General features: G+C 36.6%; 2 protein-coding genes across 2 annotated transcripts; one reads left to right on the plus strand and one right to left on the minus strand.

Moving 5' to 3' along the window:
* The first annotated feature begins 3,210 nt into the window (after window positions 1–3,210).
* On the plus strand, window positions 3,211–13,729 carry SLC67A2 (solute carrier family 67 member 2). Its single transcript, XM_087726457.1, has 6 exons — window positions 3,211–3,483; window positions 6,178–6,265; window positions 8,012–8,055; window positions 9,797–9,926; window positions 11,343–11,552; window positions 11,984–13,729. Exons 1-6 carry the CDS (start codon window positions 3,322–3,324, stop codon window positions 12,772–12,774), a joined length of 1,425 nt encoding a protein of 474 aa, XP_087582583.1. The 5' UTR covers window positions 3,211–3,321; the 3' UTR covers window positions 12,775–13,729.
* A 4,301-nt stretch (window positions 13,730–18,030) lies between these two features.
* Window positions 18,031–60,687, minus strand: SLC9A2 (solute carrier family 9 member A2). The gene is made up of 12 exons (XM_087726456.1): window positions 60,234–60,687; window positions 48,070–48,533; window positions 40,591–40,841; window positions 36,120–36,337; window positions 33,868–34,070; window positions 33,089–33,178; window positions 32,041–32,111; window positions 31,571–31,732; window positions 29,716–29,815; window positions 27,314–27,439; window positions 23,786–23,876; window positions 18,031–19,365 (listed from the first exon to the last, which is right to left on the minus strand). Exons 1-12 carry the CDS (start codon window positions 60,523–60,525, stop codon window positions 19,019–19,021), a joined length of 2,415 nt encoding a protein of 804 aa, XP_087582582.1. The 5' UTR covers window positions 60,526–60,687; the 3' UTR covers window positions 18,031–19,018.
* Between the last annotated feature and the right edge of the window lie 6,121 nt (window positions 60,688–66,808).

The raw sequence follows: 66,808 nt of genomic DNA on the forward strand, positions 1-66,808 counted from the left end.
AAGGCTTGTGACATTGACTGGGAAGAGTCAAGGAAGATTGAAAATGAGAATCACATGACCACAGCAGCAGCAGCCAATAATACTGAAGCAGCCATCATTTTCCTACATTTCATTCCTTCAAGAGTTACGGGTCCTGGACTTTGGACACTTTCTGTAAGTTAGCCATTTGAGATTCAAAAATCGTTGCCTTTGATGCACCATTTTTCCCTGTTAAAGAACATGACAATGAGAATATTAGTGGTTTATAAATGGATTACATTACCCAAATTACACCTAATGTAAATCAACCAGTTAATCACAGAAGTTAAATTGACAAAAGGCAGCATTGTGACAAGTATGTTTGACTTGTTTGTAGAAATGCACAGATTAGAATGTTCTGTTCTAGTCTTTCCTTCGTCCTAGTCCAAGTCTTATTTCTATTCTATTCTATTCTATTGAGTAGAGCAAAATAAAACAGAACAGAACAGAAATATTAATAATGCTAAAAGTGTAAATTAACTTGACTTAGATTATCTCAAAGGTTACTATGCGTTCGAGTGAGTATAGAAAGAGGAGTAGCCATATTCCTGTATACAGCATATAGCACTTGACGGAGAAATTAATTTTAAACTATTTGGAAAAAATGTATGCAACAATGTTACTTCTAAACCTGCGTATAAAAAGATTGGTCTAATAGACATATATTTATTTATATATCTTTTATTATTTTTACACTAACTCAAGGAAATGAACATATCCAACTCTTTCTTCCTCTTATTTTCCCCACAGCAACAATCCTGTGCAATGGGATGGACTGAGAGACAGACCCAAGGTTACCCAGCTGAATTTCATGGCTACGATGGGAATAGAAATCATGGTCACCTGCTTTCTAGCCTGATATCTTAACCACTTGACCAAACTTGTTAAGTTGGGGCAGATAGAAGAGGCAGGATGCTGATTCTTCAACAAACAAGTCTTTATTCAGTACATCAGTACAATCCAGAAACTTGCCTGTCTCTGGCAGCTTACCTTTTATAGGGAGCTGTCAGCAATAGCAATAGCAGATTTTTATGTACCGCTTCATAGGGCTTTCAGCCCTCTCTAAGCGGTTTACAGAGTCAGCATATTGCCCCCAACAACAATCGGGGTCCTCATTTTACCCACCTCGGAAGGAGGTGGGTAAAGGAGGTGGGTAAAGTCAAGGCTGAGTCAACCCTGAGCCGGTGAGATTTGAACCGCTGAACTGCTGATCTAGCAGTCAGCTGAAGTGGCCTGCAGTACTGCACTCTACCCACTGCGCCACCTCGGCTCAGATGACTCAACCAATGAAATTCAACCATTTCGCTGCCGTAATGGCAGATGAGTGAAGCCTTCATACCTTGGCTTCACTCCCTTGTTAATATTCAACAAAGCTGGCTCTTTTAAGAGACATAAGTATCCTTAGAAGATCCCTTGATGTATTAATTTGAGATTTGTACATTGCCGGATCTATTTGGTCTCACAACACTCTACATCAAACATAATTAAGAAGTCCAAAAGAGATTGAACAACTTAAAGCAAGAAAAAAAACCTCAAACAACAATCTGAATTGCACAGCCAGGTTTAATTCCAGATAATAGACAGTTGTATTTGTATCCATTGCAGTTTTTAAGGCAGCCCATAGAGCAAATACTACCTTTAGTGAGTTGTAATGAAGGCGTGGGTTACTATTACAAGGTTCAGATACAGCAGAGTAATAACTACAGTACTGTACATAATGTGGACAAACTAATTTGAGTTTCCTGTTTCGTTTTGCCAGATCATTTCACTAAGATGCCGTAGGGGTTAAGATGTGGGGTTAATTATACTTTCCTGTTAGTCTGATGTTGAGCAACTGAACATTAACATTTCTGCCCATATTTGATTTTTTATTTCTTTTAGCCTATCCTTTTATATTTTAAATTTTATGTTATATAGTATGCCTTACTTTAACTGTGATGCTTCTGACACAAATAAACAAACCCTATCTTGAAAGCAAAACTTTTGAGTTATGTTTTAAAGCAGGATCATATCCTAAAGAAAGCACAGCAATTTATGAAATATCTAGGATCTGTATGATTTTGACTTTCCCTTTCCAGCATTACAATTTTGAGAGGAGCTTCTGGTTAGAGGCGGGGGAAGCAGGGCGCGCCAGGAGGAGACTCTATGGCAAGGGGCAGGTTTTCCGGTCAGCTCCACAATTGATAGGGCTTTTGGTTAGGACAGGAAGAGGAAAAAGATGCCATGCTAGGAGGAGACTCTATGGTGAGGAAACCGGACTTCTGGTCAGCTCCAGAATTGAATGGGGGGCTTCCAGTTAGGACCTTTGCATCTCTCTGAGTGTTTAAGGTTGCCAACCCCTGGCCTAAGACAACCTCATCCCTAAATAGCAACCAGAAATCCAGAAGCTGATACTTTATTCAAGTATGCACTGAGATTGCTTTAGTCCCATGCTTTTATCAGGTGTTTAAATTCCATTGAAATAAATGGCATTGAAATATGGACGCTGCTTGTAAACATAGGTCCCATCCCACTGCATCTAAATCTTCTGCAGGTAATCCTTGACGTATGACCACATTGCTAAGTGAAACATTTGTTAAGCGAATTTTGCCCCATTTTATTATCTTTCATGCCACAGTAAATCACTGCGGTTATTAAGTTAGTACCTAGGTTGTTAAATGAATCTGGCTTCCCCATTTGCTTGTAAGATGGTCATAAAACATGAACACATGATCCCGGGACACTGCAACCCATCATAAATATGAGTCAGTTGTCAAGCATTGAATGTTGATCACGTGATTATGGGGATGCTGCAAGGCTCGTGTGAAAAAAACAGTCATAAATCACTTTTTTTGTTACTTTCAACGGTCACTAAACGAACTGCTGTAAATTGAGGACAACCTGTAATACTAACTCCACCTGACGGACTTCCTTCCTTTTGAAAACCTGAATGGGCATGCATTGCCCTCATTCTCTCTCCTTGCAAAATGCCTTGAAGAGGCAATTTAAGACCTCGAGAAACAATGTTTTTTTAATGATATCCAGACCCCAGAAGAGCGCAAGTTGGCCAAGAAGGGGGCCCCAACCTGCACAACCCAAGACGGCGCCGGGCGAAAGAAAACTGTCACTTTTCTCGTTGCTGTTGTTGCGACTGCATTGCCCGCCTCGCCTCGCCCCGCCCCACGTCCCCGTCATCCGCCTACGCGGAGAAGCGGGCCTGCGGCTGCCTTTCGCTTCTGTCGTCCTCGGTCGCCCCGTTGCCCACCTGCTCAGAGCGTGCCGGGCTGCGGCGGGGTTTTCTCCCCACCCTTCGCCCCGCGACGCATGGAGAATGGGGGCGGCAGGAACGACCCGCTTAGCCCTTTCCTGGAGGAGGTGGAAAGGCCCCAGGCGGTGGCGGTGGCGGCGTCGTTGTCGTCGTTATTCCGAGGCAGGGCTGTTTGGCCCAACCGATTCTTGCTGTGTCTGTACGCGGTGGGCTTTCTGGTGAGCTGGCGAGGCTGCGGCTTGTAAAGCTCGGGCGTAGCCCACGGGGCCGCCAGGAGCTTCTTCCTGTCACTCGGCCTTTGCCTTGGGGCGACTTTTTCACGCATTCAGCCCTGAAGGGTGGCGGAGCTTTCCACTCTGCATGTGCTCAGAGGCAGCCTGCATTCCTCTGGATCCAAGCCTTGGCCTTGGAAGAAAAGGCAATTTCCGAAAGGAGCAGATTGATCGAGGATTTGGGGGTCGGGGAGGAGAGTCATTTGACAATTGGAAGTTAGGTCGCATGCTTGTTTTTTTTTTTCTCTGCAGAGAAAATATGTCAGCAAAGCCTTTCTCATGTTTACCTGGATCTATTTTTAAGTGGTAATCAATATGCAGATATGAGGCACAGTGTATTCATATGTTTATTAATTTTTTTTTTATGCCAGTCATCTCTCCTGCAAGAGAAACTATTGCTGAATTCAGTGATTTCTGATTCTCCATCCAATGAATACTGCATATGACAAATAGGAATGTCATATGACCTGGCCCTCAGAAAGCATTTTCATTTTGGTCACTATTCATTCATTTATCTTCATTTTTATACCATTCACCCAGTCAACTCTTGAGTATCTTAGTTGAATAAAGCCTCCATAGTATCCAGAGATGTTCAGTCTCTAACTACTAATTAACTAGCTGTCCTGCTTGGAAAGTATACTGTTGTTTAAAGGAGTGTTGGTTTACTTGGACATACTTTAAGTGTTTTCATTCATTCATTTCATTTTATTAAGTTTGTATGCCGCCCTATTCCCGAGAGACTCAGGGCGGCTAACAATCAAAAGGGAGGGGATACAAAAAATAAAATAAAAAACAACAATTTAAAATTCTACAACAGCCGTAACCTCAAATGGGGCTGGATAGTTCAACAGCCCCAGGCCTGCTGGAACAGCCAGGTCTTAACTGCTTTGCGGAAGGCCGGAAGGGTAGTAAGGGTCCGGATGTCCACGGGGAGATCGTTCCAGAGGGCTGGAACAGCCACAGAGAAGGTCCTCCCCCGAGGAGTCGCCAGCCGACATTGGCCGGCAGATGGAATTTGGAGGAGGCCTAGTCTGTGGGATCTAATAGGTCTTTGGGAGGTGACTGGCAGGAGACGGTCTCTCAAGTACCCAGGTCCGATACCATGTAGGGCTTTAAAAGTAACGACTAGCACCTTGAAGCGTGTCCGGAGACCAATGGGCAGCCAGTGCAGCTTGCGGAGGATAGGTGTAATGTGGGTGTACCGAGGTGCACCCACAATCGCTCGCGCGGCTGCATTCTGGACAAGCTGAAGTCTTCGAACACTTTTCAATGGCAGCCCCATGCAGAGCGCATTACAGTAGTCCAGTCTTGAGGTGACGAGGGCATGAGTGACTATCCGAAGGGCCTCCCGGTCCAGATAGGGCCGCAATTGGTGCACCAGGCGAACCTGGGAAAGGTCCCCCTGGTCACAGCCGACAGATGATGTTCTAAAGTCAGCTGTGGATCCAGGATTCAATCATGATAACTGAATGCATGGCAAAAATAATATCTAACATTCCCGTTTTGCTTTCCAAAATTTCCCCAAACCCCCAAATTGTATTCTAATACATTTTCCATTCTTCTACACTGAACCTTCCCCCCTCACAGTTTTTCTCTGTCATACTACCATGCTTTCAATTATCAACTAAAAAAAACTGCTTAGGATTACTAGTATATATGTTACTCTGAGTCAAAAAAGGGTTGGCAACACAAAACTTACACTCAGATTAATTTTATGATATATTGTGGGTTAAAACACTGAAGGCTAAATGTGCCTGTCTGAAAATTATGGCAGCATTGAATATGGAATAAATCAACAATAGGAAATTGAAAGGAATGTGCATGTAATCACCAGAGAATCATAGCTCTTGCTATGTGGTTCACACTTTTGAGAGCTGCAATCATTTATTTTGCCTTATTCCACATGAAACTAGTTTGTACTCAACTAGCATCATTCTGGAGCATTTTAATCAGAAAAATATCTTCTCTGTCACTGTCTTCTACAGTGTCTTTTATTTGATAATGAGAATAATGAATCTAGAATTCTAGCCTTAGATGACTTCTACAAATGATCAGTAGCAAATGCCTCAAATCTATGGTTGATTTTTATATGGTGCCTTTAATTTTTTAAAGTTCAATATCTGCATTGTAACCTCTTACATGGTTTAGTTTTCAGTTACTAGTTACAACTTTTCTACTTGTACCTACTCGGGTAGAATAATGCTAGTGGAGATGCACCGCATGGCTAAGGAAGATAACAATGCATAATGTGTAGTAATGCAAACTATTATAATGTGCTGATTATGATTTGGTAAGATTAATTGTATCAGTTTTCAGAAAGGCTCATCATGAAGACATTATAATTTTATAGTCAATACAACAATCCAATAATCTTTAGCAACCAAGATTGAAAATTTAAGTCTGGAAATATTTCTGAAATTGATTTTTTGAAAAAACATTTTTTTAAAAAGCATCATAGGCAAATATTACTCCTTTCTTTAGAATACTATAGAAAAGACGAATCCTTGTCTTTCTATTCAGGAATTATTGTTACACAGTAGTGATAAAATACAGTTAAAATGCCTATCAATGGATTGTTATTAGCAAATATTAATATTCTACATTTAATTTTTTTTAAAAAAAATCATTGTCTATTTTCAGGATTTCTTTGGTGTCAGTATGATTGTCCCCTTGTTAAACCTTCATGTGAAATCTTTAGGAGTGAGTTCAACAATTGCAGGAGTGGTAGGTAAGCAGGCCATTTCTCATAGCGATTAGAAGCAAGTCATTTTTCAGGATAAGGCTCTTGGTGGCATAGTATGTTTATTGTTGTAATTTTACTGTTGTCTTGTATTTTATAACAAGATATGTAATTACCTGTGGTTACAACAATAACTCAAAAATCTTGAGGAAAACTTTTCTTTAAAACAAAAGGTTACATGGGATATAATTTAGCAAGTGTTACCTATGTAAAACCTTACTTTTTTCACCAAATTAAATTCAGTGGTGAAAAAGTAAGGTTCTACATTTATGCAAGAAAAACAAAATGCACAGGTACAGTATAGGTGGTACCTGGCTCAATAGTAGTAACTGTGAGAGGGATCTTGGAGTCCTAGTGGACAACCATTTAAATATGAGCCAGCAGTGTGCAGCAGCTGCCAAAATAATCAATGCAATCCTGGACTACACTAACAGAGGGATAGAATCAAGATCACCTGAAGTGTTAATACCAATCTCTAATGCCTTGGAATATTGCATCCAGCTTTGGTTGCCACAATATAAAGAAGATGTTGAGAATCTCGAAAGAGTGCAGAGAACAGCAACAAAGATAATTAGGGGAATGAAGGCTAAAACATATAAAGAATGGTTGCTGGAATTGGGTCTGTCTAGTTTAATGAAAAGAAGGACTAGGGATGACATGATAACAGTCTTCCAATATCTAAGGGGTTGCCACAAAGAAGAGGGAGTCAACCTATTCTCCAAAGCATCTGAGGATAGGACAATGGATGGAAACCTATCAAGGAGAGAAACAACTAGAACTAAGGATAAATTTCCTGGCAGTTAGAACAATTAATCAGTGGAACAACTTGCCCCCAGAAGTTGTGAATACTCCAACACTGGAAGTTTTTAAGAAGAGATTGGACAACTGTTTGTCTGAAATGGTATAGGGTTTCCCACCTGATGAGGAGGTTGGACTACACTGTCATTCTGTTATTTCATAAATTAAAATCAGAGTTTCCTCATTTGATTGAAAATTATCAAGGACTACTGATGTGTGAAATATACAGTTATTATAACTGACTTTTCAGTTGTAATAGATAACTCTTTGTAGGGATAACTCTTTGTTCCATGACATCATGCTGGTCATGTTTTGGGGCAGTGCTGGCTCAATGGCCTTGAAACCGAGGTGAGCAACGGCTCCTATTGCCAGGAGTTGGCAATGGCTACTGGAGTAAAATATGTGGAGACTCTACTTTTTACTCAGGGAAGACACTTGGACAACCAACTTTGTTGGGAGGCTCTTAAACACTAAAACATTTGAATGCTTGATATCCTTTAACACAAATTGCTAGACAGAGTGGTTTTCCCAGTTTTAGTGGTCACATTATATCTTTTTTTCAGAAGAAACAGTACAAACCGAGTATCTTTACATTAAAAACCATAAAAGTTCATAAAATCAAACCTTTCACAATAGTAGACTGCATCAGTCTGCAGCAATGACTTGGCATGCTTTCTGCCATTTAAAAAAAACATGGCAATGGATATTGGTGCATATTCTTCTTTTTTTTCCTCGTGAGTTATATATGACACTTCTTTATTCTTCCTTTCACATAAAGTTATTGAATCATTTGTTTGTTCAAAAAAATTGATTTTAAGAAATGTATCTGACCAAAAGTATTGCCAGTGATATCAAGAATAATTTGCTTTCTTCTTACTGAAAATCTATTGCAGAATAATCATCTATATATTTTTATTTCACTATTTTTTCTTCTAGGATCTTTATATGGAATACTCCAACTCTTTTCCAGTACTTTAGTGGTAGGTTTATATTTTTAATTCATAAATAACTACTGGTTTTTTTTCCAAAGGTTTGGAATAGGATGATGGTGTAAAGAGAATGTTGTGTTTAAAACAAATTCCTGTTTTGAATTATCCCTGCAATAAACTGGATTTGCCTCTCAGACCTTTCTGTTAAAAATATTTGTATAGCTTTATTTTACTTTAAATATATTTTATAGTTTTGAAACTGAAAGCATTGATTTAAAAAACATGACACTTTAAAAACAGGCAAATCCAAGCCAACTTTGTGTATTGTGCTGCTGTTGGATAAATTATCCCAAATGTGGTTGAAGTAATCTTACTTCTAAGATTTTAAAGCTATTCCACTGGCAATATTGCAAGTAGCTGCACTTGACCAAGCTTGTATGTCCTAAAACATCAAATAACAATGGCTATTAGTCCTTGGAAAGAGATCAACTGTGAATACCAGAGCGGGTACCTAGAAGACACAAAAATACCTTTTATAAAGATATTTTACTTCAAATCCAATCCAATCATCTTTATTATGGTTGCAAATCAACATAAGAAAGATAAAATACAAACACTATTTTAAAGCTAAAATATTATCCTCTGCATCATGGATATTTATATAGTATTGGTGAAATACTATTGTCAAGAAAACTATAGAGATCTATCCATGGAATCATAAGAAATTGAGTCAGTTTAAGGAAACTTTATTTCTATTAAATAATAATATGTAATTACTGCAAATAGTTACTGCTTCTCATTGTTTTGCCTCAGCCTTTCTGTAAGCCAATAATTAGCTTTTTAAAAGTACACATATACTTCACTCCAATGCAAAGATTATATAACAAAAATTGTTCATCCCTACAGCACAATCTAATTTTCTATAGTCATAGCCATATCTACTGCTTCTATATCTGTAATGTATAAGAGTTGAAGAGGCTAACCCCATATCTAAAGTATATCTACTATCTCCTGCAGTTCCTCTAAATGAGCTTATTTTTTTATCTTTCCATATTTGTCTCCATTCTGCAAAAAAGGAGTTACATATACAATTCTCTATGGCAACTGCAGTAGAAATAGCCTCAACCACATGTGTGTGCTAGTTTCACAGTAACAGAATTTTGACTTTTCATTAAATGGGTCCTTGTACCTATTTGTACATTGCAGTAAATAAAACTTTGCCCTAATTATGACCTACCTGTAATTTACTTTGTTAAGCAACAAGGTATTTATTTACTTACTTACTTATTTACTCACTCACTCACTCACTCACTCTAAAATCAGTGTGGCAAAATGGCTAAAGTGTTGGAGTAAAATGGGCAAACTCATGTACAGGTCTAACTCTGGCAAGAAAATTCATTTATTGATTTTGGATCAGTCATTCTTAGAGCCCAGTCTACCCTACAGGATTGATGTTTGGTGAGTAAAATGAAGAAAAATCCACAGGTTCCAAAGAAGAGATGGGAAAAAGAAATTTGCCTTTAGCTTTGTGAAGAACAATATACTATTAGTAATTTACAAATGATAGATATCACATATTTAGATGTAAGTTATTGGGAAAATATGGGTAAAAATATAAATAAATAAATTAGTAAAATCCAGAATTAGACAAGTCAGAGGAATTTAAATTAATTATAAGGAGTTTATTATTAATTTCATTGCATCTTCTACCCACATCTAAATTTGAATACCATCCTTACATGATTAATAAACAGATATGCTGATCTCAAAACATTTATGTTTTCTTATCCAGGGATCTTGGAGCGATCTAGTTGGAAGACCTCATTGCCTACTTGTATGCATCCTCTTCAGTTCATTAGGTTATTTTGTGCTTAGCATATCCACCAATGTGTTTTTATTTGCCATTGCTCGAACCTTTGTGGGTAAGTTTCTATTTCTCTATTCATACTCAACTTTAGTTCATTAGATAAAGGGTCTGATGAATCAGATTGCCATTTTAATTCAGAGAAACTAATTATGAATTAATATATTGATTATATGCTATCAGGCAGGGGTGAAATTCAGCAGGTTCTGGCAGATTCTTGGAGAACCAGGAAATACCAATCTTCCTCATGCTAGTGGTGTTGTCTTCTTGATATTTAGCATGATTTTCTATAAAGTTTCTATAATTTTATGTTAATATTTTTTTAATTTACCCTTGATCAAGTCAACTTTTTATTTATGTATTTGCATTGGTTCTAATAGTCTTTAGTTCAACAAGTTGCTGTCATAAGCTTGAAAATCCATTCAAACTTTCTTCCTCCCAGGTCAAAAACTTCTTGAAAAATTTACAAGTCCTGTTTTGTAAACCCATTAATAAGTATTTATACAGATTATTTTTCATCCCTGGGTTTATAGTTTGTATTTCCACTTTAATTGTATTTTCTGTGTATTAATCCACAATTGTTTTATTTTCCAGTGTTTCTAAATCGGCTGGAACTAAATGTCTTCTTTCTGTTTGTCTGTAAATTTTTCCACATTATTCTCTATTTCATTTTTACTTCTCCCTTAGGATCTTCTTCAAAAAAATGCATCAGCGAATAATTATTGCTGTCTGTTTAACTATGTGTTTCTCTACTTAAAATTAAACTGACAGCAATAAGTTGTTGCTTGAAAGAACCCTTTTTAAATAATTGTAACTCCAAATGTGTATATAAAGTGAGGCAGACAAAAACAATGTCTTTAAACACACTGCTGCAGTTAAGAGCTTGATGCCTTTCCTTATCTCCCAGCACTTGCAAATCAACCACTGTCCTGCAATTTCCCTTTGAGAAGCAATCATCTGGAGCATTTGTAGGTGATCTCTCACCCTCTAATTATGTGGAAAGGATCTGTTAAATCAGGCTTATCAACAGTATTTTGGTCTATGTTGACATGTCTTTGCTCTTCTGGAGATGTCTTGGTTTCAGATTACTCAGATGTAAGACTATGACTAGTAATACAGGTCCTGCTAGTATCAGATATATAATTATCATGTATGCCTTGTTGCTTGTCTAGATAAGTAGGATAATGTTATTTGCTCATGTCTTACTTCTAAATAGTTAACAGGATATAAGATTAGCTAGTCTTTTCACTACTGATTTTTTCTGTTATGAGAACTGTACATACTTACCACCAGCATCATAAAAAAACCTATTTTTTTTACACTTACGATCATTGCAGTATCCCCATACTCACATGAGCAAAGTTTGGGCACCTAAATTTGGGCAACTATGTTACTTACTTAATTGCAGTGATTCACTTAACCACTTGAGTTATTCAATTTTTGATTTTCCACTTGCCTTTTTTGTTAATTCTAGGTATTTTCAAGCATACACATTCCGTTTCCAAAGTACTCATTTCTGACATGGTTCCTAAGAAGGAGCGCCTCTTAGTAATTGGATATTTCAATGCTATTTCAAACTTTGGTTTCATTTTGGGACCGGTTGTTGGAGGCTATCTTACAGAGCTGGAAGGTGGCTTTTACCTCACTGCATTCATCTGTGCTTCCATCTTTGTCTTGAATGCTGGTATGTGATTTGGTTTATGCCGATATTTTATACTTGAATCACCAGTTGGGCAAGAATTATATTTCTGGGAGCATATTTCTTCCCTGATTTGATTTTATCTTTTATATTGTTTCATAAATGTTAACTATTGCAATTGCAATTGCAAATAACTTATCAATTACATGCCCCTCCTTATCCAATTGCAAAAAAATAGGGGGGAGGCAGGATATTAATCAGATATATAAATATGATGAAGTTATACTGCAGATGTATGAAAACTATTTGGCTATCTTGAGAAAAGAGCTGCTTAGTTCAAAGCTATGCCATTGCATTAATCATTTTTTCACAATTGGCGTACCTAATGTGCAACCATATAAAATGACTATGCAATTGATCATAAGGTTATGTCAAGAGAACATGTAATAAAGTTTCATGGTCAAATTCCTTTGCAGTTGTTTTTTGGATGTTGCTACGGTATGCAAAAAAGATGCACAGTCGTGAATGGGCCATTCTGAACAAAGCCAGAAGTTTCATTCCAGAAGAAGTAAAGCACGGCCTTCAGACTGCAACTTCAGTTCACAAAACCATGTCATCTGCTCAGCCCAGGAACTCCTCTTGCATTCAGGTTACCTCTGTGCTGAAGAGGCTTGGCAGTGTTGCAAATTCTAATCTCTGGGATGTTTTTTTGGTACGGCTCCTGATGTCTGTTGCGGTTATGCTCTATCATAGCAATTTTGTCTTGGGCCTTGAAGAAAGGTTTGGAATGAAGCCCAAACTTACTGGCTACATAATTAGCTATAGTAGCGCACTTGGAGTAGCTGCTGGCTTTCTCCTTGGACCTATCACTAAATATTATAGGCACAATACTTTTGCTATGTTATTACACTCTACTCTTCTTACCTGCCTGTTTATGTTTCTGTATTCTGTATCAGAAAGTCTTTGGACACTCATTTTGTCTTGTACATTTTTAGCATTTTCAACCACTGTGGGACGTACATGTATTACAGAACTTGAACTAATGCTGGGTGGGGATCAGGCCAGTGGTATGCTCATTGGTGTTGGTCAGTCTGTTTCAGCTGTGGGTCGCATAATTTCCCCTATTATCTCGGGTGTTGTGCAGGAATACAGTCCACGTGGCCCACCAATTCTTGGAAGCCTGTTGGGGATTTTAGCAGTTCTCATCATGGTCTTTAATAGGTCACGATATTCTGTCAGAAGGACCATGAAATTTAAAAGTATGTAATGACTTATTTACAGTGCTTTTCTAAGAAAAAAAAAAGTCAAAAGATTCTCGAACAGTCCTCAATGTAGGAAAAATAGAAAATTATAAAACAGAGCAATAACATTTTAACTCAAATTGAAATAGTTTAAACAAAAAGAGGAACCCATGTTTTCAGCTTCCTTGTGTTTACATAGAATTTGGACCAGGTTTTGATGGCATGCAACACCATATTTCAAACCTTTTATTAAATATCGCTTTAAACATCAGTGAAGAAAATGGAACAAGAATTGCCATTCCAGCAGATATTCACTCTCACTGAATAAAGGCTTTGAAGAGGTGTAATTTGCTTAATGGAAAGTTGGTTGTTGAGTTGAATCCCCAAAGGATGACCTTGCATTAAAAAATAGCATTCATTTCTCAATCAGAAACAGATTCTGCTCAAATTCTTCTAAAATGAGTATTGAAACTGAAAACTATTTTTGCTCATTCAGTAATCAAAATTTCACCAAGTGAATCGAGTACATATTTAAGTCGTCACAGTTCTGTTTGCATACAGTCTCCTTTTCTTCATATCAAAGATCAGCTGCTTCAAATGAAACGTTTGTTTAATCAAGTCCCTCGCAGTTTGAATACAAGCTGCTATTTATTTAATACAAATTTGACATTAACAAAGCCTTGCAAAAGTGTTCACTACTGAACACAACTTACCAACTTCATGTTATAGCCTTCAATATAACAACTAATCTAAAGGCGCAGCTTGCATTCAGTGTAGTAGGTCAAAATAATACAACCCTCTTTTAGTATTTGGAGGAGAAGAGTATGATTTTTCATCAGGAAATGTTACACTTACTAAAGAATTTATTTCACATTCAAACATGTATTAACAGTATGTTTAGATCTATTTAGCAGATTAAAAGAAAATAAGAAAAAAGGGAAATATACATTATGCTTACCATTAAATTCTGATTTTCTATCATCAGCCTTACTCTTTGAAGTGTTTTTCAACTTTTGCATTGAACAAAAGTTCATCCCTGTGTTTTTCACATTTTAAAGTGTGTAGGTTTCTATTCCAAGAATTACTCAGCAGGTTGAGAAACACTATATTAGAACAACAGAAGAGGGACATGTGCCTAAATTTTAAGTAAAGAAGTGCTAAGAGGATACAAAATAGTGCTTACCCTTTCTAAATATAGCCCTGCAAGAGAAAGACTTGGATATTTGCTCTTAATGTAAGCTAGAGCTTGTCTTTCTATATTATAGGACTAACAGCAAGATTCTTTTCTTATACAGATTAATTCCCAGCAAACTCTACATCTGTTGACAAAGTTAAAATTTGCTCACAACCCAAATAATACTCAACCAACTTTCTTGCGAAATTCAACCCAGAAATCTTGAGTTGGTTACTTAATATGTAGCAAAAATATTTGGAAAATATTTAACATACTTTTGGAATACTTGAAAGACTCTAAGAAGTTATACTCAGGGATTTTGTGCTGTGGTACTATTTGAGATGGTTTCGAATTGCTTTCTGCAGATGTTTGGTTTTAAAATTGCACTACAACATTGGTAATGGGAAATAAAAGGAAAAAGGAAACCTTGATTATCTGTATGTCATTTATTCAGTTGCTGTCCCGTGCAATATATAAATGTGTATATGTTGTTTAGTATATGTGGCATTCCTATTTCAAGAGGAATATATTACTTTCATTAACAAAACTATATTGATCTTCAAATAAAGCAGCAAAAGTTTTACTGTCTTAGCTAAACATTCTGAAGATACTTTATTCTAGTAGGAAATCCTACTGTCCTGTTCTTACTATATCTCAATATATTATTTGAATCTTTTGGGGGTTTGGGATGTGGGCAACAGTATGTTGGTTTACAATATTGTCTCTAGATTTAACAAGTACGTGTTTGCATAGAATAGCATGACTGCTCAAACAAAAAGTTGTGTTTGTGACATAATGGCCAAAACTAGCCAGTACTGTCCTTATTATTAGCAACTTCCTGGAGCCCATCAGGAAATACTGCTTCATCAATGGGGCTGGGAGCATGCCCATGCTTCCAAATCTCATGGACAGCAGAGCCATTAGGTAACGTGGCCCCATGCCATGTAGAATTTTAAAAATGACAACCCGCATCTTTATAGTGTTGTGAATATTGTAGGAAGTTAAAGAAGGGTAAGGCTGAGGTGTAAGTGTAACAGGAGAATGTTAGATTATAGACTTACTTTGCTCATGGAGTGGTTATAGAGTTGGCTTAATGTTTTGGTGAAGATGCATATATAAATAACAACTGGAAGAATGGTGGTTGTTGCACTAGGCCCAAGATGGTGAACCTATGGCACGCGTGCCAGAGGTGGCACACAGAGCTGTATCTGTGGACATGCACACCATCGCCAGCGGTTCTGGTTTCCGCCGTGCACATGTGCACCAGCCAGCTGGTCTTTGCAAGTGCCAGAGCACTGGAAAAAGGCCTGAAAAACTGCCAAAAAACAGGCATGTGCGTGCCAGCCAGCTGGTCTTCAGGTTTCCGTTGCACCAGTGCGCACATGCGCACATTCCAGTTTGGGCACTCGGTACCAAAAACGTTTGCCATTATTACCCTAGGCAATAAAAGACTAGTAAAAGTAAACTTCATTTTAAACAATTTAATTTCTAAAAATTTAAAGTATTTCTATTTTAAAATATAAGTTTAAAATTCTATTTTTAAAACTTTTAAAATACAGTCAGTTTGGTGTAGTTGTTAAGACACCAGGAGACTTAAGTATTAGTCCCACCTTTGGCATGAGAATTGAACTGCCAAACTGCAGGCTGCTGGCAGGCAGCAGAAGTAGCCTGCCTTACTGCATTCTACCCACTGCGCCACCACAGCTCATATGAGATATGAGAGGCATAGTGAATGTGTTGGTGTATTCATTGGAATATTGAGGTGTATATGTATGTACTGCATGCATGTGGACACTGTAGTTAAAAACAAAGGGTTTTTTTTGGAAAGTTTGGAAATAGTTGGCCCAGTGGTTAAAGCACCAGGCTAGATAGCAGGAGACCATGAGTTCTAGTTCTCCCCTAGCCTTGAAAGTCAGCTAGCTCAATCAATTCTCTCATCCCAACCCACCTCACAGATTATTATTGTGGGAAAAATAGGAGGAAGAAAATGTGTTCAATATGTTCACTGCCTTAAGTTGTTTATAAAAATAATAAAGGCATGATACAAAAAAATAAATGAAATACAATTAAAAAATACTTCTTTCAGTGGTCAGTCATTATGTTCAGTGATAATGACATTTTCTGTTCTGTGAGTTCTTACAAATATTTTTCCTCTACAAAAAACTAATTTCATTGTCACCTGTGAGACATGCTACCACAAAACTCTGTATCTTACAGCATCTACACATTTTTATCTTGATGGAGAGAAATAGGAAAGGCATACAGCACTAGCAAATTTAGCTTTTAAGGCTTCACCATAATAATTATTATTGCAGCTTTTCTACAAAGAATACAGAAAAAGGTGTTCAAGAGCTTCAGCCTCATCTGAATGTAGAAAAGGAATTTCATTCTGCAAGTTTTCCATTAACGGGGTCCATACTCGCAAATATATATATACTTGGAAAAGGGTTTTTCTGCTAATGTTTCATATTCAATAGACTCATTTCAAGTATGAGGACATCTGATGTCAGTGCTATTGATGGAATTTACTTTTGTGAACTTTCACAATGCTTTGTGGATAGTCATTCCTATCTGAACTGGAATGGGAGAGGTACCATTTCAGGTACATTTCTTAAGAAACAAGATATCCTTTAAAAAATAAGTATTGATAGCTGACCTGTACAGAATTGGTCATCCAGTTTCGTTTGGTTTAACCGTGAAAATTATATCAAACCTTAATTCCTGTTAATTCCTACCCCATCCTCCAGTCCTGTTAATCAGTCATTTTCTAGCATGTCAAATTTTCCTTAAATTCCATCAGTCAGGATTGTAGTAATGTGGCAGATTTCAGCTCTCCAAATGACCATAAAACATGGACATTATAAATGTGGGCAAAATAATATCAGACCTTCAATTCCTAAGTTCTTTTGTGAGTTTTTGAATTTTTAACCACTCTTACTAAGCTATATGGCTGAGTCAAAATGGTTATAATTTGCAAATATTCCTTCATGTGGCAATAGTAGATGATAGACTGTAATGCAAATATGAATCAAAATTACAGGAGCAGGAAAGAAGGTATATGTCTTGATGTACAATACACCAAAACTCCAAACCACTTCTAGAATCGTTTTAATAATTTCAAGAGAGTTGAAGTATGCTGCATTCCTGCGTAACATGCCACCATATACTAGATGAAAGTGTTAACATTGTACCAATAAATTAGGTTTGCATTTTCTCACATTGTCAATTTGGCTAATTCTACAAATGTTACTTTATCCTGTTTCCTAACATATATTGATAAAGAACATTTATTCCCATTGCATCTTATCAATGTCCCTCCAAAAATCCAAGTAACTTTTATGTTGTCAAAATGTTATCAGATTCTTCTCCAGAAAAGGTAATACATGGCCTGCATTAAAAGTAATAACATCAGCTGATTGCTGGTATATTTAAAACAATGTCTTTTATGTTGACAAGAACAGAGTTTTCTATTCTAAAAGACCAAAGGTAGTTATTTGTGTATTTACCAATAGATGGCACTAAATACCTTTTTTCAGCCATTTAATGTTGAACTGAATTTCAGCTCAAAGCAACAGCATCAAACAACAATGCACCACAATATTGTTATTATGCTTAGGCAGCCTACATCAAAAGTATAATTTCTCACCATTACATATTCTGGAGTCCCATTGCATTTTTTTACTATTCATGGGACAATTTCATTTGTAAAGCAAATACTGATTAAGTCTATATTACTAGTGTTCTATGAAGAAGAGCATATTAGGACCAATAACTGTTTGGAAAACACTTCTGATTTGTTTTGATATGGCCTACAGGCTAATCAATAAAGCTAATCTAATTTGTAATTAAATGTATGTATGTGGATATGTACAATAAGTGCATTTTATTTATTTTTTCTTCAAATGACTATTTTAAAGAAAAGAGATCATTAGTAATAGTGCATATGAAGAGAGTATTACAGCAAGACTTTTAAAGACATCCTGTTTGTGTTAAAGCAAAAATTCTTTTAATTATATTGCTGCTTTTTTTAAAAAAATCTATCTAGGGACACATAATTTTAAAATAACTTCAATGTGTTTAAATAAATAAATAAACTTAAGATCATTAACTTAGTTGAAAGCATGATGATTGAAACAAGTAGTTGTGCTATTTACATTTCTACAGGATATTAGAATTTGGACTTTGAAGGCAGCCTGAATATTATGTGAATTGATGAGCAGAATAATCTATGCATTATTATTAACAAATAATGTAGACAGAAACAGTAAACAATGGTTTACAGAGGATTGCACCTTCTAAATACATGTGGGGGTAGGGGGAGAGGAGCATAATGAGCATTTTATGCTATTGTGATCCAAGTCCCCTGATCCATTTGGTACAGGTCATGTTGCATATGGACATACAAATAGGGAATGAAACTTCATACAAGCTCCTATCAATATTCATAAACAGATTTGTGATTCATAGTGGCAAAGCAGAGGAGTGAATGTAAGGCATAAAAGATTGTCAAGAAAATAGTTGACAATTGCTATAGTTGGCTTTGTGGTTCAAGTATGCAGTTTTAATAATGTGCAAAATTTATTCCTGTTTACCTAAAAGTGAGTTCCTTTGGACCTACAGAGTACATGTACAGGAATTATATCTCCAAATCAAGATAACCTTTTTACAGAATCTTCTTTAAAGTAGCCCCTAACTTTAGTGTGCTGGCACATTGGATATATTTTAACAGGACGGGGAATTTTTTAGTGCAATTCCTAATTAAAATCTGACTTTGTTTAGTGATACCTCTAGTGATAGTCTGGATTTTTACAGTCCAGATCTGGTAGCCTTTCCTTTGAAGATAAGTCACATGTCAGGCATATGATATATAATAATTGATCAAAGTTGTCCTCATTGTATAATTTACATTATTTGGTCCCAGAGCAGCTAAGAATTTCTTCCTACTCGATTTCTGTCTAGATTTTCTTTCTTTCCTAACCACCACCACCACCACCCACACACACACAAGTCTAGGGCCAGATTTTGAATCCAACTGCTCTACTGCCATTTACTTCAAGCTAGTCTAGTACATGTACTGCTTGAGTATTCATATCTGTTTAGTAATTATTGCTATGGTTATTCTCAGGTTTATCTCTTGGCCTTTCAGCTTTTGATGCCTGCCGGGCTAATCTAGGTGGTGGTAGGGGCTTGACTGATCTGTCATCTTCAGCTGATTCTTCATTCACTGTGCCAAATGGTGGCCTTGGCAATAGTGGTTGCCGGAAGCCTCTTGTTGTTCCTTGAGGGTAGCTCGTTGTACCAGCATTGTCTCTGCCCGTTTCATTCTTCCACTCAATTCTGCATTGTTGCTGACGAAGTCTTTGATCTCTCAAAATGTTTCCCGCTTGGGATTTAAAATTCAGCACCATGGTATGGTCAGATTCAGATTCACTGTTGTCACTTACTGCAAATTTAAAATATATAGATAGGTAGATAGATAGATATATGTAGACACAAACTATAATAATATACTGTTGTAATAAGTTATGGCACAAAAACATTCTCAAGAATGTTAAATATATTAAGTCAGTTGGAATCATAGTCTTCACTGGATATTCTTTGCTAACAAATGTAATCACATAAGGAGAAGAGCAATGTGCATTGGTTGGTACACTGAGTGGGAGCATATTTAATTGCCTAGAGTCACTCCTCATGAGACGGGTGGTTATATAACTGATTAATAAAAATAAATATGTAAATCTTTCTGTAGGATGGCAAGTTGCCAGATATCCACATTTTCTTGCTTATACAATGCGTATAACGAACCTAATATATTCCTGTAAACATAGACATACTTAACCTGTGATCTACTTAAAATTCTAGGCACGCTCTTGTTCAGTGCCAATTTTGCATAATATTTATTTCAAATGAGATTTTACAAAGAGAGCTTCAGTGAGAAGAAAGGTTAGTGCCACCTTTAACCACATTAGGCCATAAATAGACCCAATACAGAAAAATAATAGGAAAATTCTGTGAATGACCTTAAAGCACAAATTAGCTATGGAATATGAGCCATGATTCACCTCATTTGCATAATTAACATCATTATTGTTATCTTTACTCATTTAAAGCAAAGCTGATTATAATCTCTGAGAACTGGTACTTTTATTACAAAAATTGTAATGAACAAAGTTACTAGATTTATCTCGATTACTAGATAAAAGTTGTTTGTCAAAACAACTGAAGTGCACCTTCTCACATCACAGTTTCATTAAAATAAGAGACAGTTGTACTTAAACACAAACCAACATTACCAGATTCATCTTTTTCATTGAGTTTTCTGGACTACCTTTTTATAAGACTAAACTATTGTTTTTCCTATTATGTAATTTTACAACAAAGCAATTGTAGTTCTCTGGAACTTTATTGCTTCAATTGCTAATCTTTAAGTAAATACTGGTGCAAAAAAGGACAATAAGCAACATCATACTTGTGTTATAATTTATACAGAGCTGTCCTTATATTGAATGAAAAGAAACAGATAAAAGAATACAACATTGTCATAATTCAGCTTTTTTCACCAAAGGAAACTTTTAAATTTGTATGTTTTTAAAATATGAATATCTCAAGTATATACCCAATATAATGCAAGATTTTTATCAACATTTGGTTACGGTAAATTCTCCAGGTTACCAAAGCAGCCATTTCAAAGAGAAAAGGCTACAGACTTTTCTTTGCTTGAAAACTATGTCCACATGACACTTTCCAGCACTATGTGTTATTGAATATTCTAGTTAAAGGATTTGAAAAATATTAGCAATTTTAGGATAAATAGTGAAAGCACACAGTATGATGAGTCTATGTTTGAGATCCAAAGAATTGCAATATATGGACAGGAACAGTTTGAACTTGTAATCCTTTATATAGCTGTTTGAATAATAGTATTTGAAGCAATACCCTTTTAAAAAAACAGTTCATGACATAATCCAATCATAAGAAGGGCTTGTTCAAATCTTTGGACATCTCACAATTAGCTCAGGTTATAGTCTTTGGAAAGCAATTCAAGAAAACTACAATAGTTTCTTTTACAGAATTGAAAGTGTTACAAAAAAATCTCCAATAAATCTCTTACTCTTATTTCTGGCCAAACAGGTTTTGCAGGATTCTTTTTTTTTTAATCAACAACAGGACTAAATAGATGGGTGTGTATAATAATAAGCAGTGATAATGCCATCATAGTCACATCCAAGATTTGCTCAATTAAGCCGATTGCTCTCATGTGAGCCCATCTTAACCTACTATATTCTAGCAAAATTTCCTCCATCTTAGAGACAGAAAATAGAAGACATTGCAATCATGCTGAAATTGTGCTATACAGGAACTTTATAGCACATGTCCTTAAACATAGAGGTATGGTGTACAACTTCACATAGTCTGTACGTACCCCTGTGTTAGGCCCAGATACTGTAAGAAATTGATGAAGTAATATTAGGGTTCTATCTAGTATGAAATGAGTAAGAACACAGTGGTCAATTATTAGAATAACTGACTGCACGTTTTATTATAAACAATACATGAGCCCACATGCACAACATTATGGATTCAAACTACATAACTTGACAAAGAAAATGTATATTAGATAAGACAGAAGAGGAAGAAGAAAATACAATCCACATATATATTACACAAAAACATTGAAAGGAGAGAAACAAATAATTGGGCAAATTAGTTGCACAAACAGAGAATCAGAAATGTAAATACTATCTATGCTAGGGTACATAGTTTATTTTTACAAAGGAAGAGACAAACAAGAATTGAAAAGAGACATAAAAACCCAAAATCTATGTATGATTTCTTCCAAAACAAGTGTGTAATAATGATGATATAAATTAGAAAATCAGTTCTTACATAAAATACTGCTGACTTGTAGTGTTTACCCTGGTAACCTAACATGGCTGAAATACAAAATAAACTCCCCCATCTTTTTTAAACATTAATGTTTTTTAAAAATGACTGTGAATGACTGTCACCGCGGGGGGAGGGGAGGGGGGGTTGTATGTTTAAAATTGTATTTGTATTTGTATGTTTTACTCTTAAAAAAATGTATAACTAATAGCAATAGCAATTAGACTTATATACCGCTTCATAGGGCTTTCAGCCCTCTCTAAGCAGTTTACAGAGTCAGCATATCGCCCCCAACAACAATCTGTTTAAAAAAAAAAACATTTTAAAACATTTTAAATGTTTTAATACTTGCGACATCATTTGGTAGGATTCACCATATGAAAAATTGCTTGGTTGCTGGCTTCGTTTAGCATATTTACTACCATTATCTGCAACCTGTTACATGTGCTGTATCCCAAACTGTTAAGAGAAACCCTGGAGTTTCTTCCAACTGACAACAGTCAAAGGCTGTGATAGGAAGGCATAGACAAATAATAGACTCTGACATAATCAGGAACAAATTATACATGACAGACAAATACATGACAGAGAACATAGACATGTGACACAGAGAAGTCAGAAATCCTTTGCAGTAGGAAAGCACCTGGAATCAACTGAACTGACAGGCTTAATCCCAATCAGTTGTGAGTCGCTTGCATAGTTCTCAATAGTCTACCATCTCTTCTATACATCCCAGGGAATATCTGCAATATAGGTTGTACATCATTTGATACTGAAATATTGTGATTGCAAATGTCCAATCCCATCCTCAGAACACCCTTGCCAGAGGTTTTACAACACTGGAACAGATCATTCCACTTATCAGAGGTAGTTGTCTACTATTTTACAACTGTAAAACTGTATCGGGGACAGTTCAATTCCATCATTTTTGCCAAGGTTGGAGTGGGAACTATATAGTCAGTTTTTTTTATTGTTTTACACATTTCTAGGTGTTGGTAATGACCTTTAAAGTTTTCCATGGCCTGGATCCAGGTTATGCCAATGGGGGTTGGTCTGCCCCAATCGTGCCAGCAGAGGAGGCATGCTTCAGGCCCTTTTTGCCAGGATATTTTGGCTGATGGAATCCAGAACAGTACCATCACACTTGCCTATTGGAGCATCTTGACCCCTTCCCCCTGAGTAAGGTCAGTTCCCACCCTTCTGATCTCCAGCTTAAAGACCTGGATTTGCCAGCTGACATGGGACTGCAGTGGAGGGTGGAGGGCACTTCACATTGGAGATGTTTGATAGATTAATAACAAATCCCACATTCTCCCTGCTTATCCTACTCCCTCCCTCATCATCTTGTTAGGCTTGAGTATTTATATTTTTATGGTATTTATTTGTATTGCATATATGTTTTGTATAGTTCTATCCTTTTAATATTGTAAGCCACCCAGAATTACCCTGTGGTAAAATGGGCACCCAATAAATTTAATAAATAAATAAATATATCAAGACCACACTTTTCTTTTACTTATTACTTTATTCTTAACAAGGGTTTCATTGGCTGAATAAAAAGTAGCACCTAGTTGAGTTCTATGTTCTATAAATGAGAAAGAAAGATTCAGGGATATATGTTTGTGCATGTATGCAAAGATCCCATATTTCTATAGATAACTATGGTATCTATAATTGTAGATTGTACAATTAAAGACTGTATGTGCCATTTTTCACCTCTTCTATCATGCCTAAATAAATATTTGCTTTGTATAGTGTCATAGATAAAATTAAAACTTACAATTAGGAAAAAGCTTTCTAGAAACAAGACATGGAAGAACACATTTGAAATGGCAGTAAAACTATATCTGATATAAATATACAAAACATAAAACTAGTATAGAACTGGATAAGAACAATTTATAATTTAATTAACTATATTATATGGCAGTGAAAATGCTGAATAATTCATTCTTCTTTTTATTCCAAAACTGCATTACCTTTAAAGGAGGATTGATTTCTTTTCCGTGTTTTCTCTGCAAGTTTAGTATTTTTAGGTAGTGATAAGTAACGTGGTGATTTCATGTGCACCTGCAAAAAGAAGCACAAAATGTGTTCAGGCAGAAAGAAATACATACAAGTCAAATATTAGTATAGCTTCTCATTGAATAGAAATCTGTGTAAGGAGCATTCTATTGTTTTAAAGTGGAAAAAAGGATATATATGCATGTAGTTCTAACAATTGCCATGTATTCAGTTTTAGGTTGGAAGAAAAGAGAAATCCTATTTAATCAACTACCCACTGTTGTTGTACTAAGATCAGAACAAAAATCCAAATCACTAACATCCTAATATCCTTTAAATGATCCTAAAACCATCAATCTCTGCTTGTCCTTGAAATAATATCTGTTAAGTACCTCCACACGAAACTTTCCCAACATAGGATTGCTGGAAATGCTGAGGTAAATAGTCACCCATAGGGGTAGTTTCTAAAAGCTGAGGACTCTCCAATTCCTTTTTAAAAAGGAATTGTATTTCAAGTGGCATTTTAAAGGTAATTATTAAATGAGGGTTGTAGTAACATCAGGTAGTAGCTCACCAAGTGAAGCTTTTTGTGAGCACAGTGATCATCGACATCTATATGTGGTAACTTCTCTATATTAAATGAGTGAAATGTCACTCATTGTTAATTTACCAAAGAAAGACTTATTGCTTGAAAAACGTTGGTCTTAGCCTGGCAACAGAGGACAAAGCGCCTGGCAACTAAGTGCTATAGCTTTTAAGTCCATACGTTTAAGAGCCTACATAGAATTGATTTAATTGGATTTAGAATAGAATAGAATAGAATAGAATAGAATAGAATCAGTGACGTGCGGTGAGGTTGATACCTGGTGAGGCTCAGCAGGGCAGTGGTCGGCCTCGGCGGGGGGGGGGATTTGCATCGCGGGAGCAACCAAGCACCCGGGTCTGCAGCAAAGGCGCTTGGTGGCTCCCGTGATGCAAAGTGCCCCGCTGCCCCCCCCCTCTGTCCCGGCCTGCGTCCGCTGCTTCTCCAAGTTCCACCGCTGGAAGTCCCGGATCACCTCTGGGGGAAGGCTGAGTGAAAAATGGAGTGAAGCTTCTCTGCGGCCTCCCGGCGCTGCCCAGAGGCTCTTGCAGGAGCACGTGTCAGCGGCCGGCAGCCTGGAGCGGCCCCGGCTGTGAGACAAGGGAGCACTTAAAGTAGCCACTGCCGCTGCCACCACCACCGCCCCGCCAGGCAAAGGAGGGGTGGTGGCGGCAGTGGCAGCGGCTGCTTTAAGTCTCCCTTGTCTCACAGCCGGGACCGCTCCAGGCCGCCAGCCGCTGACACGTGCTCCTGCAAGAGCCTCTGGGCAGCGCCAGGAGGCCGCAGAGAAGCTTCACTCCGCTTCTCACCCAGCCTTCCCCCAGAGGCGATCCGGGACTTCCAGCGGCGGAGCCTGGAGAAGGAGGCCGGGGCAGCGGGCGGCAGCATCGGGGATGGTGGGGCACTTACTTTGCATCGCGGGAGCCGCCAAGCGCCCAGGTCTGCAGCAAAGAGGCAGCCTCCTCCTTCTCGCCCACTCCTCTCTCCTCTGAAGCACGCCCCACCCAACGTAAGCGTGCTCAAGAAGACACGATTGGCTGCTTCCAAATCAGGAGGTGGGAGAATTAGTGCCTCTTTTCCATCTGAACTTCTTTGCCTTTTAACTCTTTATTAACTTTTAGAAGGCGAAAAATTCCTTATGGAAAAGAGGCCCCGAGTTCTCTCGCCTCCTGCTTTGGTTAACACTAAGCAGACACCAAGCCACTGTGACCTGGAATCTGGTAGCAACTATCTTGGCTTTAATTATTTTAAAAAAATATTTAAATTTCTTTTTCCTGAGGAGACTGGTGAGGCTCCGCCTCCCTTGCCTCTAGTGACTGCACGTCCCTGAATAGAATAGAATAGAATAGAATAACAGTTGGAAGGGACTTTGGAGGTCTTCTAGTCCAATCCCCTGCTTAGGCAGGAAACCCTACATCACTACAGACAAATGGAGGCAAGCTGTTCCACTGATTAATTGTTCTAACTGTCAGGAAATTTCTCCTCAGTTCTAAGTTGCTTCTCTCCTTGATTAGTTTCCACCCACTGCTTCTTGTTCTACCCTCAGGTGCCTTGGAGAATAGTTTGACTCCTTCTTCTTTGTGGTAGCCCCTGAGATATTGGAACACTGCTATCATGTCTCCCCTAGTCCTTCTTTTCATAAATCTAGACATACCCAGTTCCTGCAACCGTTCTTTATATGTTTTAGCCTTCAGTCCCCTAATCATCTTTGTTGCTCTTCTCTGCACTTTTTCTAGAGTCTCAACATCTTTTTTACATCGTGGTGACCAATATTGAATGCTGTATTCCAAGTATGGTCTTACCAAGGCATAAAGTGGTATTATTTTCACTTGATCTTGATTCTATCCCTGTATATGCAGCCTAGAACTGTTTTGACTTTTTTGGCAACTGCTGTACACTGCTGGTTCATATGGTTGTCCACTAGGATTCCAAGATCCCTCTCACAGTTACTACTATTGAGCAAGGTACCACATATACTGTACCTGTGCATTTTGTTTTTCTTTTGTTATTTAAGAATTTAGATTCTCATTTGCCTTCTATACTTTATTTAGTCCCACTGTAACCCACTTTTTCATAAAGAAAATTCATTCAGCACTATTCATCAGAACTTTCACTTCTCTGCCTAGCTGGACCAGCAGGATTCAAAGATTCTACATCTGAAATTATTAAGTGCAATAAACAGGATAGATTTTGAAGCCCATGCATTATAAGCAAGGCAGCTAAATCTTACTACTTTGGAGCAACAAAACTGTGGCTGTTGGTACTCATATTTTTTAGATATGCTCAAGAGTTGTTTAAACATGATCTCCTTAAATTCATTTAATTCATCATGTTGTAATATCACTTTTATCATAGATAGTAAATTAATTTGCAAAAGCAAATCAGAGGAAAAGAGGAGAGGGGTGTGTTATTACCATTAAAGATGGATTATTTGTATTCTCTACATTGAAATAAAGATAAAGATTAGTCTTAATTTGACTAAGTAATCTTTATTCCTCCCAAATGTTAATAAAATGACTAATAAAATCTAGTGTTGCAGATGTTTGGTTTACTAATCCAAGTATATAGTGATATATCTTGTATATATTTTTAATTGTTCACTAAGTGGAAATAGCTGTCCTTACAAAAACATTTAGAAGCTCTTGTTATAAAGAAATAAATATTTGAGTATGAAACCAAAATAGTGGTCACTCTCAATCTCCCATGGAAGATGAGTACTTGTCCCCCCAAAACAGCTTTTATTCATTGATATCTTTCATTGATTTCACATGCTATGTTATCTTGAAAACGAATCAGTAATTAGGGATACAACTTATTGAAAATCATCTAGAGGCCTAAGTGTTTTACTGATATAGTAAAAGACATTATTTAATAAAATCCCATGTAAAATATATTAAATATATATGTATAATATAAGTACTGGTCTTGACAAACTGTTGCTCTTCCTAATGCTCTCCCTTAGGCTATGTCGGCGACGAATCAAAATTTCTTTGGCTTGCTTTTCATTTGCATCTTCAGCAAGACTGTATCTATTATATGATGGAGTCTGCAACAAACAAATAAGAAAATATATGCTTTAAAATATATTAATAATGGCAGTTCTAATGCAGAAGCTTCCTGCGTCATATTTTGTTTCTAAGGTATCTCAAAAACATAACTTAAAAGCATAGTTAGCATAATGAAACACCTGAAAATGATGCAATATTTCAAAAGGAATTTATTATTTTGATAGCTTTCTTTAGTACCACAATTTGCTTTAATAACTTAGAAGTTAAATATCAGAAATATCAATAATCATATAAATATTTATATATCCCAGCCTATTTTATATATAAGATGAGGCATAGAGATACACTGTCGCTATGGCTAGATTTAAAAAAAAGGCAAACATCACTAAACTGTTTTCCACACAAAGCTGAGATGCTGTCTAACTGATATTGGGAGAATAGAATTCTCACACTCAACCTCAATTTTTATTTAGCTTTTTATTCCGCATTCATTACTTTATATATAACTCAAAGCAATGAACATATACTCTTTCTTCCTCTTATTTTCCCACAACAAGAATCCCGTGAAGTACTGTAGAGTGGGCTGAGAGGAAGAACGATTGGCCCAAAGTCATCCATCCAGCTTTCATGCCTGAGGTTGGACTAGAACTCACAGTCTTCCTGTTTCTAGGCCAGCACCTTAACCATTATACCAAACGTACCCTCTATTAATTGTTCTGCAGAAGATTCTGTTTTATTAAAAGGTCGTGGGTAAGTGCTATTTGAACCTCTGAGTTAAAGTGGTCCACAGGTTTATTCCAGTGGTGGGTTGCTAGCCAGTTTACTACCGGTTCGCTCATGCTCACACATGCTCTCATGTGTTTCCAGCCGGGTGGGCAGAGCCTCCCACCACTGCCACTACCAGTTTAGCCAAACCGGGCTGAACCAGGAGCAACCCACCTCTGGTTTGTTCCACCATGGCTCTTTGTGTCCCCAATCCTTGGACAAGGACTCTGATTCTCTCCAGGTTCAAAAAGTATACCAAAGGGATCAAGAGATGGAGTTGAAGATATCCAGGAGCCAAGCCTGCAGGCTTCAAAACTTGAAATACTGAATTAAATTGTTCTACCTGGAAGCTTATTGGGAGCAAAGGCGGGATCACAGCACAGGGTAATTCCAATATGATAAGACTGTAATAGCTCTTAAGTGCCAGCATACAAGTTGCTTCATTCTGCACCAATTGCAGTTTCCAAATGGCCTTCAAAGGAATGGCCATATAAAGTTCATTGCACAATTACTTCTGATGTGATACAGGTATGAATTTATTATTACAGGGCTCCCACTCATATATTTCCCTAAAGGTATTGTGGCCCATCCCCACCTGCATTTTGCAATACTGTACTTTTCCTGCCAAAGTACCGTTGGCCCTGATTGATAGTGGATGATGGCGGATAAATATATACATATTATATTTAGGTATGAGTATTACTACATTATTATGGTTATTATTTTTGTTGTGTTGCTTTTGATTAATTAGGGCAGTTCATAAATATGATAAATAAATAATGTGAACAATATCTATAATATTATGCACCAGCCAAAGTTGGGCAAATGCTTCCCTGATTATAGGCTCCAACAGCAGCTATGGTTTGAGGTCAACTCTCAGAAGCCTACTCCTTCAAAAGAAATAATGTCCCATCCAGAGTTGTAACTGGGAAATGGCAGTTCTGTCCTCATCTCATCCAAGCCTCTATAGCCCCCAGGCACAGGGTCAAGGCTTTCATGGTGTCTGTGGCCTGGCCAGGGATGGAAACATATATGCTAATAATCATCACAAATCTACAGGCAAACTGTGCCAGGCAATTAAAGCTTCTGCTGGAAAAAGTCACATTATCAGGGATCCTTTGGGTAGAACTATATTTTAAAGATGAAAGTGTTTGCATGACTAGACTTTCATGGGGTTATCATTCAGATTAATTGGAGTATGAAACTAACCCAGTGGTGGGTTTCAAAAATTTTTAGAACCTCTTCTGTAGGTATGGCCTGCTTTGTGGGAGTGGGTTGCCGGCCATGTGACCAGAAGTGGCTTGCCAGCCATGTGATGGGTGGGAGTGGCCAACTTGTAAAATGTGGTGAAACAACATCATCTTATTCAATAAACCTAAATACATTCCTTTGGAGATAAATTCCATTGATTGTAATAGAAATTATTTCTCCATACACATCTTAAGTTGGCATGCTACTGTTTTTACTGGAAAATGAAAAAAAAATGCTGTTTGAAAAAGTAGATGTAGCCACACCAAGGTATTATTCTAATATCTTGTTGTCTACTTACTCTTTGTCGTATCTGATACAGATTCTTTGTTAAAATCTCTCTTATGTTATCCATTTGGCCAGAATAAGGTGCATTTATTTTTTCTCCTTCTTGAGGCTCACTGTTGTAACAGGAGATAAAATATAGAGGTAAACAGATAATCCATTGGAATAATATGAATTATACATTTTTTTCAAAGATAGAAAATCATTTAAAAGAAAGAAAATATATTTATCATGTGTTATACAAAAAAAAACATTTTTGCTTAATATTGAGTTAACCATATCAATAATGTGGATCTGAAATTTATTTAAACTGCAAATTGATAAAATGTTAAATAAATCTACAATTTTCCCAAGTAGCTTTATCCATAGTCTGTAATTCATGAATATTTCAGAATTTAATTCAAATTCATAATTCATATCAATGTCAACTGATTATAGAATAATACCTTATGCCTTTTAACACATTTCACTCAATTAAATTTAAATATATTTTATATTATTTTTCAATATTCCGTAAATTTTGTTCTGAAAAGCTGAAGGTATTTCCTAGTAAATTATGTAGTATCACAGTAACAAGTTCTTAACACATAGCAGTAAAAGTTTTATATATTAATCCTTTTAAGCCACTTTAAATTACTATGAGCTTCAGAAACCTCTATGGTCATCTCCTCTATATATGTAATACCCCATCTCACTTGATTATATTTCATAAACAACTCAAAGCTTCCGTGAAGTTTGAGGCCCAGATGTGAGTGCCATTATTAAGTTTTTTCTTTTTGGTTATATTCATCAGGTTTCTTTATAGTTGGTTGTTCCTTTGTACTTTCTTCTTGGATTAAGGTAGTTTATATATCAATTTCTGTTTCTATCCCTAATTCTGCTACTTCATTATAGAAAATACAATTACCTGAAACTCTAATCTTACATACATGCAAAAACACCTAGACACACACAAACAAACCAATTCAATCTATAAATCAGTGATAACTCTGTTTCTCCCACAGGAAGGATTTTCTGGCTGGGGATTTAGGGAAGTTGTATTCCCTAAATAATTGGAAGGTAACAGATGGGGGGGAGGCTTTTTTTTTAGCTGTTCGAGGTGTTTAGTCTCCCAGTTAAACTTGCATTAGGTCTGTATATTTGTGAAGCTCATGACTAGAGCTGTCCAGTGTTGCAAGTATAAACAGGAGCAATGCCCTGATTTTATACACTCCTTAAAGAGCACAACAGGTACTTCGTTTATTATTTTACTTATTTATTATATTAAATTTATTGGCGGTCCATCTAACTACAAAGTAACTCTGAATAGCTTACAATGTTAAAAAATAAAACAATATAAATAAAATACTGCAAAAATATAAATATAAAATACAAAATGCAATAGCTAAAAGATGGGAAGGGAGAAAATTGGATAGGGGGAGGAGCAAAGTTTTTTTTTGAGGAGGGGACAAACCATAGCCTCCTTAAAATGCCCCAGAAATATCCCTTCCTGGAGTGATGAATTAATCACTACCTGAACCTACCAGCTGATCACTGTATAGAGGCTTTACTCCTGGGACAAGGATCTAACTGACAAGTGGTGGTGCTGACAGCATTGAGGCCCTTCATCAGGTTGAACAAGTCAAACTTTCCCCAGATTGATTTATAAAAAACAAAATATTTTCAATGTTATTCTTAATGTTCACTTCCATATGTGTTTTTACTTCTGATTTATTTTCTGTTTGTATTTTATTATTAACTAATGGAAGGGCTTGAAAATAAATTTTTGAGCTCCTTTTTATCTTTTCTTGGGCTACAAGGAAGTAAAGAATTCAAATTCAGTGCTTTTAAGAGTTATATTCTGATACTGCTCCATATTTTTCTCTACTTACTTGATAGAAGCTAGAGATGGAACTGTGCTTAACATCCCATTCTCTGCCATTTCAATGGCATGTTTTATTTCCAATTTCTTGTACAGAGTAACAATACTTGATTTTGGTTGTTTCTCCTTAATTAAAAGTCTTCTTAGGTATTTCTTATCAAATTTTATAAACCTGTAAGAAGCAAGAACATTCTATTAATTAGTTTAAAATCAATTGAAACTGCAGTAAATTTCTCTTTGTTCTTATAAATTATTCTGACTATAGACATTTAGAGAATTAGTTTCTAACTAAAATGACATTTTGAATTTGTGACAGAAATAAAGCAAAAATAAATATTCATGTTTTCTGAAACAAAATAATTCTTAAACTTAATTGAAGTATATGTTTGTAAAGTTAGTAATATTGAAAATGTAAATATTAAATAATACATTGGCTTCTTCTACTTGTTCTTTTAGATCATTAGTAAATATGCTACTTACTTATCTCTCCAAAAGTTGTGACCCCAGTGTCCACAAACATCTTCAACACCAGCCTTGATATGGTCAAAGAACTAGGATGGGGGAGGGGAATCATTACATTATTATTAATAAAGTTATATATTACTTCTTTCTGTAAGAAAAAATTTCTTGATACCAAAATAACAAATTAATTTTATGAGATAAATTGTTATCCAATACAATTGTTTTTAAAATCAGCAATAAATGTGTCTGAAAAATACCGTATTTTTCACAGTATAAGACGCACCTTTTTCCCTCAAAAAAGAGTCTGAAAATCTGGGTGCGTCTTATACACTGAATACAGCATTTTTTTGCCTCCCAAAACCCCGCCCCCTTCACCAAAATGGCCGTGCATAGCCTTTAGGAGGTTTTCAGAGTGCTCCTGGGGGCTGGGGAGAAATGAGTGAAAAATGGGCTGTTTTTTGCTCAATTCCCCCCCCCCCCTACACACCCCAGGAGCACTCTATAAGCCTCCTAAAGACTATGCATGTCCTTTTTTGACAAAAAACAGGCCCATTTTTGTGAAAAACAGGCCCTTTTTTGCTCATTTTTGTCCCCTCAACTGCCAGGAGCACTCTACAAGCCTCCTAAATGTTATTCATGCCCTTTTTTAAAAAAAAAATGGTCCCGTTTTTGGGAGGTCTGCAGAGTGCAAAAACTTTTTTTTAATTTGCCCCTTCAAAATCTTGGTGTGTCTTTTACTCCAAAAATAATAGTCAAGACCGACTTGATGAAACATAATTAATTAAAACACATTATAAATGTTACATTATCACCACTTCAAAAGGAAAGTTTCTCCAATTGTACATGATGCTTGTTATCTAGATGTACAACTTTTTCTCAGTGCATGGCACCCTTCATGTCTCAATTTTTCACAAAGTCTCTAGGCCAAAATAAGTAACAGAAGTTCCATTTATTAAATAGTTGTCCAAATTTAAAAACATAAAATAATACAACATGCACATTTTGAGAATCATGGTTCTGTGCATTTCCCAAATGGCATGTAATTCACCTCAAATTGCAAACATACCCGGCAGTAGATTTCCTCACTGACTGCTGGTTGCTTCTTATTTGATCTTTTGACATCAAGAAAGTCCACTAGTGGGCGAATTGTCATTCCCTGTATAGAACAGCAGAAAAAATGCATGACAGTCACTTCAGCTCAGCATGATTTGCCATTATGTCATTTTCATATTCTGTTCAATGTGCATTTTAATAAATGAGTGGTCAGTGTATAGCATTATACTACAAATATATGAAAGGAAAATACATTTGTGTTGTGAAAGGAGATGCAGTTTGAGGAAAGAGTTCACATTGTACTGATTGATTATTTTTGTTGAACAGAATTAGATAAAGTTTACAAGTTTATAAAGTTTACGTGTAAGGAAAGATATTAGAAAATATTTCAATATGCCAAGACAGGAGCTGATTACTTCACAAATTAGAAAAATATCTGACATCCAAGAGGGATAGAGTTTTGTAATGTTGAACAAATCAGTACGAGAATATACTGAATGAAGAATGACAAGCCAGGCAGGCATCAGAAATAAAGCTGAAGATGTAGGCCTAGTTTATAGGATAGATGAGGTTATTGTTCATCAATATGATGAGATTTCGAAGAAGGCTTTGACACAAATCTGAGATGTATCTGAGATGTTCAGCCATGGATATTCGCAATTTCTGACAACATAATCTGTTATTTTCTTTTGTGTGTGATACTTTTAGTATTATGAATTGGACAATTTGCAGATTTTCTACGAAAAGAATTATTGATCATATTGTACATGTAACTATTGGGAATATTCTTACCTGAATGAACACGGTAAAGAAGATCACTACAATAGCAGCGGTAATGAAAAGTTTCTTTCTAGGAAAAACAGTAGAAGGGAGCAGGAAGACCAGAGAAAAACATATAGCTCCTCGGAGGCCTCCATAGGCGATAATGAACTGGTCTTTAAATGTTATAGGAATTGTCCGAAATACATTTATTACCTGAGTCAATGCAAAAACTCCTAAAAAAAAATCCAAACACATACAAAAATTGATCATGGTATCCTAATCAGCTTCCAAATTTAGGAACAAAAGGTACAGCGTTATATCAGTTGTCCTCCTATTTCCATAGCTGTTTTCAGTTGGTATTGGTAGGGGAAATAGATTTAATTCAATTACAAACTCCGCGGGATCTACCCTCTCTCTGTATTTAACATCTAGAGTACATGAAACTGTTGAGTAAGGTATAGGGTTTTACATCAGAATTGTGTTACATCAGAATGATATAAGATATTATCAATATGCTGATGTATAATATACATCTCCATCTTAGGTTGACGAAGGTTGCCTGAACATTGTGTACCCTGGATGGGGAAATACAGAGTGTATCTTAACACTAGGAAAACTGAATAGTTCCACATTTTGGAGATCACTTTCATGAGGAATAACTCTGCCAACCAGAACTAGAATGCAATATTGGGGTCCTCTTGGATTCTGCTTTCACTAGATCTCTATCTGTATTCAAGTTATGAGGACAAGATTTGAAAAATAGCGGTTGATTAATGTTTTCCTTAGTAAGGACAAGCAGCAAAAACTTTGCACAAACCCATCTTGTATGTCAGTTTGCTCAATAAGGAAGGTGACTTTGATAGAGTTATGCAGGTCCATTACCAAAGCAACAAGGAGAAAAACTTATCTTAAGTGAACAATACAGATAGTGTTCCTATGTGGGTCAGACAGACATTTCCCTAATTCACTAAGATGTAAGAAAGAGGAAAAGAACAGCACATTCTGTCAAGATTTTATTATTATAACTGTATCCAGGCTGATGCAACTACACCCATTCCTGGGTGTGACTCACAGCCACTCATGCCCTAGTCATATGCTGTCTAGATTGCTACAATATGTTCCATTATAGAGTTGCCTTTGATAACAACTCAGAATACAGTGGTGTGAACATTTACAAATGCACTTCGTTGTGCCCAGGTAGCACACTGCTTCACAAACTGAACTGGCTCCATATAAACTTTCTGATTATCTCCTATAAAATCCTTCATGGCAGAGATCCAGGTTACCTGTAGAACTGTCTGCCCCTAATTGTCTCTATTTGTCCCATGACAATTAGCAGAGAAGGCATATTAGAGATTCTTTCCCCATAACAAAGTCAACTAATGAAATTGTTCAGGCATGGTTTTTCTGTTGTAGTGCTTGCCTAACATCATTCATCTGAGGTTTGGACATCCTGCAATGACCTGGCTTTATGCCAAGCATTCAGGCAGATTGTAGGATGGGCATATATATAAGATCATTAAATGACATATATAATATGTATTGATTAGTCCCAGTTACTTCTCTTGACCCATTACTCTATTGGCTTTTTAATATTCCAGAGATGCAATACTTTTTTTTCTTCATTTTCATGTGTCTTCAAATTGTGAGTGTCCTACAGTTGCTCTTGCAATTGGGCAGCCTTATAAAACTCATAAATCAAAATAAATAAATAAATGTTCTTCAATATTTTCAGTACATTTAAGGTAACAGAATTCTTCAAAATCAAGTCAAAATCGTTTGTTGGTGTTATAGAAGATACATACATACATACATCATGGCTGAAATTTTTTTTACTATAATTGTAAATGTTTTTGTAATGAAAGTACCATATTTACTCTAATTTAAAATAAGGATGCAAATTAAATGCATCCCCTACCCTTTGCAGTTTTAAAGTAGCCAAGCCTATAATTCCTCAGGAATTTCTATAAAAGAAGAGACTCCCTATCAGCTGGAAGTTGAAAATCTGAGATGTACTGTTAAGTGTCTTCACACTGTATAGGATGTATGGATCTTCTTCCTTCCTTATATAATCATTGGGTTCACTGGCCAAAAATTGGTTTACTCAGAGTAATTTGTAAAGATTTTCCTCTTATCACTGTAAAAAACAAGATGAAAGTCTTTCATCTTAAAAATAAGGACATTTCTTTGTCAAAGCTGCAGTTCCATTACCTAAAAGATAATCATATTTCAGGACTAAAGTAGGGTGAAGTGCAATCTAGAAAGTTTTAAGTGATTCTTACCTAATGAACGCCAAATCAAACAAAATAGCAGTGTAAAGCAAACAAAGGCCCAGTTCCATTCATGGTTTTTTCCTACTGTAGATACTCCCATAAAAATAAAGATAAGAGTTTCACTGACACTGCTCAGCATTTTCATGAAATATTTTATAGTAGTATAGGACTTCTGAGAAACATTCTCTTCTACATATTTATTCATGGTCATAGCACATGCTGTAATCCTGCAAGAAAAAAACTAGTTCAGTTTCTCTGTATTTTTATTACAAATACTGTATTTTTACTGCAAACATTTGATGTTATTCCGATAAAATGCCCAGAAACACCAAGTTAATGAGATAGGCAGCAAGAAATCCAATAAATAAATATCACTCAGAATTGTTATAGAAGTTAATGTCACTGAGTTCAGTAAAATTAAGTTTCTTCCTTTTAACATTGCTGAACCCATTTCTTGATATCCTATAGTAAGGTCTTTGGGAACACTTACAGACTTTTATGCAATCAACATAATGCATTGTGTGGATCCCTTTGCAGTCAACTCTTCCAACAAAAACTTAATTGTTACTTGCTTGTAGAAAATGGAAAGTTGTTGTTCTCTTTGGTTTTTAGCTGCCTAGAGTCCCAATGGGAGTGGGCGGCATACAAATTTTATTAAACTTGGAAACTTTTTGTCGCTTTGAAGGGTCATACGATGCTGTCTTAGCCATATAGGCCAGGTGGCTACAATAATTATTTGTCCTCCCTTTGGTTATTCAGCATTGTGATATTCAATGTGGTTATGATTTCACTTTATAAAGATACCATTTCATGATGTCAGAAAGACTGCAAATAGATATCATGCGTGGGTGGTATTGCAGTGCTTCCTGTTTTAATCTTGAACTTTAAGATGTGTTCCATGATGTTGTTCCTATCAAATATCTCCCTGGAACAGATGATTATACAAACTGGATTTGCTACTCCTTCCCAATTTAATTATTATTATATATTTTGGTCAAAGTATGTGTTATATTTTTATATAAGGTAAAGTAGGCTGAACTAAGCTGAAGTCACCTTGCCATCTACTGATAGTGAATGCTATAGAAGTAGTCTATTATTTTTAGATGCAAAAAATGAGTTTCACTTTTAGGTACCTATTTAAAGCATCTTAGATAGGAATCTTTACTAAATCCCCAGGATGATACAGGGCATATCTGACCAAGTAGAAAGGCCACAGGAAGTTTTCTACAATAGTTCCCATGCCATTCTGTGGTTTTTGATAGCCAGAACATGTTGTGACACAAAAGAGGAAGTATGAAAGTTCTCCTGTGCTGTGAGGCTGTAATTCCAGGCTTCATTTTATACTTCCCACTTCATCTCTGCAAAGTAGCCATTTATCAGCTCCTCACATAATGATTGTATCACCAAAAAATGTGAAGACCCACACTAGACAATTCTAGGAACTTTCATCCAATTTCAAAACTCTTAATAGTATACTAAAAGTCAATTATAGTGTTTCTTTTACTTCAGTTGTAAGATTATATAGATATTTTTATGACTGGGGTTGTCTGAGTTTTGGCTAGTAATAACAGGAGAAATGTGGATTTCATCTATAAAAGCAGGGATAAGGTATAGATTGTTCTCTTTTTAATGACTGTATTTATTTTGAAAGTACGTATAAATTTAAGTCCTGATGATCTAAATGATAACTATTCTCACATACATAGGTACAGGCTGGAAAATATATCCAAGAAATTACTAGTGGTTTGATTTGTATTTTGTTTTTATGTCTTGTCAGAGAAAGACTGATGCGGAAATCCTTCAGTATATTATTTCAGTTTATTTAAATATTCCCAGATAATCACTTCCATTTATCTAAAGCCATTTAAACTAGACTGGGCAGATCTATCAGTAATGCAAATCAACCAGTTTCTGTCTAGTGGAAAAATCTAGTTCATAAGATATTACGGTATCTTTTAGCTTTTTCACAATTCAGTGTTAAGTTTCCTGGCTCCCCTTCTATATTGGAGTGATATATAGGAGTTATACAAATCTACGGAAAATACTTTATTGTAACTTGGTCAAAATCACTCCATTTATGACAAAAGAAACTTAACATCCAATATTCTATTACATTCCTTTTTAGTACGAATGTATATACAGTATGTATAAACATTATTAAATACTGGACTAGAAAATAATTTAGTAGCTCAATCCATTAAATGCGTAGCCATAATGTAAATTGATTCTGGCTTAGCTAGAAATGGAAACCCAGCTATAGTGGCTTAGCACTATGTATGAATGAGCCATTGCAGTTTATTTAAGAAATCATAGTTAAAATAATCTGATTTGACAACAATTGGTGGATACCTATTTTCTACATATTATATTAAAAGACATACTATCCTCAGCAAAAAGAGCACTGAAAAAGCAATAGGCTTTTTATAAGAGGCATTCATATTGCACATATATGAATGTTCCATAATTGTACCTATGATAGTCTTTACAAATTTATTAAATAAATTGAAGCATTTTAAAGATTAGTTGATGAATCCTATTTATGAATGCTGACATTAATACCAGAATTAGAAGGAAATTGAAAACCACACAAATGTTGTTAATGGGAATGAAGTATAGGTGGGATTCTAAGAGTCGGGTAAATTAATATAGTATTTTATAATTAACAAAATGCTCAATGAAATAAATTTCCACTTTTACAGTTTAAGCAATGAAATCCATTTTTCAAATGTAAGCTTTATTAGTTCATTCACATTTTCCACATTAAAGTATTTGAAATAATTAATTAGCTACGTGAGAACACTGTATTTAGTAATGCATAGTCCTCAGCTTACAACCACAATTGAATCCAAAATTAATGTTGCTAAGTGAGACATTTTTGAAGTGATTTCCCCCCATTTTACATCTTTTCTTGTCACATTTCTTAAGGGAATCAATGCAATTGTTAAATTGATAACAGGGCTATAGCAATAACAATAGCAGTTAGACTTATATACCGCTTCATAGGGCTTTCAGCCCTCTCTAAGTGGTTTACAGAGTCAGCATATTGCCCCCAACAATCCGGGTCCTCATTTTACCCTCCTCGGAAGGATGGAAGGCTGAGTCAACCTTGAGCCGGTGAGATTTGAACTGCAGAACTGCAGTCAGCTGAAGTAGCCTGAAGTGCTGCATTTAACCACTGCTCCCCCTCGGCTGTTAAGCGAATCTGGCTTCCCCATTGACTTTGCCTGGGAGACGTTTGCAAATGATGATCACATCATCCCAGATACTGCAACCGTCATAAATGTGAGTCAGTTGTCAAGTATCCAAATGTAAATCACATGACCATGGAGTTACTGCAGTGGTCATAAGTGTGAAAAATGTTCATAATTCAATTTTTTTCAGTGTCATTGTAACTTTGAATGGTCATTAAGTGAACTGTTGTAAGTTGAAGACTACCTATATTAAAAATAGATTTTTAAAAATTGAAACATGGCACTTAAAGGCAAGAAATATAAGATATTTCACATTATATGAGAGGAAAACATTCATTTTGCCAAATGTATGAATATATCAATTCCTTTGATGAGATAAAATAATCATAATGTTTTGTTTTTATCTGTTATTTATTCAACACTTTATAATGTTTAAGATATATAAATTTTCAACAAATATTTTAAAATAATTTAAAGATGAGAAAGGAATTGAAGGCTGAAGCTTACTAATTTGACTAAGGTTATCTTATAAAGTGTGCAGTAGAAACATGCTTTAAAATAGAAATCACTTTTGCATATCTTAAACTTTTACCCATTTTCTCATACCAGCTATCATAATTATTTATAGCATTGTTCCCGAATGTACTGTAGATAACTCTAATTATAATGATGGAATTGAAACTTTTTCTTAAATCATTTACTCTTCTAAAATTAGACTGCAAATTCTCAAAGGTAAAAAGCAGAGATATTATTTACTTTTAACAACCCTATATCTTGAAAAACATGCTCCGTTTACTTAATATCCTCTGCCACATTGTTGTTTATCAACATAGGAGATCCTTCAAAAATTGAGGGGGGGAAATAAACATATCGATATTGACACCACATATTTTCATGTGTGGAAGATTGAAAGGGATATGAAAAGATTCCAAGATTGCACTAATAAAGTTTAATAATCAGAACCAGTGGCCTCAGGAAAACAATTACAGTAATATAATTTCAGAACCTAAACTGGCTGAGTGAGTATATTAACTTAGACTGCTAGTTAAAACAACATCTTATCACGCAAGAAATCATAACTAATGTGAAGATAATTGAGCACTAAACATTTGGATTTTTAATATAATGGACACTGGACTTGTTAAATGTTATTACTTCTGAATTTGGAAACTAAATCCTGGTTATTGCTGTTGTTGTTTAAAAAAGGAAGAACATAAGTAACTATTAATAATGCATGCAATATATTCTTAGCCTAGGATTCTTGTTTGCTTGGTTTTTTTTATACTTACGCCATAATCCCTGAAAGGTGAAACATTTCAGCTGTTATGTATGATAGGTAACTGTATAAGAAGACAAACAGTGGCTCAATCACTCGAATTTTATGGGTGAAACGAGTAGTAAAAGCTGCTACAAATCCAAGAATGATTCCAATCAAAACTCCTCCAATGCCAACTACAAAAAAATTAGCAATTCCAGCAAATATGTCAACGACCTCAATTGTACGCATCTGGCAGAAAGATTTGAACAAGTTGTACAGCACCTATGAAGGGAAAAGTTTAGCTTTTTAGATTCCTTTCTAAATAAGGTTACAGTTATTTTAACTGGAAATTACATTCTATTGCCACTCAATAATCTCAGAAAGTAGAACAAATGAAAAAAAATAGGAATACATGATGAAAGAGTCAATATTTATTACCTTTCAACTGTGCTGCATTTTTTTTTAAAGCATTCTCTTTTAAAAAATTTCCTCTTAGGGAAAAATGTTCAGTTATTCAATCCTGTATGTAACAGTGGGGAGCCTCAGCCCCTAATCTAATGTTGTACAGTGAATTTCAAAAAATCTTTATGTCAACTCGCAAAGCATTCCTGGCCTGCTGTTGAGTTGCCATAGACAAGAGAGATGGGAAACTGACAAAACAACATGGCAGCTACAAACAGAAGCACAGTCCAGGGATATCTTTCTTAAGGCTGTCTCCCAGGTTACCCACAGCAGCCGGAAGGGAGTGATCTCTAAAGTCTGCGAAAATGCTCCATTGGTGAAAGTGATTTATGACATACCCTGGGAGAAATAGGGTCATAATTGGACCTTAAATTACATGGGGTCAGAGTTGCCTTTATTATTGCTCCTAATAAATAACTGGATTTCATTTGAAGCTTGCGTTGAGGCTCATGATTTAATTAAGGCATCCGTAGGAACCCTGACACATTATAATCTAGTCAATCCTCTGAAGAAAAAATAGCAGTCTCTTACCTGGCAGCCTTGCATGTGAATATTGGGGAATGGGATGGGGAAGAGATAAGAAAAAGAAAAAAGTATGTCAGGGGGGAAATGATGTGTCAGAAATAAAGACAGCAGGTGATTTCATCCTTTAGGGTATTTATAAGACTGAAGTACTTTGGATCAGTACCCAAAAGGTGATTCAGCATCTGCCACATAATCCGGGGAAAAAGATTCAGCTGTATTAGCAGAAGTGTAACACTGATGCCTCCATATGGTCCAAAACTTTTTTTTAACAAAACCCGAAGCTCTACATAGTTTAGTATTCATAATGCACAAAGAGGAAAGACAAACATCTGTCTATATCTATAGATTGAATACATTCATTAAAACTATTCAAACAGGAGCAAAAGTTACATTCATAGCCGCCAGATGACAGGGATATGACTGCTTTTATTTGCAATATGTTAGGTAATCATACTGGGCTAGCAAAAAAAAACCCTTTATCTTCTCGTGGACCAGAATCCAACAGTTCTTAAAAAGGCTGGTCACCTTCGTGGTAAAGATTAAGTGTTTGCTGCCATTTCTCCCGTGTAGTAGGCTTTAAAGCATGTTCTATCTAGTTCATATCTGATCAAATTCATTCAGGTTCTTCTACCAAAATTGCTTCATTTGTCTCATTTCATTTTCTCATTGCTCCTTTAGTCAAGCAAGCACCCCTTTCTACAGCCCTTTCTACACTGTAGAGTAGGGCTGTCAGACTCATGGCTCGCAGGCCGTATGCCTCACACGCTGGTCACATCCATGCCCAGTTTTTTCCCATGCAAAGGGGAAAAAAGTCATGTGATGATGCCGTGATGATCCCAATGTGACACCCCCACTATAGAGGAACAGTCCTAGTGATTTACTAGGGGTCATTTCTCCATTTCCAAGGTTAACAACGACTTTGAAAGAATAGCTTGTCAAAGTGACAACAAAATGCTTTCACAACACTATTTAAATTCATCAGCTTTCAGAACTAGATCAACTGTTCTTAATTTTCTAAAACTATATAATGCATGACAGTTTATAAGACTACAACAAAACAAAGAGCATTGGGCAATTTATCCACACAATGAGCATGAGAATTACTGAGTGTGTGGATCTCATAATCCAAAATAGCAACAGCAGATTTATATACTGCTCCATAGTGCTTTACAGCAATCTCTAAGCAGTTTACAACGTCAACATATTGCCCCAACAATCTGGATCCTCATTTTACTGACTTCAGATATAGAAGGCTGAATCAACCTAGAGCTAGTCAGGATTGAACTCCTGACTGTAGGAAGAATTATCCTGCAGTACTGCAGTACTGCACTAACCACCGCACCACCAAAGGCCCACAAATGTCATCCATCTTTAGCATATAGTATCTTCTAACTATTGAAACTGTGTTTATTTTTACCCATCTAGTCCATCAAAGCTTTTAACAGCAACTTCTATCCAATCTAAATTGGCAATGTACGAATTTGAATAGCCTCATTGGGTGCATAAGAAGAGAATCATTATGGGTCATTGCTCCTAAATCATTCTCGTATATAGGTCATTAAGTGTGATCTTCCTGGTGAATCTGTGAAGTGGTCTTCATCTTTCTGGAGACTGATACAAAAGCAGCATTAAAAATGCAGAACAGGTTGTAATGATAAAGGAGAATATTTATAGATCAGGATTGAAATGAGGAGTTCTTGCTGCTCTTTGATTTCTTGTAGATTATCTAGTAGGTTATCTAGTACATTATCTAGTGCATTATCTAGCAGATTATTGATTTCTAGCTTCATTATCCAAACTAGATAACTTCAGTGGTACTAAAGAGTGAGGTTCCTCTAAATTTATGTCTGGAGGTCTCCAATACTACTCCCACCAATACTGACAGGGTAAATCACTGGAATATCAATTGAGAGCAAACCTTCTCCTAGGTGATGTTACCCAGTTTGGGTAATGAAACATCTACAAGAAAATAACTAAGCTCAAAGAGAACCAGACATGCTATTGTCTCAAAGAGGAGTTTGGATTTAGCACGGATTTCTTCACTCCTCTGAAAGAGAAATTTGAGAAAGGCGTGAAGGAATCTATTTATACCAAAATGGAAAAGCCTCCCTCAATAGAGGTGGAAATCTCAGACACAACCAGTTCTCCAGTTTTTATGCTGCTCTTGCATCAGTCCCCAGGAAGATCAAGACCACAGGTTCATCAGGGATATCAAATTTAATGTCCCATCTAAGAATTTAGGAAAATGACCCTTAAGGACTCTGTGTACTCAATTAAGGAACCTATTCAGATTAGGTGAAATGAAGCAATGGTGGGTTCCTATCTGTTCAGACTGGTTCTGCCGAACTGGTAGTGGTTTGATGGCCAGGGTAGCTGGAATCGGCAGTGACCCAAGCCTGCCACGCCCCCAAACCGGTTTCCTGGGCAGCGCCAGTGGTGCCACCATCTTGTTTTTCAGTTCTGCACATGCGCAGAACAATTTTAATTGCATTGTGCATGCGCATGCAGCATGCATCAAGCACACACATAGAAAGCACACACACAAATGAACCAGCAGTAGTGCCTGCCAGAACACACCCTTGAAATGAAGCCATCCTGGAGGACATATATGAGGTCCCCCAGTGGTGGGTTTCAAAAAATTTTAGAACGTCTTCTGAAGGTGTGGCTTGCTGGCCATGTGACCAGGTGGGAGTGGCTTGCCAGCCATGTGACCATGTGGGGGTGGCTTGACAGCCATGTGACTGGTTGGGCATGGTGAAACTCACTTAACAACGCTCTTGCTTAGCAACCAAAATGTTGGCTCAGAAACTCTGCATTTGAAATATGCAAGTCTTAAAGCTATCAAGTTACAAGACCCTTGCACCCCTAACCCTTTTTAAAAAATCAGGGGTGTTCAAACTGTTGAGGACTTGGAAAGTCCTTGACATACGACCAGGCAGCTCCAACTCCCAGAATTCCTCCTCTCGCTCTTCATCTTGATAATGTGCAGACAGGTGGGGGGAGGGAGTTGGAACTGGTTCTAAATGGCACTGTAGATTTGTGGAACTTCTTCTATAGAAGAGGTTAGAACTGGCAGGAACCCACCCCTGGGTCCCCCTTACCAACTTTCTCAGACTGAAGAAACTGCTTCAAAACAAACTATTTCCAACAAACAAAACAAACAATGAGGTCCAGTTGCCAAGTGACTCAACTTCTAGACATTCCCTTTCATGTCCCACAATGCATTACTGCTCTATTCACAGTTACCTTACTTTATTATAAGCATATTCTCCTTATTTGCAATTTCAGAGTTAATATGCCAGGAATCACAAATGAAGTTATTTTTCATGATTTAGTGCTCTGCAAAAGGACCTTCATTCCTACTTATAATTTTTAGAACTTCAGACAGTGTTTTCTATTATTAATCAAACAACATGTAGTTGAACAACAACTTGTGGACTATCAAACTAACCATATCTTGTCCTGAGTTATGTGTGGTTTGCAGAAAATAGAAGCAAAACATGTTTGCTTACTTGCTGTAAGCTGGATGTATTGGCAAGAGGCACTGTATGCAAATCCTATTAGCCCTGCTTGGTGAAATCGTATTTCATTATCCTGTGAGAAAGCAGTAACCATATTACAAGCAACAAGGAATTGGACCACACAAAAAAGCTGGAAATAGTGAAAGGAGGTGCCAATGCATTTTACTTCTCTAATTCAGAGACAGAAATGGAAATCTGAGCAGTGTGCTCTCAATTTGAAACAGCCTGCTCACTTCCTTGTTCTACTCCCCAGGCATTCCTGGTGCCTATCGAATATCAGCCATCAAATATAGACATTAACTTGGTTTATACTCTGCTGAATGAAACTGCAATGCTTTTCCTGGACGGTGCCATTTCGCATGGCAATTGCACATTGCATGCTCCATTAAAATGCAAATAGAGGGGAAAGGCAAATACAAACCTACTTTGTTAGAAGAACTCTACGTGAATAAAATTCTTTATTTTTGTAAAGTGAGACAGAATTTCATAAAAATCTGCCAGTTTCCTAAAGTGGTTCAGCCCCCCAAAATTTTTATTTCTTCACCTTGCTGAATGTGAGATGCATGTTGGAGGTTGTTGGAGATTTTAAAAATTGATAGGAATTTAAGTATATGGATACATAATTTAAGAAAAAAATTGTCTGATGGTGTCATTAGCAAGACAGGAATCCCATGGCACCTTGAAAACTAACTGATGATGTCCTGGCATAAAGCCTGTGATGAACCGGGCTGTTGCCAACAAATGACTATTTTCATAGAGGTCATTCATTGTCATATGGATGGTCATTAACTTTTAGCCACTCCTGTATTGATATTTTCTTTTTTCTTTTTTTTCAAAGTACAATAGAAAATTCAAAACTTAATTCAAATAATTGCCTAGTAGTTGCCAAACACATAGCTATATACTGTTTCTATTTCTGAGTTTTAGATACAACGTTCCTATGGAAAAAATTACCAATACTCCATCTGATTACTAATAGAAGTGCTTCTATGATGAGCTTAAAATAGGAAAATAAGTTTGTGTGGGCTTGTGATTCTAGCAGAATTATTTGTGACGTAGCCATAATAAAATTATTCAAGCTTCTTTCTGAATGAAAGTTTAGATTCAGCATGATTCCTCCTCTGAATGTTTGTTTTCTAAGTTTTCTTTTTAGTTTAGAATTGAATAGAGCCCATTGAAATTGGACAGCTAACAAATTCAAATAAATAAATAAGATTTCACTATAGCTAAAATATAGTTTACATTTCTTACTACATTATAGGAATATAGGTTTATTCTTATTAAGTATTAAATGTACAGTTATCATTTGTCTATTTTAACACGAACACTTGCTAGACTTAAGAATTTGTGTTTTTTTTGTTTTTTTAAAAAAGATTAATACCACTTTTAATGAGCTGCAATATATATATATATATATATATATATATATATATATATATATATATATATATATATATATATATATATATATATATATATATATATGTGTGTGTGTGTGTTTTTTTTATTTGTGCTGATAAATAAATAAAGGAAGACTAGTATAGATCTATTTCAAGCTATTTAGCTCTCATCAGCTAGCCATATCCTTACTGGGATTTTAAATATATATATATATATATATATATATATATATATATATATATATATATATATATATATATATATATATATATATATATATATATATATATATATATATATATATATATATATATATATATATATATATATATATATATGACAATTAGTGAAGTGAAATATGTGTTCCTATGATTTAGGAGCATAAAGAATTACAAATTATATGAATTATAATATATGATGACAAAAAGTATGTGTATATCAGTTAAAATTTTAGCAAAATGTTCAAAATATGAATAACAGTTCATTCAATGAGTTATGTGTAACATCTTTCATCTGTCAAATAACTGATCAACATATTTTGCCAGAAGGACAGAATAATTAACCAAAATAGAACTCAAATTCCAAATGCAGGAACAGAGGTCAGAATCAGCAGAACTCATTAATGGGGTATTGTAGTCTTTTCATGTAGATTTAAGCAAAAGGGTGAAACTCAGAGCTACAAATTGGTTCAGATCTTTACAAGATAATAGTGTTGTTTACAAAATACAATTACCATTCCTATGTATACCAGGAACTATTTCAAAGGTGGTTATAGCTTTTATTGTAAAACAATTTACACATTCTCAGCACCTCAGAGATTTTATCCAGTAACTAATACAATTTTTGCATTTGTCTGTCTTACTTCCTGTGAGATTAATACTGCCATATATTGTATGAAATTAAAATGCATTTCTTTCTTGTTACCACATCAATATATCTGATGACCAACACAGATAATATGAATTTTGAAATCTATGTGTATTGCTGGATGTGCAATACCATTCTTAAAATCGGGGAATAACTAGACTTCTTTGGACCCCAGTCAATCTTTATATATTGTCATTCTAATGTTACTCATCAGTTAAAGAATACTGGATAATTAGAAAATGCGGGAACTTTTACTGATGCATGATGGGAAGGGGAGAAAAAAAGGAAGATAAGAAAGCCATGAGGCAATTGTAGGGGTCAACATACTGATTCTGTAAACCACTTAGAAAGGACTGTATAGCACTGTGAAGTAGTATAGAAGTCTAAGTGCCATTGCTATTCAAACAGAACCCAACCATGTTTAATATGAGGGGTTTTTTAACCTTGCCCCACAAATGTCTGCTTATGCAAGAGAGTTGTGTGAAATAAAACAATTAAATATTTGCATGTTGTGGTAATTGAAAAGAATGTAATCGTTTGCTATTACAAATAAGAACACTGCATATTTGGAATATTTAGATTACTGGACGTTATGCTTTAAAATCCCTTCTCTTCTCTTTGTTCCTTAACCTCCTAGAACACAATTTTACAAAAGGTACCCAGTTTTACCTGATTTTACTGCATATAGAAGTGTAAACGTTTTGTCTGTGTGCATTCGTAGCTATGTCACTTACCACAGTTACAGCATCATTCAAGAGAGATTCCCCAAAAACTAAGATATACAGCTGCTCGTTGACATGAATATTTTCAAAGACAGCCAACACAGCCACAGGATCCACGGCTGAAATCAAACTCCCAAAAAGTAGGCTCTGCAGTAGAGTGATGTCACTCAGGCCAAAGGCCTCAATCTGGCAAATGGCAAAGAGGGAAATGCCAATGCCAAGAGAATTCCAGAGTGTGCCCACAACAGCATACCAAAAAATGGTGCCGAAGTTCTCAAAGAAGAGGCGTGTGGGCATAAAATAACCAGCGTCGAGGACAATTGGAGGAAGAAGATATAAGAAAAAAACATCGCTCTTCATCACTGGTGGAGATTTTTCCTGTGCCCCAAATATAATTCCACCTAAAATCAGTCCAATCACAATAAGGAGACAACTTTCTGGAACTATCTGCGGCAATTTGTAGTAGAGATGAAAACCTTCAAATTAATGGAGGAAGAAAGAGAAGAAATATTATATTGTGACAAAAAAAACTTATGATATTATACTTAACATATTAAGGTTGTTTATTCTTGTATTTAAACCATTCCCTTTCTTGCATTTTTATAAACATACAATTAAACTCTCAAAAGAAAAAAGAAATCAGCTAACCCACATACTCTTCATTTATTACAAGTGGCACAAAACCAATCCAACTATAAACTTTCTATGAGCAAAATCTGCAAAAAAGAATTAGCCTGTTAGGTAAATTTTATCTTATTTTATTATTTTATTTGTACTCTATCATTATTATTTTTAGAAATAACCAGCTTGGAACTCGTGAGATAACTTTATTTTCCATGATTCAATACCAATGCTTTAAAACTTCTTAGATAAAATGATGAATTCAGATTTTAATTGATCTTGTAGTTTTGCAAAAGGATGGTGCTTTAAGATTTTTAGCCAAGAAATATAGTATTTTGCAAATGTCAACGTTAAATCAAAAGTTCATTGGAATGGTTCATTCTTTGGAAAGAGAATTCTGTATACTAGGGTTGCAGACGAGCCTGGGAAGTTCAAAAAAGCATCCCAGAGAAAGGCAAAGGCATTTTTGTGTGCATATTATTGCAAAAGAACTAATGGATATTCCCATGAATTCATTTGGAGTCCCTTACAATGATTGGCCCTTGAATGAGTATCTATGGAAATTCTTAGTACTCTATGTCATGCTGTCCCAAAGGTGCTTTTTCAAAAGGCAATTGGATTTTGTTTTTCCTTGAAGGTGTTTTACTTCTCTGACAGTTCTGACAGAACTGAAGAAGCTTCTTGAATGAGAAATGAAATGTCTTCAAGAAAAAAAACAAAAGCACATTTGCAACATTCTGAATAAGTCAGTTTCCTTCAGCAGGTATGAACCAGGTAGCATTCTATTCATTCATTGGATGTGCCCATTTGCACACAAGAGTCTCACTTTTCATTACAGACTTTGGGACTCCCTGCTTTTGCTCTGACAGATTGAGAAAAATATGTAGAATAAGGGGATCTGGAGGAAAAGAGAAATCACAGCCTACATCTCACACAATTCGAGATATCAGTCCTATCAGTAGATGGAACAAGATCTACAAGTATTTCAGGCACCACTTTAGGTTACTGGAAATAATATGGGCTATTTGGACTATGAATGTATTCAAATCAGAAGAATGAATTAGTGTCTTCCCTATGAAAACTTATCTTTCTAGTGTCTGAGTGAATAATTTTTGTGTGTGTATAAAAATAGACAAGCAAAAAAAGTATTAAAAGATAGGGAAAAGTCAAGGAAAAATGATAAAGGAATGAAAAAGTAAAACAATAGAAAAAGACTAATTTCCTACTTTTTTGATACAGATATAGATTAAAAATACATCAAATTATTACTCTAAAATTACCAATATTCCATATTATTTCTAAAACCCCATATATTCCAAAATGACAATTTCATTTTTTTTTCACATTCTCACACAAAAAGTCCGAAAGTGCTCTCCAGGTAAAGTTATAAATTAGTCAAATTTCATCTTTAGTCAAAGCTGTCAATTTCACCATTTCCACCTATTCTATCAGCTCACCCATCTATTTTTTCATTGTAGGTATTTGTAAGTCTTTACATTTGTGTACATACATAACAATCTTGTCACTGTTATCATGTATAAAAATAAAGATATTTTAATCTTTGTACATTAACCACAAAGGAAAGTATAGAATAGAATAACAGAGTTGGAAGGGACCTTGGAGGTCTGCTAGTCCAACCCCCTGCTTACACAGGAAACCTACAACAAATGGTTATCCAACATTTTCTTAAAAACTTCCAGTGTTGGAGCATGTGCCACTTCTGGAGGAAAGTTGTTCCACTGATTAATTATTCTGTCAGGAAATTTCTCCTCAGTTCTAAGTTGCTTCTCTCCTTGATTGATTTCCACCCGTTGCTTCTTGTCCTACCCTCAGGTGCTTTGGAGAATAGCTTGACTCCCTCTTCTTTGTGGCAACCCCTGAGATATTGGAACACTGCTATCATGTAACCCTTAGTCCTTCTTTTCATTAAACTAGATATACCCAGTTCCTGCAACCGTTCTTCATATGTTTTAGTCTCCAGTCCCCTAATCAATTTTGTTTGCTCTTCTCTACACTCTTTCTAGAGTCTCCACATCTTTTCTACATCGTGGCGACCAAAACTGAATGCAGTATTCCAAGTGTGGCCTTCCAAGGCATTATAAAATGGTATTAACACTTCACGTGGTCTTGATTCTTTCCCTCTGTTTATGCAGCCTAGAACTGTGTTGGCTTTTTTGGCAGCTGCAGCACACTGCTGGCTCATATTTAAGTGATTGTCCACTAGGACTCCAAGATCCCTCTTACAGTCACCACTACTGAGCAGGGTTCCATATATACTGTACCTGTGCATTTTGTTGTTCTTGCCTAAATGTAGAACCTTACTTTTTTTAACCATTGAATTTCATTTTGTTAGATAATGCCCAATGTTCAACTCTCTCAAGGTCCTTCTGTATCTTAAGCCTGTCTTCTGGAGTGTTGGCTATTCCTGCTATCTTGGTGTTGTCTGCAAATTTGATGAGTTCCCTATCTATCCAGTCATCCAAATCATTGACGAATATGTTGAAGAGTACTGGGACTAAAACAGAGCCCTGGGGTACCCCACACTGATTTCAACTGTATATTTACTTTTAAAACTTCTGAATCAAAAATCAAACTCTTGTATTAGCAATAGCAATAGCAGTTAGACTTATATACCGCTTCATAGGGCTTTCAGCCCTCTCTAAGCGGTTTACAGAGTCAGCATATCGCCCCCAACAATCTGGGTCCTCATTTTACCCACCTCGGAAGGATGGAAGGCTGAGTGTATTGTATTGTATTGTAGCCTTATCTATGAAATTAGGTGTTGCAGAGAATTGTATCTTATAGATGAGTCTAAACGAAGAATGACAACTTGTCTACAGTTGGGAAGGAAGCATCTGAAATTTCCTGAGGCTTGAGATGTGCTTGGAATGATTCAGGCATTTGATTGCTATGTGGATCCAGATGTGGCATTTTGTAGCTGAGTCAGCAGCATGAATTTTAGCTGTGTAAGATATAGCTATTTGAGAGCTCTGTGGTAAAACATAACCCCAAATTTCTCCTTCTTTGTTGATTTCTGAGGACAGAAATCTCTTAACTCCTCCAGTTTCAGAGGTTTGCCAGTGCTGGATTTTGAAAGGCCTTCAGGAAGTTTCAAAAGGCTTAAAATCCAGTCCACATGCCATGTTTCCCACACCTCAACTTTTCCAGGCAGAAATCTATTACCCAGCAATATTGTACTAACTCTTCCAAATTAAGTGAGGCACCTTTCATCACTAATTCATCTCTCATCAGCAAATTCTTCTCTACATTGATCAATCAGATAATTCAACCCCACATCCATAGCAAATAATTTAAAACCTGATATGTATGCTTGCAGGGATGCAGTGGCTCAGTGGCTAAGATGCTCAGCTTGTCGATCAGCAAGGTCGGCAGTTCAGTGGTTTGAATCCCCAGCGCTATGTAACAGAGTGAGCTCCCGTTACTTGTCCCAGCTTCTGCCAATCTAGTAGTTTAAAAGCACGTAAAAATGCAAGTAGAAAAATAGAGACAGTGGGAGGGTAACAGTGTTCCATACGCCTTCACATTTAGTCATGCCGGCCACATAACCATGGAAATATCTTTGGACAGTGTTGGCTCTTTGGCTTTGAAATGGAGATGAGCTTCATCCCCTAGAGTCGGGAACAATTAGCACATATGTGCAAAGGGATCCTTTACCTTTACCTATGTATGCCTGCACAGTGCACTGACTATATTTGTAAATCTCATGGCTTCCTGTCTCTCTACTGATCAAATCATTAAAGGATGCTCTAAGTCTGAGTTATTTTTCCAATACTATCTTGTTGCCATGGGCTTTATTCATGGTTCAGCACCTGTTGCTGTCCTGATAGCTTCTGGTTGCCTTCTCCCAAGGTCAACTCACAATTAGTCAAATCCGAGGCTGCTTCACCCCAGCTAAAGAACTGGATGTGATTCAGAATGCAAAGTGTAAAGTTATTGAAAGAAGAACTCCTGAAAAGGTTTCCTATATTTGCCTGAGCAAGTGAAGTTCTCACTGTCTTCCCTGCCTACATAACTGTGCAGGCAAGATTAAAAGTGGGACTTTTAATGATCAAGGTTTAATTATTCATGCATTACTGAATGACTCTTGAAGCTTCTTGATGGTGTATGGGAAGTATGGTCTTTATCCTATGCACTCATAAAGACTTCCATTGATCTCCCCCCCATTTCCATCCCCCAATGTTATTAAAGGTGCTCACTAAGAGCTTTCTATCACCATCTCTTTATGGGTACCTGATATGGATATATCAGAGATGGCCACTGCTGTCCTTTTCTTAAAGCTGTCTCAGACCATCTGTGGTTAACTATTACCTAATCATAATGAATGTTGTTTAATGAATGTTGTTAAAATGGCCATACAAAACCAATCTAAGATATTAAGTCTAAAATCCACATCTCAATTCAGAAATCACAAAGTAATGAGTAAACCATTACCATGTTCTTTAGTATTGTTCGCAACCAAAACAAACAATATAAAGGAAAATGATAAAAGTTGATACTCAAAACATGGCATAACCATTAACCAAGCTTTAATCAAGATGAAAATAGATCTATTATAAAAATATGGGAGGTAAGCAGTTACCACCAAAAGTCCTTTAAGAATTGCAAGAACTGTATCTTGCTTGGAAAATGTATATAAAGCACGTGTTTGATTACAGTACCAAATTTTACAATATTGAATGTATATTAATTTGAAAATTAATCTGCAGCAGATTTGATTAAATTTTAAATTACATAAGTGTTGCTGTTCTTCAGAAACATCTCAAGGCAAAACGTATGAGGTGCAAATTCTCTGGAATCTTGCATTATGTCAGTGATGTCCGGATTGTGAAATTCTCAATCAACATTGCTCTTCCTGAGAATTCGGGAAGAACACATTTAGAGGACATTAAAATTAGAGAAAGCTGCTAAATATTTCTTTCATACATTTCAGAGCTAAGCTTTGATATAAAAAGGAAGTTTAAACTCTGATAAACATTTTTGGGGACTCATTTATAACAAAAATATTATTTGTAGAAAATGCATTTTGCATTTATAAGACTACTGATTTGGAAGAGGAAATTGAATTATGTCCCAATAAATACCGTATTTTTCACACTATAAGATGCACCAGACCATAAGAAGCACATTAACTTTAGAGAAGGAAAACAAGAAAAAAATTTTGCCTCTGCCTCCCAACATCCATCCAGTATTCAACTGGCTGGTGTCCTTGCAGCAAACATCAAACAGTCTGGTAAGCCCCACCACGTGGCTCATCAGGGCTCCCCTCCATTGCAGCCACCACCAGTCAACTGAGCTGAACTGCTGCCACCACCAGGGAAGTCTGGAACCTTTGCTGCCCAGCAGGAATACCAAGTAGGTATTCCTCCCAGAATACTGGCAATCAGCTGTTCTAGGCAGTGGGAATTGCCACGGCTGATGGCCTTTATTGATAGGTGGCGTTCGGTGGCAATTGGTGGTGGCAGCAGCAAATGTCAGCAATCAGTGGTGGTGGCGATCCTGCCACTTAGAAAAGCTGATTGGTGGTATTCCAGGAGGCCAATCCAACCGGCAATCAGCTGCTCAGCAGCAAAGACTCCAGCATTCCCTGGCAGTGGCCCCTCCCCCCCCAATATTCGCACAGACACAGACATCTTCACCACTTTTTGGGGGGGAGGGGGGAGTGAGTCTTATAGTGCAAAAATACAGTATGTTTAGAAGTCCATTGCGACTGATTGTTTTCTATTATTTGCGGAGTTGTATACTTTGCTATTTTGATATAGTTTGCCACCTTTCACACAGAGAACATTCATGTTTCTCCCATTACTCCACATTTTCTACACTTAAGCCATTTAATTACACAACGTGCAATTAAATGTGAGAGAACCAGGAACTGCAGCTCTTTATTATAGTTCACAGTTAAGTTGTAATTCATACCGTCTACTTTTCAGTCTACTGAAATATATACTAAAATGATTCACTCATCTTTTTTTCATTTATGAGAAAAAAATTTAAAATGTCAAATTTTACATCTTTCCTAAGTGTTAGGAATAGAAATCATATTATGCTTGTAGTAAAAGTAGACTAATTTTTATGCTATCGTTTGTACATCTATAATTAACTTTTTAAATGTGTTTACTGCATTTACTTCCTAATAATTAAGATAATCAAGAGCAATCAAAACTAACAAAAGAAAAATATATATAATAAAGTGCCAAACTTTTTCAAACCAGAACTTTGGTACACTCTAGTGGTATTTTTGATGAGATTAGAAACCTACCTATATATCTATCTATTTTTATTTTGATGAACTATAGATACGTCATGTCAACTTTAGTGCACTCATAGATCATTGTAAAAATGTAGTGCAACAGAAAAAATAGTAAAGTACCTGCAGTTTACTTTAATCAAAGTAACAAGGGTCATCATATATGCTGAAGGGCACAAGTAATTTGTCAAGTCTTTTCATAATTTACAAACCATAAAGCAAAACTTTGCTACATTTAGGGCAAAGATATATGGCTTCTTATCTGAGCCTAACTATTTTAAACAGAATAAAGCTGAGCAATTAGGATAGATAGAATATAGTTCTGAAAGACCTATATTCTTGGAAATCAGAATGTACTGTAAGTCACAAGTCTCTGCATAAAATTAAATGGAGACAAGGCATCACATGTGCATAATCTGGTCACTTTTAGAATTTTCTTGAACTTCCTGTGAATGATGTCATAAAGGTAAGGACATTAAAACAAGTGAAGGTTAATGCCTGTAACAGTATATATGAACAACCTTGGGTGATGGACTAGGAGTCCCAGGCTCTCAGTGTGTAAAAGTGGTGGGATTCCAATTTTTAACTACCGGTTATGTGGGCATGGCTTGGTGGGTGTGACATGGCTTGGTGGATGTGGCAGGGGAAGGATACTGTAAATTCTCCATTCCCTCCCCACTCCAGGGAAAGGTTACTGCAAAATCCCCATTTCCTCCTGATCAGCTGGGACTCAGGAGGCAGGGAATAGATGGGGGCAGGGCCAGCCAGAAGTGGTATTTACCAGTTCTCTGAACTGCTCAAAATTTCCGTTACCAGTTCTCCAGAACTGGTCAGAACCTGCTGAATACCACCTCTGGTCTAAGCCTGCAGAAGGAGAGAATGTGTGGAAAATGTTTCAAAAGGGATCCTTTCCAGCAAATAAAAGGAAAGAAGGGGAAATATCCTTTCAGTCTTGCGTGATTTTGTTATAGTAACCTTACAATAAATATAGAGCTAGTACACCTAGTTGTGCTTCTTCCCTGGACTACCTTGCAGGGCTTCTGAATTTAAGACTTGTTAGATGATTCAGATTTTAAGAAATCAAACCTAAAAGCATCAAGATTTATGAAATTTGAAGACTCTATTGCAGTCATTAGCCAGCACCATACTTAACAATATTTCTTTAAGAAAGGATCCTGTAAGATTAGAGAAAAGTTTTTCCCATCCAGGGTACTGTTCCTATTGATGCCTTACTAGATGTCAGTCAAAATTCCCACTGTTGTTTTTTAATCAATTTTTTGTGGTGTTTAAAGACCCACTGCCTCTGATCATAGAGTTAAAAAAACATTCTTGCATATTTTGATTGATTGACCAATAGTCATAATACATTTTTGTTAATATTGTTAATCACTGTTAGCTTTATTTTCCATGAATTGGCATAATCTGCTTTTAAAGTTGACTATACAGAAATGAATTGCATAGATAATGTAATGACTAGAGTTAAGTATTTCCTTTCATCAGCTGTGAATGAACAAAGAGTAATACTTAACCATTTTTGTACATAGCAATGGCAATAGCATTTAGACTTATATACTGCTTCACAGTGCTTTTACTGCCCTCTCTAAGCGGTTTACAGAGTCATCCTATTGCCACTAACAATCTGGGTCCTCATTTTACCCACTTTGGAAGGATGGAAGGCTGAATCAACCTTGAGACAATGAGATTCAATTTGCCAAATTGCAGGCAGCCGGCAGTCAACTAAAGTAGCTTGCAGTACTGCATTTTAAGCACTGCGCTCAATGCATACTAATTTTGGGATTTCATTTGAAGAAAAACTATTTTATTTGTATAATGAATATCTGGTAGCATGTTTTACATAAAATACTTTGAAAACTTACTATATTTAGAAGTGTACATAATATTTTGTTGATATTATGACATCCAATTAGTGTTATGCATAAAGAATCAGGACTACACTTACAACAAGTAAGATGATTTATTGCTCATGTCTATTAATAAAAATCTAGTTAATGGTCAACACTAAAAATGGCAATAAGAGTTAACAATTCAAAAGGGGTTTGACCATTTTGTGAGCACACACCATAAGAAACTCTATGCTGATTACTTTCTTGATTCTGCTCCTTGTCAATGCCTGTACTTCTCCTACATCAATATCTTTAACAATTATTATAAAACTACTATAAAGAAGTTTTTGTTTTTAAAAAAACTTTCCAGACTCGCCTATAATCTTGGATTCTACAAATACTAACCAGGCTTAACTGTGTTAAAATTCCAGGCCCAGGCAAGTTGGTTAGGTGCTATGGCTTCTTAAATTAGTTCCAAATGAACTGAGGAGAAATGTGGGCGATGGCTGATACAAGCAATTTTCTGAATGTGAGCTTTAATGATATCAGACATACAGAACTTTACATTGTAGGATTGTTCAAATAAGTAGATTTTTAACCTACATTTTATTTTAATTCAATATTCCCATACATGCATTAAAGAAGAGAAGAATTCATATCACTTGTTTAATGCATGCATGGACTTTGCTGTAAGCGATAAACCAAATACTACAACAATATCCTATAACAATACCTTTAATTCTCTACAAGTAGATAATTGAATTTCACTTTTCAAAATTTTATTCATTTCAGATTTTAATATGTACTTTTTCGGTACGAAACTTATAAAAAAACATCCTATATACCATATTTTTTGGAGTATAAGATGCACCGGAGTATAAGACGCACCAAAGTTTTGAAGAGGCAAATTTTTAAAAAAAGGTTTTTGCACTCTGCAGACCTCCCAAAAACAGGCCCACTTTTTTTTTCAAAAAAAGTGGGGGCATGAATAGCCTTTAGGAGAATTGTAGAGTGCTCCTGGGGGATAGGGCCCCAAAATGAGCAAAAAACGGCCCATTTTTCACAAAAACTGGCCTGTTTTTTGTCAAAAAAGAGGCATGCATAGCCTTTGAGGCTTCTAGAGTGCTCCTGCGGGCTGGGGGGGGGCAAAATTGAGCAAAAAAATGACCCATTGTTTGCTCATTTCTGCTATCCCCAACTCCCAGGAGCACTCTGAAAGCCTCCTAAAGGCTATGCACGGCCATTTTGGTGAAGCGGGTGGGGTTTTGGGAGGCAAGAAATGTTAGATTCCATGTATAAGATGCAAGCAGATTTTCAATCTCTTTTTTGAGGGAAAAAGGTGTGTTTTATATTCTGAAAAATACAGTAGTATATATGCTTTTCTCTACAAAAAGAGTTCCGAGACTGAGGTGACATTATATACTAATTTGTTATTTAAAATATTTTCTGTCATATATTTTCACAGCAGAATACAAAATTTAAAATAAATGGAATATAGAAATAAATATATAAAAAATATAATAATACATACATTGTATAAGTAGGGAGAGAAAAGGAGAGAGGAGAGAACAAGAGCAAAGAAGTTGAATCTTTTTATCATGAACTCTTAAAATAACACTTTTTAACATGCAGCTTACTAAGTTTGTACATCTTGATTACTAGTGAGACATTCTAAAGAATAAGCAGGATGAGATGAAAGGCAGCTTTCATGGATGAGCTTTAATCACTAGTCACTTCTTCTTTGATGAGCTTAAGACATGAATCCCAGACAGATCTGAATAAATTAAAACCACCTTGTGGGATGAGATGCATCTTGAATGGACTCACAGGATCACACATATATACCAAAACAGAAGATGAAGGATCTCCAAATCCATAATTCTAGGCTAACCAAGAGTATTTTAAAATGGATATAACTGGATGTTCTTGTTTGAATGCCCTGGACATTCCAATGGAATAATGGAATGACACATTCTTGAGGTGAGTTCAGTCTATGTCTCTTTCTTGGCAACAATATTGGAGTTGTTTGCCATTGTATACTTCCAAGATACATTGTCTTCTCAATTTCTTAAGATAGTCTTCAGCCACCAGCATTTCTTATCTAGGTCCTGAACAAGTCTAACTTGCTGAGCTTTCCTGACTTAAGCAAAGGTTAGCTGATTAATAGTATCTGTTGTGATATTTTCTAGGGAGCCCAGTATGATTAAGCAGCATTTATACAAATATGAAGTGGAGTTGGTCTTAATGCATCAACATTAGAATTTTTGGACAAATATGAAACAATGGGACCACACACACAGAGAGACACAGAACTAGGGTACCTAGAGGGGGTTTACTGCACACAGGTAGCCCTTGACTTACAACAGTTCATTTAGTGACCGTTCAAAGTTACAATAGCACTTTAAAAATGACTTATGACCATTTTTCACAGTTATAACCTTTGCAGTATTCTCATCATCATGTGATTAGAATTCAGAGCTTGACAACTGGTTCATATTTATGACTTATGACTTTTTTTTTACACTTATGACCACTGCAGCATCCCATGTGATCAAAATTCAGATGCTTGGCAACTGACTCATATTTATGACTCTTGCTATGTCCCAAGGTTATGTAATAACCTTTTGCAACCTTCTGACAAGCAACGTCAATGGAGAAGCCAGATTCATTTAACAACCAGGTTACTAACTCATCAAACAGCAGTGATTCACTTAACAACTGAGGCAAGAATGGTCATAAAATGAGGAAAAACTCATTTAACAAGCATCTCACTAAACAACAGAAATGTTGGGCTCAGTTATGGTCATAAGTTGAAGACTACCTGTGTACTCTACGAAGTATTTGAAACATTACAGCATTTACATGTTTAGACAAGAAGAATTTCCTTCCTCAGTTTTTATAGTTATTCTATTTATTTCTAGAGTACTGGATATAAGCTAAATACCCCAAAGAATGAAGGGTGGGGTAAAATCTTTCTGCAAATGCCAGCTGATTTTCCACCAAAGAAATTAGGAAGGAATCCTCCAAGGGGATCCTTATCTAATCATTAGCATTCTGCTTTGTTGCTTTCTCTGAGATAAGAGGAATCCCAGGGATCACTTATGCAAAACTACCTGCCTGGAGAAATGTTTGCCATGCAAAAAGAGCACCTGGATTTGCCCTCTTCTACTTTTTCAGTGATATATGGCCTCTCAAAGCTCTCTCCAAATCTGTTGGGACAGGATGCCAAATTGCCAATTTACCATTTAGGCTTCAGAAACAGATTTTAAAACTCAGGATGATGGACGACCTATTCTAGAAGGGATCCCTGAAAGGCATCAACTGCCTGCACCGCACCCCTTCTCCCCCCCCCAAAAAAACACCTGTTCTGCATTCACCGCGCCGACGCCGACCTTGATCCGAAGGGGGGGGGGCGTTATAAACCCTCTGTGTTTTCTTTCACTTACCGATCTTGGCTAAGGAAGCCAGGAGAATCCAAAGGGTGATCTCGAAGGGGATTTGCACGTGTGGGTAATCCAAGGTAAAGACGTGAAGCCTGGTCTCCTCGAAAGGGGTGTCAGCCGGCCCCTGTAAGGTGCTTGCTCTGGGACTGGGATGGATGGCTGGCAAGGCAGCCGGGTCGCTCAGCTCTTTTTCCGAAGCGGCAGCGGCTGCTACCGCAGAAGACACAAAGGCGGCCATCAGGAGCAGCGAGGGGCCGATCCCAGGACTCCCCGGGCAGTCCCGAGCAGCCCCCATTGAGCGGCTGCGTGACCGGCACTCTCCGTTCAACTGGAAGGGGAAGAAGCAACGCCGGCGCTAAATCGATTCACTACCAGCATGATGGTGGTCCTGCCCTCATCGCCTGCAGGGAAGGCAGAAGTCACGCGGGGGAGGGGGGAGGCGGGCCGGCCAAGAACGCCCTCTACTCCACCTTTCACGCCGGGTTACATCTCCTCCTGCCCGGCCGGTGGGGCTCACCTGCGGGCTCCCCTGAGAGGCTCGCCTTTCGCTCCCCCGCCCTTCTTTTCGTACAACGCTACCTCATCAGCCTCTTTCCTCATTTACGCACCTGCAGGCAAGGGGAAGGAAGGCAATGCCGGGCTGGGCTGGGCTGTGGCAATGAGCGGCCGCAATGGACAACTTTTGGCAGCTCCAAAGAGAGTTTCCCACGCGGGCAACCACCCCGCGTCTTCCTTCAACTGGAAGGCTTAGGGGAGCTTGGAAGGTCACCCATATGAAGAGACGCTTTGCAGCCCCTCAGAGGACGGTTCTCCCCAATGTGCGTCTCCCGAGGGCCTGCGCGGAGGAACGGAGCGCTCGACTCGTCCCCTCGGCAGCGCGGAGACCAGCGCTGGCGGGAGATTTTCTGAACTTTAGGGAAACTTTCCTGTCAGCTGTCAACAGCCCCCTCAGTCAAGGGCAGCCGGGTTCCACGGCTCTGGAGACTGATACTGATAGCGTTTAGGCGAGGAGAATATAGTGAATACAGAAGGAAATCTAACAGGAAGGGACCGGGCAAACTGGAAATGAAATCCTATAGAAATGAAAACTTCAAAAGTGGTCGCAATCCCTTGTGAGAAAAAGTGTCATTCAACCTCCTGAAGGTTTATCCATTCTTATATATAATATTGCTATCTCTGACCTTGCCTTTAGAGAGGTGCTGGGAAGAAATAGGATTCTGCTTCCAATAATAGCCATGACTCAATGTGTCAGTGCAGAATTAGAAAGCCAACTTTCTCACCGCAGATTTGTAAGGATGAACTTGGAAAAGTCTTTTTTTGTTCCAGGGCAATAGGATGAGAGGATTCATGAAAGGCCTTGGATCCACATTTTATACCATAGGATACCAAAAACCAGGTGTAACTTTAAAGTTAGTTATTTACTAGGTAAAATTAAAACAATATTCCAGTTGGCTTTTTGTCTAAGGCAGGACTAGAACTCAGTATCTTAACCATTACGCCATACTGCCTTTATCTATATACCTAAGTGGCCCTGGAAGATACGTTTCATAAATATTTTATTAACAGGTTGAAAAGGAAATTGTAGAAAGTGAGACTTTTTAATATTAATTGGACTTATATCACTATCTTTAGTTTAAACAGAGTTTAAATATTTATTCAACTTTAACTTGATTATCTCAAGCATCTTATAAAAAAAGCAACAAAGTTAAATTCTTAATGAAAACAGTTAAATAATAATAATTTCTTATATATCCCATCCATCTTTTGATCTACTGTGTATGGATATTTAGTCTATGCTAGATATCATTATGGCAAGTTTTATACTTCTAAAACCAAATTATATATTATACTGCAATAGGTAACAATAACTAAGTTATTTAACTTCCAACTTCAACAAATTGACACACTGTACCATGTATTTAAAATACCCATGTGGAAGTGTATACAGATTTCAGATCTATATGAATCTTAAAAATATAGTAATAAAAAGTAAAATATTTTCAGCTTAAAACTATCAAGCTCCTTCATTTGCAAAATGAAACAGATACTGGTAGTAAAACTGATCTTTTTAAGAAAAGGCAGTCCAGTGTCATTTTGAAGGCACTGTGATTTGAGCAAGAGGTTTAAAATGGCTTCTCTCATCTCCCAGATTCCAAACCAGTGATGGGATTCAAATAATTTAAAAACCGGTTCTCTGCCGTAATGACTAGCTGGGTAGGTGGGGGTCGGTGGTCATGTGACTTGGTGGGCGTGGCCAACTCAACATCACTCACGTTGATGGGCACTTCATCTTAGCTGTTACAATATACTAAGGGTTAACCAGAGAGGCAATTTCTGTAAGCAGGGCAATAAATATTAGGCTAGAAACAACATCATATTGCTTCCTTCCTGCCTTCCTTACAGTATTAGCCCTGTGAAGTGGAAAAAAACAAAATGAGATTTCTTCCAACAACCGGTTCTCCGAACTGCTTAGAAAATTAACAACCGGTTCTCCCGAATAGGTGTGAACTGGCTGAATCCCACCACTGTTCCAAACATACTATTGACCATTGTCTTGTGGTCTCTTGTGGACAGGAGGAACTGTCTGACCACTTGTGGACAATCTCAAGTCTTCTACTTGTCCAGAGATGAATTACGAAGAGCTGGTCTACATGCCAGCTGTTCAGTGTATCACAGACATTGGCTGAAGCTAGGGCTAGGGCTTGTTTTCAAGGTAGGTCGTATTTTCGGGAAAACACGGTACTGCTTTACAAAGCCTTAGTAAGACCATACCTGGAACACTGCATCCAGTTTTAGTCACCCCATTAAAAAAAGATGCTGAGACTTCGGAAGAGTGCAGAGAAGAGCAACAAAGATGATTAGAGACCTGGAGGCTAAAACATGCAAAGGCTGGATGAAGGAATTAGGTATGGCTAGTCTAGTGAAAAGAAAGACCAGAGGTGAAATGATATCAGTGTTCCAATATTTGCGAGATTGCCACAAAGAGGGGTCAATCTATTTTCCAAAGCACCTAAAAGCAATACAAGAAACAATGGGTGGAAACCAACCTAGAACTAAAGAGAAACTTCCTGACAGTGAGAACAATTAACCAGTGGAATGGCTTGCCTTCAGAAGCTGTGGGTGCTCCATCATTGGAGGCTTTTAAAAAAAGACTGGACAACCATTTGTCAGAAATGGTATAGGGTCTCCTTGAGCAGGAGGGTTGGACTAGAAGACCTACAAGGTCCTTCCAACTCTGTTATTCTCTTACATCTGTGGTTAGGAAAGTTACAAAATTCCAAATGCTAACATTATTGACTAAAATTCTTTAGTGAAGCATTCTGCTCTTCAGAATGCTGGTCTTCCAGTGATGCATACATATTCCCCATGCAATTGCAATTGCATCATATATCTTGCTTATCTGCTATAAATTTGCTACAAAAAATAAAAATGTGGAACTTTGTATGAGTGATATTAACTAGAGTATCCCTAAGAAAATGGTAAAATGCAAGTAGTGACAAGTGATAACCTTCAACTGCTACCATCTCTGGACAATACATTGTTATGCATCTCTTTCTTATCTTTGAGGAACATAAGTATATTAAGTTGGCAATAATTCTATAGAAATTTATTTAACATACATGTAGGTTTCATTTGTCATGGACATTTTCAATCTATTTGTAGTGAATATATAGTAGTGTTCTAAATATTGTTGTAAAATCTGGCATAATGTTATTTTCTAGCCCAATATGTCTGAAAATAGCACAATAGCTCTGAAAATCTTTGTTGCATTTACATTATCCTGTAAAAGACTGAGTGGAAAAAAATACAATCAATAAGTGCAAATAAAATGTGGAATAAATGTAACTGGAGGGCTAATTCCTTATATGCATAAAGTTATTTTTATGTTCTTATGTAATGTGGTGCATATATTATAGTGAATTTTTTTTCACATCTCTGCATCTACAAATAGAGTTAATATTCCACCAGTGCAAACATATTTTCATGCATGTGACTCCTGTTTTAACATAGCTCCTTTCCAAAGCATTCTAAGCAGGTTTGCTGCTAAGCTTCTAATTAGCAGGGAGACTTCTAAGGAAACATTCCCTCTGCCTCTTTAGGAGTATCCAATATGGGGGGGGGGGATGAAACTTTTAATTATGAACAAGTGAAAACAATTAGAAAAACAATAAAACATAGAGAGTTATACAATAAGCTAAATATCTTTAAGCAACAATTGGCTATTGAATCCACAGAATGGGTTTTTTTCCTCCCAATTTCTTCCGGGAGGCTTTCCCATTGTCTTAGTAAAGATTCTTCCACCTATAGCCATCTACGTTTTTTTTAGAAAAATCAGGAAATACAACCACATAATTGAAGAGATGCAATATCCCTTATTACAGGCAATGGAGCTGCATTTCAATCATGGTTGATATTTTGTCTTTTTTCACCCATTCCCCATCAATATCCAGCTCCCTCATTTGTCAGATCCACATTACCTACAAGAAGATCCTCATCTCTTACTACAGTCTCCCTCCTTCCCTCCCTCTACTCTGCTTCTTGTGCTGTCCCCAATTTTAGCTCTGTGCAGCTAGATTTCTTTTTTACTATTATTATTTATTTCTCATCTTTACTGAAAGTTTCTGAATCACATTTAATTAAAAGAATATAAGAAATAATTGAGGATTTCATTTTTTTAAAAAAAATGTTGCCTTTGCAATGTGTTGTCTTAAAGCTTTTGATCTATGTGCCAATTGTTGTCCAATACGTTTTAAGGATAGTATCTGCTATTTTCCTACGTCTGATACTCAATTAAAAGTTTAAAGATCACTGTTCTTATTTTTAGAAAGTAAACAGAACTTACAGTCACTTTCAGAATATTCCTCAAGAATGTACACTAATAAATAATTTAGAGGCTATGCTGTTCCTGATGCCTTACCTTTGACAGGAAGCAACTGCACAGAGTAATCAGGTGTACAGTACATTTGATCCTAATCACAAAGGACACTAAATTGGCACAATTTCAAGAACATTTATGTCTACCTCTGATACCCATCAAATTTTGGCTTACCACATCATGAAATCTATTTAAAATGAATTCCTCAACTTTGACATTGTACATAAGGTAAGATTGCATAATCCAATAGAGTTAAGTCCAACATTTTTGTTTGAACAGTTAATTTATTGAAGGAGGTGAGATTGTTCTGATTCAAATGATACAATTGCAGTAGATTTTCATATTTGCACCTATTTCATTTTAAACTATTCATAAAAATTATGTTGAAAAGCTTTGAAGATTGTAAAACTAAAAAAGGAATGAAAACTAAGATAGCACGTTAAAGAAGCATGGACAATCTCTGAGTTATGAGAGTTAATATGAGTTAATGCAAAGCCTGTTCTTGTGTGTATCTTCAAAGAAATATGGGCAAGGGGCGGGATTCCAAAAATGAGAATAGAAAGCCTTATAGCTAGCTACAAAAAACATGGGAACTTCTTTGGATGCCAAAGATGTCCCAATTTTTACACCTGTCTTATTTGCTGTTTCCTTTTTAATACAGTATCTATTAAAATTTGAAGAAAGGGGTCTAACTTAACCTGGCACCAGAGGTTGTTTTAGCTTCTGTTCATGAAGGGGTTCGCTGAAGCATAACATTTGAGCAGGACTGCCCGAACCTTGGCATACAACTGGATCTTTGACCATCAAAATTTGGTACACACAACAAAGTAGTTTTTCAAGCTGCTTTCTCAACAAACTGAAAAGCTGTGTTAGGTGATCCAGCAAGAGACATGTTAGATAAAAGTTTAAGTTGATTTCCTTTCAACTGAATGAAATGCATTAACCATTTGGTATACAGTCTTTCGTTCATTCCAAAAGCTAGTTACACAGTGATACATTGCTTTATGCATGTGTATGTATATGCTTGTGTACACACAAACACACACATATGCACATGCATACATGTTTGGAGTACTAATTTTTAGATAGCATTTTGAAATTAAAATAGGCTTTGTGAAAAAAAAATGTATAAATTAAGAGAGTGTGATAACTCCTTGAGCAAGGCTGAATCTATTGTGACACACCAAAAAAATGACATAGTTGACATGGTTGACCTGATTTGTGATCCGACAAGCTGAATATAGCCTCTGGCCAGACCTAGCAGTTTACCAGTCTTGTTTCTATAATCCCAGCCAAACAATATCCAAAGATTGAATATTTATCTTTTTTTTTTTTCAAGATAGCTTAGCTTCTGCATATTTATTGTAGTGTGTCACAATTCATTGCTGGCCCAAGAAAGAATATCTAATATCTTTTTTTGGAACTATTTTGATTTAGAGAAAAATCTATGCATCATTTCTTCCACAGTATAATGCAGTGATGGAGAACCTTTTCAGCACCGAGTGCCCAAACCGGAACCCGTGTGCATGTGCATACATGAGTGTGTGCCAGAACGCCGGAAACCCAAAGACTGCACATGCCTGTTTTTTGGCTGGTTTTTTGCCCGGTTTTGGGGCAGTTTTCTGGGCCACTTTCAGGCTGTTTTCCAGGCTGTTTTTCGGGTCATTTTCAGGCTGTTTTGGGGCCATTTTCAGGCCATTTT

Source organism: Thamnophis sirtalis, unplaced genomic scaffold (genome assembly GCF_051295495.1).
Source record: "Thamnophis sirtalis isolate CommonGarterSnake01/CBP01778 unplaced genomic scaffold, rThaSir2_p1.2 scaffold_12, whole genome shotgun sequence".
NCBI classification, from domain to species: Eukaryota; Metazoa; Chordata; class Lepidosauria; order Squamata; family Natricidae; genus Thamnophis; species Thamnophis sirtalis.

Coding starts and splice junctions, on each gene's coding strand:
- SLC67A2 (XM_087726457.1), top strand. CDS start 3,322: ATGGAGAATGGGGGCGGCAGGAACGACCCGCTTAGCCCTTTCCTGGAG. Junction 6,266..8,011: donor AACAATTGCAGGAGTGGTAG/GTAAGCAGGCCA, acceptor TTTTTCTTCTAG/GATCTTTATATGGAATACTC. Junction 11,553..11,983: donor CATCTTTGTCTTGAATGCTG/GTATGTGATTTG, acceptor ATTCCTTTGCAG/TTGTTTTTTGGATGTTGCTA.
- SLC9A2 (XM_087726456.1), bottom strand. CDS start 60,525: ATGGGGGCTGCTCGGGACTGCCCGGGGAGTCCTGGGATCGGCCCCTCG. Junction 32,112..33,088: donor GTGAGGAAATCTACTGCCGG/GTATGTTTGCAA, acceptor CCCCCATCCTAG/TTCTTTGACCATATCAAGGC. Junction 31,733..32,040: donor CACAACTTTTGGAGAGATAA/GTAAGTAGCATA, acceptor TGCTTCTTACAG/GTTTATAAAATTTGATAAGA.